The 65,184-nt window shown below is 51.7% G+C and overlaps 7 protein-coding genes across 22 annotated transcripts; 4 read left to right on the top strand and 3 right to left on the bottom strand.

The window, feature by feature from the left end:
- Positions 1-11,466: 11,466 nt before the first annotated feature.
- TUBA4A (tubulin alpha 4a) lies at positions 11,467-15,313 on the top strand. Its single transcript, XM_030324936.1, has 4 exons — positions 11,467-11,543; positions 13,350-13,572; positions 13,886-14,034; positions 14,269-15,313. Exons 1-4 carry the CDS (start codon positions 11,541-11,543, stop codon positions 15,238-15,240), a joined length of 1,347 nt encoding a protein of 448 aa, XP_030180796.1. The 5' UTR covers positions 11,467-11,540; the 3' UTR covers positions 15,241-15,313.
- Positions 15,314-16,761: 1,448 nt separating this feature from the next.
- On the bottom strand, positions 16,762-20,324 carry STK16 (serine/threonine kinase 16). 4 transcript variants are annotated; one of them, XM_030324939.1, is made up of 8 exons: positions 20,180-20,324; positions 19,634-19,823; positions 18,831-19,050; positions 18,433-18,566; positions 18,142-18,262; positions 17,920-18,015; positions 17,374-17,495; positions 16,762-17,258 (listed from the first exon to the last, which is right to left on the bottom strand). In XM_030324939.1, the coding sequence occupies exons 2-8, from the start codon at positions 19,717-19,719 to the stop codon at positions 17,120-17,122; spliced, it is 918 nt and encodes a 305-aa protein (XP_030180799.1). In that variant the 5' UTR covers positions 19,720-19,823; positions 20,180-20,324; the 3' UTR covers positions 16,762-17,119. The 4 variants fall into 4 exon arrangements, with proteins under 4 accessions (XP_030180799.1, XP_030180800.1, XP_030180801.1 ...); XM_030324940.1 differs by lacking the exon at positions 20,180-20,324 and adding an exon at positions 20,110-20,149; XM_030324941.1 differs by lacking the exon at positions 20,180-20,324 and adding an exon at positions 20,025-20,044.
- A 29-nt stretch (positions 20,325-20,353) lies between these two features.
- Positions 20,354-30,348, top strand: GLB1L (galactosidase beta 1 like). Of its 5 annotated transcripts, none has more exons than XM_030324930.1 (17): positions 20,355-20,473; positions 21,655-21,781; positions 22,008-22,174; positions 22,419-22,569; positions 22,714-22,774; positions 26,854-26,948; positions 27,052-27,226; positions 27,313-27,371; positions 27,476-27,597; positions 27,708-27,748; positions 27,929-28,047; positions 28,353-28,427; positions 28,550-28,639; positions 28,790-28,903; positions 29,183-29,314; positions 29,549-29,764; positions 29,913-30,348. In XM_030324930.1, exons 2-17 carry the CDS (start codon positions 21,713-21,715, stop codon positions 30,180-30,182), a joined length of 1,956 nt encoding a protein of 651 aa, XP_030180790.1. In that variant the 5' UTR covers positions 20,355-20,473; positions 21,655-21,712; the 3' UTR covers positions 30,183-30,348. The 5 variants fall into 5 exon arrangements, with proteins under 5 accessions (XP_032450413.1, XP_030180790.1, XP_030180791.1 ...); XM_030324931.1 differs by having other exon boundaries at positions 21,643-21,781; XM_030324929.1 differs by having other exon boundaries at positions 21,476-21,781.
- Positions 26,704-36,827, bottom strand: ANKZF1 (ankyrin repeat and zinc finger peptidyl tRNA hydrolase 1). Of its 2 annotated transcripts, XM_032594521.1 has the most exons (14): positions 36,494-36,826; positions 36,227-36,376; positions 35,164-35,273; positions 34,842-34,944; positions 34,532-34,725; positions 34,020-34,132; positions 33,778-33,925; positions 33,260-33,488; positions 32,952-33,098; positions 31,643-32,117; positions 31,361-31,472; positions 31,060-31,227; positions 30,837-30,922; positions 30,291-30,623 (listed from the first exon to the last, which is right to left on the bottom strand). In XM_032594521.1, the coding sequence occupies exons 2-14, from the start codon at positions 36,372-36,374 to the stop codon at positions 30,500-30,502; spliced, it is 2,157 nt and encodes a 718-aa protein (XP_032450412.1). In that variant the 5' UTR covers positions 36,375-36,376; positions 36,494-36,826; the 3' UTR covers positions 30,291-30,499. The 2 variants fall into 2 exon arrangements, with proteins under 2 accessions (XP_030180787.1, XP_032450412.1); XM_030324927.2 differs by lacking the exon at positions 30,291-30,623 and adding an exon at positions 26,704-27,765 and having other exon boundaries at positions 36,227-36,827.
- Positions 36,828-37,017: 190 nt separating this feature from the next.
- On the top strand, positions 37,018-46,261 carry ATG9A (autophagy related 9A). Of its 7 annotated transcripts, none has more exons than XM_032594520.1 (17): positions 37,018-37,186; positions 37,954-38,097; positions 38,173-38,230; positions 38,628-38,759; positions 38,881-38,924; positions 39,480-39,544; positions 40,351-40,512; positions 40,682-40,823; positions 41,052-41,800; positions 41,885-42,038; positions 42,144-42,323; positions 42,706-42,954; positions 43,166-43,344; positions 43,450-43,567; positions 44,355-44,577; positions 44,768-44,913; positions 45,175-46,261. In XM_032594520.1, exons 4-17 carry the CDS (start codon positions 38,657-38,659, stop codon positions 45,178-45,180), a joined length of 2,520 nt encoding a protein of 839 aa, XP_032450411.1. In that variant the 5' UTR covers positions 37,018-37,186; positions 37,954-38,097; positions 38,173-38,230; positions 38,628-38,656; the 3' UTR covers positions 45,181-46,261. The 7 variants fall into 7 exon arrangements, with proteins under 7 accessions (XP_032450411.1, XP_030180780.1, XP_030180778.1 ...); XM_030324920.1 differs by lacking the exon at positions 37,954-38,097 and adding an exon at positions 37,464-37,531; XM_030324918.1 differs by lacking the exon at positions 37,954-38,097 and having other exon boundaries at positions 38,176-38,230.
- Positions 46,262-46,623: 362 nt separating this feature from the next.
- ABCB6 (ATP binding cassette subfamily B member 6 (Langereis blood group)) lies at positions 46,624-54,616 on the top strand. The gene is made up of 19 exons (XM_030324915.2): positions 46,624-47,466; positions 47,777-47,914; positions 48,423-48,609; positions 48,812-48,913; positions 49,083-49,266; positions 50,112-50,233; positions 50,754-50,863; positions 51,059-51,124; positions 51,316-51,441; positions 51,571-51,647; positions 51,736-51,799; positions 51,923-52,008; positions 52,243-52,300; positions 52,517-52,621; positions 53,233-53,407; positions 53,555-53,667; positions 53,911-54,005; positions 54,081-54,149; positions 54,333-54,616. Exons 1-19 carry the CDS (start codon positions 46,918-46,920, stop codon positions 54,442-54,444), a joined length of 2,538 nt encoding a protein of 845 aa, XP_030180775.1. The 5' UTR covers positions 46,624-46,917; the 3' UTR covers positions 54,445-54,616.
- Positions 54,617-54,735: 119 nt separating this feature from the next.
- ZFAND2B (zinc finger AN1-type containing 2B) lies at positions 54,736-57,651 on the bottom strand. Of its 2 annotated transcripts, none has more exons than XM_030324944.1 (9): positions 57,421-57,651; positions 57,048-57,142; positions 56,680-56,811; positions 56,395-56,546; positions 56,051-56,140; positions 55,915-55,975; positions 55,762-55,829; positions 55,351-55,423; positions 54,736-55,144 (listed from the first exon to the last, which is right to left on the bottom strand). In XM_030324944.1, the coding sequence occupies exons 1-9, from the start codon at positions 57,473-57,475 to the stop codon at positions 55,100-55,102; spliced, it is 771 nt and encodes a 256-aa protein (XP_030180804.1). In that variant the 5' UTR covers positions 57,476-57,651; the 3' UTR covers positions 54,736-55,099. The 2 variants fall into 2 exon arrangements, with proteins under 2 accessions (XP_030180804.1, XP_030180805.1); XM_030324945.1 differs by having other exon boundaries at positions 54,736-55,040.
- Between the last annotated feature and the right edge of the window lie 7,533 nt (positions 57,652-65,184).

The following is a 65,184-nucleotide window of genomic DNA, read 5'->3' as shown; positions in this document are numbered from 1 at the left end:
GAATCGTGTTACAGCTAGAAAGGCCAGCAAGGAAGGGAAAAGTGGTCCTGAAACGGAAGGGGGTGTGCTGTCCTTTCCTCTCTTGGGTGTGCGCAGTTCTGGAGTGGAGTGGGGCTGGGGAAAAGGTCTTTCCCACATGATTCTAGGCTGGTGGTCAAAGAACTCTTGGCCCCCAAAGCAGGACTGGGATAAAGTGCTTGGTCCCGGAAATCCAAAAGGTCACTGCCCTTCCTGGGGAGCCTCATGAGAATCAAGAAGGTTTGACCCTCTCACTCCATCAAAGATTTGAGCCTCTAGTATGTTCCTGACTCTGGGCTGACACTGGAGACGCACGGCATCTAATACACTGGCCCTCAGTAGCCCACTGTCCAGGGAAGGGAGAGTTTCATACACTAACAGATACATAACAGTGTGGCAGGTGGGATACCAGAGTATACCTTCATGCTCTGCTTGAGAAGTAATTACCACAGGCCTTAAAAACAAAATGAGGGGGAGCCTGGGTGGCTCAGTCGGTTGGGCGGCCGACTTTGGCTCAGGTCATGATCTTGCGGTCCGTGAGTTCGAGCCCCGCGTCGGGCTCTGTGCTGACGGCTCGGAGCCTGGAGCCTGTTTCGGATTCTGTGTCTCCCTCTCTCTGACCCTCCCCCGTTCATGCTCTGTCTCTCTCTGAAAAAAAAAAAAGAAAAAAAAATGAGCACATCCATCAGATTCACCCAAGCTTTAAGGCCGAACCATGTGGAGGATGTGGAGAAATGGGAACCCTTAAACTGTTGGTAGAAGCCTAACGTGCCACATCTCTTTTGGAGAAAAATTTGGAGAAAGAATCTTATCAAAAAATTTCTTACCGGAAAAGAAAAGCAAAGTAAGGAAGAATCATACAAGCAGATACTATTGATAAAAACCTTTAATGCGTAAAACAATACCGTGCATCATTTACAGATAAATGTATACTTTGCTGTATATTCTCGTAGTGTGTGTGTATTACAAAAATAAAGAAAGCAAGAGGAAATATTAACACTAAATTTGGAATAATGGTTCTCTCTGGTAGAAGAGGGAGGTGAATGCAGTTTAGAGAGAGATTCTATTTCTTAGGCCGGGTTACAGGTATTTATTATTTTTTCTGCCGTCCTGAGTATCTGGAATATTTCATAATTTTTAATGAGGATGCTTTATCCATAAATTTAATACTTCTCTGACTTTTTTAAAAAATTCATTTTTGAGAGAGAGAGAGACAGCTTGAGCAGGGGAGGGGCAGAGAGAGAGGGAGACACGGAATCTGAGCAGACTCCAGGCGCTGAGCTGTCAGCACAGAGCCTGACGCGGGGCTCGAATTCACAAACTATGAGATCATGGATTAATCCAAACATCATCACTACTTCTCTACTTGCCTTGAGCAAGAATCTTCCCCTCTCTGTGGGTGTCCCCCTATCTCATGAATTGGGACAGTAATAAGAGCCCCCTCCTAGAATTACTATGGGGATTAAATGAAAGAATGCGCGTACAAGTCGCTGGCTCATTGCATGACACATACGGGGGGGAGGGGACGCCATACATGTTGGGTCCCCTACCAACTCCCATCCTCCAATCCCTGTGTCTAGTAAGAGAAGGTAATGAATTAAGCTGGGATGTAGGGATTTAGGGACACAGGACTCACAGAAATCTGCACATCCAGGAGGAGGTGCTGACAGGGTTTACCAATCCCCTGGCAAGGCCAGCACCGGCTGCTGCAACTTTGAGCCTGCCCAGGCTCTGTCTACAAAGTCAGACACCGTCTTGGCTCCCTTGACTGCTGGCCCATGCAAGGCAACTCTGACCTTTACTTGAGATGCTGGGAACGACGCCCCTTACTGTGGGGCAACAGGTTTGGGACAAAGAACTCAATCCCTGGAATCCCATTGACTTTGCATCAAACCCCCTTTCCTCTATGAGCTCAGACAAGTTACTTCTCTTCAGCTGCTCTAAGCCCTTTCCTTGAATGTAAAAATAGTACGACCTCTTTCTTACTCGGCAGCCTTTTCATTATGTCATTTAGTCCCCCTACGCTAAGCATTAATTATGTGCCAGGCACTGTGCTAAGCGCTCAACATACACTATCTCATTTAATTTGCACAACAACAGCTGCTATCTATCTTTTTTTTTTAAATACTTTTTAACATTTATTTACTTTTGCTACTATCTTTTTTTTTTTAATACTTTTTAACATTTATTTACTTTTGACAGAGACAGAGACAGAGCATGAGTTGGGGAGGAGTTGGGGTGGGGGGTGGTGGCACAGAATCTGAAGCAGGCTCTAGGCTCCACGCCGTCAGGACAGAGCCCTGATGTAGGGCTCGAACTCACAAACCACGAGATCCTGACCTGAACTGAAGTCAGAGGCTTAACCTACTGAGCCACCCAGGAGCCCCAGCTACTATCTTTATGCCATTTTGCGCATAAGGAAACTGACTCTCGGGGAGGTTAAGCAACTAGCTCTAGGTCATGAGCAAAACCCCTAACATTCAGAGTGGGGACAGTTTGGTTCCAACCATGCTCTTAACTGTTCTTCTACCCTTCCCGCTGGGGACCCTGGCAAAAGATATCAAATAAGCCCCATGTACAGCCAGCTCTCCGTAAGTGGGAGCACCCTCACTTTCCCCCCTCCTCCTCAGTCTCTCTACTGAAATAAGGGGTCAGGTCAGATGCATCAGATGAACAGGGCCATGAGGATGTGTCCCAAGAGCTGCAAGGTGGGATTAGAGGCCAACAGTGAATCTGCTGTGATGCTTCAGGTTTCTGGAAAAGTGCCTACACTTTCTGCTCCAGTCTTGCTTACCCCACACTCCCTACCCCTAAATTTGGAGCCCCGCAGCAGCCCAGCTCCTGAAGAGAGGCTTAGAGACATGTCCTCCACCCTTCATGTGCTCTCACATACCGACCCACCTGGGGGACCACACTCACACCTGGAAGTCTCTTTCCCTCTCTCCACCTCACCTGCCCCCACACTGTGGCCAGGCAAACACTTAGACTCCCAAGGGAACCTCACATCACCCACCTGGGTCCACTAGGACCCTCACTTGCATGCCCAGCCCCCTACCCCTGCTCACCATGCTGCCTGGCTGGGGGCTGGCTAGGGTTGTCTGTCTGTCTGCTGCTTGATGGGAAGCAGATGTGGGTCTGTGAGAGATCCACTGCCAGACCCACCGGCTTCTTTATGGTCTCTGGTCGGCTCTCAGGGGGTATGTTACAAATGGCCCCAGGAGGGCAGGTCCGTTGACTTGGTTACCAAGCACTGGGCATGGGCTCAAACAGGGCAGCAAGGTGAGGGGGTGAGCAGAGGAGGGGTTCAGCTGGTCACCCCACACAGGTACCCAGGCCCCTGAGTACACAGTGTCTGCTGCTCAGTCACACAATCCCATTTCCTGGTGGCTCAGCTGGCTGGCACAGGTGGGAGAGGATAAGGAAATCAACCCCCCTGAGCTCTAGCAGCACTGCCACCCCTGGGGTGGGTGAAGGCAGGAAGTGGAATGTGGGTGGGGCTAAAAAGAGTGCACTGAACCAGAAATAATGAGTCCTAGGGCCAGAGATCAAGCCTCAGGGCCTTCTGGTGGAAACTTGGAATGTTTTAGGACATAGGGAAAGAGAGCTCAGTCTTAGGGCCATCTCTAGCATTTAACATCTTCTTCCGCCTCAGTTTTCCCATCTGTAGAATGGGGAGAGGTAGTGTTGTAAGGATGAAACAAGACAAACTTTCTTAAGTGCTTAGTCTAGAAATGCTGTTGTTCTCCCCAGAGAAAGCAAAAGGAGGAGCGGGGGCTCAGGGCTACTTGTCAGGCTCTCTTCCTATTCCAGACAAGTTGCTGCAGGCCTTGCCTGGCCTCATTTCCCACCCCACCCCCCCACCCCCCAGTCTCCCTATGGCCTCAGGCAGAACTTACGAAATACACATGCTAATCTCTCACCTTTGTATGCTGCTTTGTGGCTCTTAAGGTAGCTTCACCCCTTATCTCCTTTGAGTCCCTCCACAGCTCTGAGGTAAGGGAGGCGGGGAGCCCCCATTCCCCTGATGAAGAAAAGGAAATCGAAGCCTCTTCCCTCTTGCCCAAGGTCACATGGGGGTTAATTAGTGGTGGAGTTAAAATTCATCTGTGACTCAGGCTCAGTGCTTCTTCCCTTTCCACAAGGCAGAGTTTTCATTGTCCCTCATCCCCCTCCTGTGTCTTTATTGCCTTCCTTTCCATCTTAAATTCCACAGCCAGTCAGGAGCGCTCCCTTACCTCCCCCAGCTTCAGCATCCTCCTTGGACTAAACCACAACCCTGGTTCTTCACCAACTCTGTGCCTGTACTGACCCAGCTAAACAGCGGCTGCAGAAAAACCCAGAACCAGACTTCAAATGTATGACCACTAACCTCAAATGGACTCTAATGCTGCCTGGAAACCACACTGTGTTTCTGCAGTCATTCTTTCAATTAGCAACCATGGCCAAGAATAGGAATGCCAGATTTCGCGAATTAAAGAATTTTATCTTGCAACTTTATCCACGAAGCAGTTGCCAGTGTGAAATTTCAGTCACTGTGGCAAACGGTGGGGGAGTTATTTTGAGGTGGGGGCTTTTTCAGAGTCCTTCTCACCACCGTATGCCAGGGAGTGACACAAAATCAAGATAGCTAACTCTGGTTTTGGCTGTGGACTGCAGTCTTCTCTCTGCCACCTGGAATTAAGAGGCCAAGATCCCCAGAGAGAAGACGCAGCCAGCCAACACTGCAAATGTAAGCAAGCTCTGCCTACTCTGGGTTGATCCATGAAGCCATAGACCTCAGGAATTATTATCCAGAAGGAGGGATTTGGGGCCCAGAGGGCCCACTGGGCCCCAAATTCTCTTGTCGAGCACTTCAACTTCCCAACTGGCTTTCAAAGTTGGGCATCTCAAGAGTCAACATAAGTGTCACCAACTCTGGAAAGAAAACTGTCCTAAAGGTAGGCCGGGGAAAAGGGTCTTAGGTACAACAGACTGAAGAGACTGAGATTTTTAATTATACTAAGGTATCTGAGTTATAAAATGAGAAGCAATCCCTATCTTAATTTCTTCAACAAGTATTTAGGTTTTTAACTTAAGCATGTGGGTAGAAGACTTGAAAACCTAGGACAGAAGCAGGTTTGGCAGGGAGCAGGGTGAGGGTAGGACATCGAGAGTTCTACTTTGAATGTGTTCCGTTGGAGATGTCTAACAGGCTTTCAAGTGGTAATGTAAAAAAAATAAAATAAAATAAAACAAATAAGCACCTGAGTCTGAAATTCAATGTAAGTTACGTTGGAGATGTCTAACAGGCTTTCAAGTGGTAATGTAAAAAATAAACAAATAAATAAAATAAATAAGCACCTGAGTCTGAAATTCAGAGTCTGAAATGAATGTATAAATTTGAGAATTATCAGCTCATGGGTGGTATTTCTTTCTATTCTATTCTTTCTCTATGGGTTGGGAATGTATATACTCTAGTTCTATTCCTTTTTGAATAGCCTTAAAATGTTACAGTAACTTTTTATTAAGGACACCCGAATACACCTGAAAGTTGAGATAATATAATAAAAGCCCATATACTCATCATCTACCTTCAATAATTGCTCCTTCAGGAAGAAAAACAAATGAAGGAAAGAGAGAGCCTGGGACTGAGCTGTGGGAAACACCCGTTAGGGGTAAGCCATCAGAGGCCATCAAGAAGGACAGGCCTGGGAAAAACCAGGAGAGGGGCATGTCACTGAAGCCAAGAAGAAAGTGCTTCAAGGAGAAAGGAAGGATCGACGGTCTAGAACGCTGGTGAGAGACTGAGAAAGATGTAGAAACATGACCTTTGGCTTTGGTCAGTTGGAAGTTACTAGGGATTTTGGCAAGAACATCTCAGTAAAGCACGTGAACCAGTGGACAGTGAAAAGGAGAGAAGACATGGAGATATCCCCCTTGGAAAGATTGTGCTGTGGGCAGCCAATAGATGCTCCAGTGTGAAGAAAATGGAAGGATGTGCACTAAGGCTCAGTTCCATCTTTTCCAGATGGAATTGGCGGAGATATTTTAAACTTTGAGGACCTTGCTGCACTGCTCCAAGATGGAGGTGAGACTCTGGGAAGGGGTTAGAAAAGATGGGCCTAACAATGGGCAGGGGAAGAGGAAGAGAGATCCAAAGAGAGAGTGGTCTGCTGGACACCTTTGTAGGGTAGATGGACAAAGCAGTGATTCAACTGGAAAAATAAAGTGCCTGGTATCATCTGTTGGATTCTGTACATGTATGTGAATGTCTAAGTTTTCAATCTAGTAATACGGATTATTACCTGTACACCCACCCAGACATTATGGCCCTAATTCAGGAGATACATACACACTCACAGTCATGTGCACACGTGCATGAACGTGTACACACACACACACACACACACACACAGAGTCAGAAGCAGAATCTATATTCCACTCACATGCCTTGGACATTTCTCCCGGCAGCCTTGTCTTCTCCATTTTCCCTGCCAGAAGGCCTACTCAGGGGTTGTAAACTCCTTGCTACAAGAGCCAGGGTAACATAAATATGTTACAGTTGAGCATATGATGGTAAACGGTGGACTGGGTGATTTGAAGCAGCTTGCTGTCCATCCTAAGAAGGTGGCCCCGCCCAGCTCCATTTGTTGCCCTACTTGTTTCCTACTGCTGTTGTAACAAATTGCTACAAATTTAGTAGCTTAACATAATACAAATGTATTATCTTACAGTTCTGGAGATCAGAAGTCCAAAATAGGTCTTATGGGGATTGCAATATTGTGATTTATAAAAATATATATTTGGTTATTCAGATGACCAAAATATATTCCTCATATATGTTTGGTCTTTGTCTAGGATTCCTGACTCACAGCTCCTAAAACCCTTGGAATTTCTTAAGTGTTCAGAGGGATAAAGGTGTCTTTTGCTATGCTAATGAGATGACTTTGGGGAAAGCACCTAAGGTTTGGGGCTGGTTGCCAGGGATCCAACCACTTGTTAAAGAGTTGGAACTTTCAGTCCCCTTTCCACCTCCCCAGAGGGGAGAGGGGCTGGAGACTGAGTGCAAACACCAATGGTCAATGATTCCATCAACCATGCTTATGTAATGAAGCCTCCATACAAATCCAAAGGGATGGGGTTTGGAGAGCTTCCAGGTTGGTGAACACATGGAAGTCCTGGGAGAGTGGCACGCCTGGAAAGGGCATGGAAACTCCTGGTCTTTTCCCCATACCTTGCCTTATGCATCTCCTTCATTTGGCCATTCCTGATTTATATCCTTTTATAACAGACGAATGATACAGTAAGTGAAATGTCTCTCTGAGCTCTGTTAGCCATTCTAGAAAATTAATTGAACCCAAGAGGAGCTCATGGAAACCTCTAATTTATAGCCAGTGGGTCAGAAGCCCAGCTAACAACAAGGGTGTTGGAGGTGCAGTCGTGTAGGACCAAACCCTCTACATGTAGAATCTGATGCTATCTCTGGGTAGATGGTGCCAGAATGAGTTGAATTCTTAAGGCACCCTGCTGGTGTCTGAGAATTGTTTGGTGCTGTATGGGGAAGCCCTCCCCATCCCCACCCCCACTGGAATTAATACCAGAACCTATTTAGGTATAAAAACGTGTTGGCAGAGTTGCCCTCCTTCTAGAGATTCTAGAGGAGAAACTGTTCCTTGCTTTTTCCTTGTTCCAGAGACTGCCCATATTCCTTGACTCATGGCTTCCTTCCATCTTGAAAGCCAATAATCACATCACTTTGACCTCTGATCCTGACCTCTCCTTCCCTGACTCTGACCCCCCTCTTCCACTTATAAAGAGCTTTGTGACAGGGCGTCTGGGTGGCTCAGTTGGTTAAGTGTCTGACTTCAGCTCAGGTCATGATGTCACAGTCTGTGAGTTCAAGCCCTGCACGGGGCTCTGTGCTGACAGCTCAGTTCTGGAGCCTGCCTCTGATTCTATCTCTCCCTCTCTCTCTGCCCCTCCCCCACTCATTCTCTGCCTCTCTCTGTCTCTCAAAAATGAATAAACATTAAAAAAAATTTTTTTTAAGATCTTTGTGATTATATTGGGCCCACCCAGAAAATCTAGAATAATCTCAAGATCTTTACCTTCATCACATTTGCAGTCCTTTGCTACATAAGGTAATATAGTCACAGGTTCCAGGTATTACAATGTGGACATCTTTGGGGGACTATTATTCTGCCTATCTCAGTTGCTATATAGGAATGCGGGCCTGATACAGCCAGATCTTCCAATTCTTTTCAAGATAAGCTAGACATCTGGATTTTTATATGACTGTGCAGAAAGAGTTAACACAGCAGGTTGAGACTGCTCCTTAGCAAGGTCTGCTTGTGGGGCATCTGAGTGGCTCAGTGGGTTAAGCCTCCTACTCTCAATTTTGGCTCAGGTCATCAGGTCATGATTTCACGGTTCATGAGTTCGAGCCCTGCGTCAGCAAGGAGCCTGCTTGAGATTCTTGCTTTCCCTCTCTCTCTCTGCACACTCCCCGCCCCAGTAAGTAAGTAAGTAAGTAATAAACAAATAAGTAACTTGTAAACTTGGCTTTGGCTGGTGTCTGGGCACTTGGCTCTTTAGAGTGCTCCCAGTCGATGATGAACTGATCAAGATGGTTCGCTGAGCCTAGACAGTGTGTAAAGAACATGGCTGATACTGAACAACTGCTTTCCTTCTAGGAGTCTGGAATTTTGGTATGTGCAAAGCAGAGGCATCTCTGTGACCAGCCCTCACCATAAACCTTGATTGCTGAGTCTCTAACAGGCTTCCTTGGGCAGAAACACTGCAGGAAAATGTTGCTCCGTTTTCTTTTTTTTATTTTTTTTAAAAATTTTTTTTCAACGTTTTTTATTTATTTTGGGGACAGAGAGAGACAGAGCATGAACGGGGGAGGGGCAGAGAGAGAGGGAGACACAGAATCGGAAACAGGCTCCAGGCTCCGAGCCATCAGCCCAGAGCCTGACACGGGGCTCGAACTCACGGACCACGAGATCGTGACCTGGCTGAAGTCGGACGCTTAACCGACTGCGCCACCCAGGCGCCCCTTTTTTTTTTTTTTTTTTAATTTTTTTTTCAACGTTTTTTATTTATTTTGGGGACAGAGAGAGACAGAGCATGTTGCTCCGTTTTCATCTTGGAGAAAAAGCATGCTGCGTGAGCCTTCCTGGGAGGGAGAGGGTATAGGTTCCTTCAGATTCCACTTGTGTCTTTTCCCCTCCTAATCCAGCTGTGTAGCCTTCCTACATCACTGTCGTTGACCTTAGCTGGGAGTACAACTTGATGTCCTGAGTCCTGTGAGTCCTTCTAGTAAATCTCCTGACATGGGGGTGGTCTTGGGGATGCTCCAACACAAAGACAATTCCTGATTTTTCTCATATTCTAAATGCTATGCGGATTAACACCGTGAGGACCAGACAAAACAATTCTGAGAGGGAACTTGGCCTCCAGACTGCCAGTTTGAAACTTCTGGCTTCTTAAGAATTCTACCCTAGTTTCACTCCCATCTCTGAAGTGAAGCAACTCCTCTGACACACATTTAACAAATGCTCACCCCCATGACATCCTAGGAACCAGGGACACAAAGATGAATAAAGAAGATACAATCCTTACCTGGAATGAGTTTACAACCTGGAAGACAGACATGTACACAAATAACTGCAGCATGATATGCTATGCGCACTAAAGTAAATGAATAAGATGCTCTAAGAATCCAGACAGCTGTTTCCACTGCACTTTGCTGTGTATGTACACATCCCTAAATTCATCTGGTCGGTCCTCACGATCTGAAGTTGTTATCCCTGTTTCACAAAGGAAGAACCTGAACGTGAAGGTCAAAGAAGTTTAGGGTGTTGCCTAAGAGAGCTCAGGTCTTTTACAATACTCACTCTGCTGGGGTGGGGGTGCAAAAGAGTAAAGGAGGGTCAGGGAAGGTCTGAAGGAGACCATATGTTCTGTAATCACCAAGGGTCTCCGTAGAGACAATGAGCCGGTTTCTCAAAGCAGCCTCACTATATGCCCTTGCCACTTTTCACTTTTATGAATGAGTCTTGGTGGCAAGTCTATTGGGAAAAGAGACCTGGTCATACTTCACTGTGTTCCCTTCCATGCTTTTCCTAAGTAAGGTGCCAGTTAGCTATTTTGTAGGTAGGAAGTTGCCATTGCTAGTTTTTCATCCTGCTGTGCTGTCCCGTCAGACAGCTCTGGCCCTAAGGAAACACTGTGGTAGGTGAGGCAGGTCAATCTCTTCCAAATGACTAGCCTGAGAGGCAGGTTCCTTCTGGACATTCCAATGGGCACAGGGGACATTTCCTGATGATTTCCCCAGTGAAGGGAGACAGCTAGAGAATGCATGGCACGTAAGGGAAAGCAGAAGTAGATCGCAAAGCCCATTCCGGCAAGAAATGGAGATGGAATGGGGGAAGAAGGAATAGCTTCCGTGGAGGCCTCTGCCTGAGCGTTAAAGGCGTTAAGACGCAGGTCACAGATCCTGGCCATGGCCTAGGAACAGGAGAAGATGGGAAAGTCATAATCAGGCGCGATATCAAAATCTCCATTTTCTTTTTTCCTCTTCAGAGTCAACAAACATTTTGATTCCTCGCAATAACGCCGTCAGTGCGGAATCAGCGTCTCCTTTTCGCCGATGAATACGCCAAGGACTCGGTGAGGTGAGGTCACCTGCCCAAGGTCACACAGGGCAGTCAGGACAGGAATCCACGTCCTGAAGGCTTCAGTCCAGAGCTCCGGCGGTTCTGGCCGCAGGGAAGCGGGCAGGTGGCGGTGGCGAGGGCTCACTAATAGTGACGGCGCTGATGACGGGGCCACAGACCGGCGGCCAGCCGGCGAGCCGCGGCAGTTTCCTGGGGTCGGCCCTCGCAGGCAGGCTGCGGAGGTTGGCTCCGTGGGGTACTCTAAGGGATCCGCACCCTGGGGCTCAGGCTGTGCAGCTCTTGGTCCTCGGCCGCCCACGGGCGTTGGCGAAGGCCAGCCGTCCAGGCCGAGGACCAGCAGGCCGTGTGCAGCTGCAAAGGGTTCCCCCGGGACTGGCCGGAGCCTCCGGGGAGGCGGGGCGGGGAGGGCACGGGCGAAGTCTGGCTGCAGCCACCTCGCAAGGACAGCCTGTACAGCACCCGGCCTAAGTCAGGACACCTGGGCGATGGGCGCCCGCATGACTCAGGTGCTGGCGAGATGCGCCCTGGCACCATGCCCTGCGTCCCTGCAGCGGAGATCCGGAGCCCAGAGTGTCGGCTCAAGACCTGGAGCGAAGGGTTAAAGCCCGGGTCGCCACTCCTAACCCATGCGAGACAGGTGAGACCAAGACGGGGAAGGGGGAGGGGACCCTCCCTGGCCCCACCCCTCGAGGCCGCCTACCCTTCGGGGGCGTGGCCTCCGGGCCGCACAGCCCTAGTGGGTGAGCGCAGTGCGCGGGCCCCGCCCCCCGCCTATAAGAGCGGTGCGGCACTGCAGCTAGCGCAGTTCTCACCGAGACCCGTCACCCGGACTCTACGTGAGACCCACCGCCCGGACTCACCATGGTGAGTGCGGCCCCGCCGGGATCGCGCCAGTCCCCTTATTGCCCTTCTCCTCCTTGGGGGCCCTCCCTCCTGGGATGCTCCGGACCCTCCATCCGGCGTTCCGGGGCTCGAGGAGGTGCGAGGGTTTGTGCATTTCCCCACCCCCACTGTCTTGGTGACTTTGACCGAGTCGTGCTGTCCACTTTTGGAGGCTGGGGAAGAGGGGTGGAGTGGAGTGGGATTCTTCGCTAGCCGAGAGGCTGAGAGGAGCCCTTCTGGAAATCGCCTCCTGCTCCACCAAGCATTTGTGCCCTAACCCTTCCGGGGGGGAGTCGCAGTCCCGCTCCCCGTCCTTTCCGCGGATGAGAGAGACCCCCTGGGCTGCCCTCCGCCCCTGGCCTCCCCCCACCGCGACCCCCGCTCCCCGGAACTGAGCGAACACGTGCTTAGCACAAGAAGGTGGTAGGGGGTCAGATTACTTGGTTCAGCATCCCCTTTTCCTCCGACTGTGTGTGCATCCCTCCTACCCACAGCCCTCCCCCCCCCCCGTGACTCAGCACCCCGCTTCTGAGCCAGGAGGGGTGGCAGGAATGGGGTTCAGCCTCATGAGGCGAGTCGGCCCCTCTCCTGCCCGAGCCCAGTGAACGGACGGGCAGAGACAGCTGGCGCTGAGCGAGAGCGCGGGCCCAGGCCAGGTTGGGGGGAGGGGAAAGAGGTGTGTGTAGGGGGGTGGTATTTATAGCCCGGGAACGGGGGCCGAAATCCAATCTTCGCTTTCGGCTGGGATGTAACTGGAAAGAATCTAGAAGGGGGGGGGGCGATTGCGAGACCGGGGGTGCAGGATGGCGCTCACCCTGCGCAGGGCAAGGCGGGTTACCTCTGGGGCCTCACCGCAGGTTCCGCTTCCTTTTCTGGGTGTTTGGAAACCGTCACCCCGCCATTTCGGTGTTGGGAAGGGAGGCTGCGCGGGCCCTGCGCCGCACCACTTTGGCTCTTTAGGGGTTAATTTCAGACTGGCAGGGATGAGCCTAAGGCAGCCGGTGCCCCAGTGCCCACAACCCTTTTTGCCCGCGCCTGCCATCTGCACCCTCTGCTATTTCCGTGAGGGCTGCGCGGTGGGTGAAGGTGGTGAAGACACCCAGAGTGTGGGGGTGGAGGTGGGGAGAGGAGCCAGCTGGGATTGATCTCCAGAGCCAGATGGGATTTAAAGGTGTTGGAGAGGACACCCTGATGGTCAGTGTGGTCAGTTGATGCCAGACTCGAGGGCTGAGACACCTCTGCAGCCCACAGGAAAGAAAGGGGGAGAGGGTTATATGAAATTCCAGCTGCTCATCCTCAAAGAATTAGTCAAGTTGGGGGGCTTCTAGCTATAAACTCATGGCCCTGGAAAACCTGTCCTTTCTCAGGCTCTTGAGAAAGGTGGCTTTGGGAGTATATCTCTGAAAATGGCTGAAAAGTCGCTTGTCCTTGTCTCAGAGTCATTGCAGTATCTGCCTGCTTTTCGTGTGCACTTACCCTCTCTGTCCTCCCTGAGTGTCTTCTGAGTGTGGCAGGGTCATGTGGAGCCACAGCTCTTACTTGACAAGGTCCTCACAGGGAAGTAGACTGAAGGGATTGGTTTGCCCTACTGGGTGCCTCCAGTTGTTAAGTCCTATGTGGGGCAGCCTGGGCAGGCTGCCAGCCTCTTCCCACCTCTGCCCAGCCCCAGGCGTCCACTTTGGCCAACCGAAGCATCCTGGCTGGTAGGTGATAGGGTGGGAGAGAGGCTCGTGAAGTGAGGGCTGTAGATGTGGGGCTTATGCTGTGTTCCCTCTCTTTATACCTCAGCGTGAATGCATCTCAGTTCATGTGGGGCAAGCAGGTGTCCAGATGGGCAATGCCTGTTGGGAGCTCTACTGCCTGGAACATGGGATTCAGCCTGATGGGCAGATGCCCAGTGATAAGACCATCGGTGGAGGGGACGACTCCTTTACCACCTTCTTCTGTGAAACCGGTGCTGGAAAGCATGTGCCACGGGCAGTGTTTGTGGATCTGGAGCCCACTGTGATTGGTGAGAGGAAGATGGAGTGGAATTGAGGGGAGCAGAGAGGGACTCTAAGCTTTTCTCTGGCGAGATGGTGTCTAGGCCTGGCTTTCCTGGCCCTGCAAACTCTTTGTGCCATCTCTCAAGCTGAAGAAGGCGGGCCGATTGCAGGCCAGGCTGGGTGGTGGGTGTGGGTTTCTCTCACAGGCTGGTATCACAGGCTTACAGAAGGATGAGCTTTTCCATACATCTGACCGCAGCTACCACACTGGGGGAGGGTGGTCCCTGCTGAGCACAGCCTTGTGGTTTGTGCCCTAACGATGTGTTTGTGCCCTTCCAGATGAGATCCGAAATGGCCCATACCGGCAGCTCTTCCACCCAGAGCAGCTCATCACTGGGAAGGAGGATGCCGCCAACAACTATGCCCGTGGTCACTATACCATTGGCAAGGAGATCATTGACCCCGTACTGGACCGAATCCGCAAGCTGGTGAGAATTTGGGATGGAAAGGAGGGAGCTTCCAGACGATGCTAATGGTCAGGAATGTCTTTTTTCAGGATCCATTTCAGGGGGTCGTCTCTAATTGTATGTGTTTCAGAGCATGTTCCAGACTCTGGGTCTCTGCCCTGACTCCTGAGAGATTTTAGGCTTTTGTGGAGCCAGAAGGTAGTTTCTCAGGCCCCTCGCCCACCTACATTGCTGTTTCTCTTTCCTGCCTTTCAGTCTGACCAGTGCACAGGACTTCAGGGCTTCCTGGTGTTCCACAGCTTCGGAGGGGGCACCGGCTCGGGCTTCACCTCACTCCTGATGGAGCGGCTCTCGGTTGACTACGGCAAGAAATCCAAGCTGGAGTTCTCCATCTACCCCGCCCCCCAGGTGTCCACGGCCGTGGTGGAGCCCTACAACTCCATCCTGACCACCCACACCACCCTGGAGCACTCGGACTGTGCCTTCATGGTGGACAACGAGGCCATCTATGACATCTGCCGCCGCAACCTGGACATCGAGCGCCCCACCTACACCAACCTCAACCGGCTCATCAGCCAGATCGTCTCGTCCATCACGGCTTCCCTGCGCTTCGACGGGGCCCTCAACGTGGACCTGACGGAGTTCCAGACCAACCTGGTGCCCTACCCTCGCATCCACTTCCCCCTGGCCACCTATGCGCCGGTCATCTCTGCAGAGAAGGCCTACCACGAGCAGCTGTCCGTGGCAGAGATCACCAATGCCTGCTTTGAGCCTGCCAACCAGATGGTGAAGTGCGATCCCCGTCACGGCAAGTACATGGCCTGCTGCCTGCTGTACCGCGGAGACGTGGTGCCCAAGGACGTCAACGCCGCCATCGCCGCCATCAAGACCAAGCGCAGCATTCAGTTCGTGGACTGGTGCCCCACGGGCTTCAAGGTTGGTATCAACTACCAGCCACCCACCGTGGTGCCCGGGGGTGACCTGGCCAAGGTGCAGCGCGCCGTGTGCATGCTGAGCAACACGACCGCCATCGCCGAGGCCTGGGCCCGCCTGGACCACAAGTTCGACCTGATGTATGCCAAGAGGGCGTTTGTGCACTGGTACGTGGGCGAGGGCATGGAGGAGGGGGAGTTCTCTGAGGCCCGGGAGGATATGGCTGCCCTGGAGAAGGATTACGAGGAGGTGGGCATCGACTCCTATGAGGACGAGGATGAGGGAGAAGAATAGAACAGCTGCCTGGAGCCCATTCACTATGTTTATTGCAAAATCCTTTCGAAATAAACAGTCTCCTTGCACGGTTTCTTGTCCCCTCTGTGAGTGCTTGAGCTTCTGCTGCCTTCCTCTCTGTGCTGCTGCCGCTGCCACTGCTTCACTGCTTCTGCTGCCGCCCTCATTCTTTGCTGCCCATGACCCCTTTCCCTTCCATGGCTGAAGGTGAGATCTGCCAAGGGGTCCTTGCCAGGCCCAGGAAACGTGACCTCAGGGACCTTGATGTAAGATCCCAGGGGCGCCCAGGAGAGTAGAGAGGAAAGGAGGACTGAATCCCGGACCTGTCTGTCCAGCCACAAGCTGTTGAAAAGATACGAGTTCTCACTTCCTTTCCAAGTAGAAGTTTAAGTCCAGCAGTTTCTGTATTTGAGTTAGACTGCTACCCTATTCTTCCTGCTGCTTCTGCATTCACTGACTCTGGAAGCTTGGCCCGGGCACCTCTGTGCGTGATGAGGGCTTGGGAGCGGGGCTGGGCTGGCCCACAATTCCTGGGCACGGAGCCTAGTCATAAGCTTGGGGGATGGGAGGGGACAAGGGCGATCTCCTTGAGTTGTGTCACTGCACCTCCGAGCAGCTTTGCACAGCTGAGTGTCTCTCTTGCTGCATTGCTGGGGCCTAGGGCTGTGCCATTAAAAGTCAGGTCATCTCTTCTCTGTTTGTGCTCTCTTTCTGGCCTCAGCCTCTATGCTAGCTGGGGGGAGCCTCCTGCCAGGGCCCTGGAGAAAATTCCAGCATTGCTAATAGGCACCCCAGGACCCACATCGACGTCAGCACATGGGGGTGAGCATGGGGGGGGAGGGAGAAAAGAAGCTTCAATCTCAGGAGCAGGAGATGCCAGCCCTGCCCTTGCCTTCCCCTCCCTGGTGATTCAGGGACGCAGTGCCCTTCCCTAGGGAACAGTTCAGCCTAGCAAAGGCAGGGCCCCTGTTTACTCAGCAGAGTAGACAGGAAGTGGCAGCTGGATACTGCCACACCAAGTGGCCTCATTAATCATTAACCATGTGTGAGCTAGAACCATCTGGGAGAAACTGTGGGCCACAAGGCTGCCACCTCCACTCCCCTTGCCCCCAGGCTGAGGCTGGGAGACCTGTTATGTTGTTGTCCCAAAGCTTCCTCAGGTGTCTCCACCCAGGAGCCCTTGCCTGGCAAACCGGCTGGGCTGCTTTGACTCAGCTACCCACTCCTGGGAATGAAGGAAAGAATTGAGTGTGCTTCTAGGGAGCCCTGGTCCCAGTTCTTAGCACAGAGGCCAGCTCAATCCAGAACAGCTTTAAGTGTTTGACCAAGGCAAGCTAGGAGAACTGCCCGCTCCTGGCTAGCCAGATGTAAGGTAAGGATACCTGCCTCCTCACGTGGAATGACGAAATCCCACCACCCTTTGCTACACCAGTGTCTCTCCCCAGTCTGTTCCCTTGGAAACGGCAGCCAGACCTTGGGCCCCTGGCACCTCTTCTCACTCCAGGAACAATGAGACTAAGATCCACACCAAGCTGCTTTCACTTTATTCTTCTTTTTATACATTCTCTTGCTCCCAGATGTGGAGGCAGACCATGATGTAAGCTCAGCAGTCCTGCTCAGAACCTGTCTCGATTCTATCAGTTTCCCTTTCCCCATTCCCCAACCCTGTCCGCCGCAACTCAGTCTGTCCCCCTGTTCAGTTGTTGCTCTTTGAGATAAGCGAGCGGAAGCAGAGACAGAAGACTGAGTTGACTGTCCCCACCCACCTGCCCCCAACTGCAAGACAGTAGTCCTGGAGAGAACACGTGGAGATTCTAATAAGGGGATGGGATCCTCCTTCCAAGGCCCGGGGGCCACCTCAACATGGCCACTGGTTTGTTCAGATTTGGGTGGTGTGCTGGCCCAAAGCCGGGGGTTGCAGTGCCTCCAGCTGACTGAGAAGGAGATGAATGGGAGGACGCTGCTGGGGGTCTACAGTCATCATGGAGGCCAAGAGCTGCCGCAGTGCTGAAGAATGCCTGTGGAAGGAGGCGGACAGGGTGACCAGACAGTCCTCGTTCCCTGTGCGAAGGTTCCAACTCCACTAATGTCTGGGAGCAGTCTGAAATGTTTGGTGGCCCTTTTATTGCTTACCTGGGACTGTGCGGGATGCTTAGTTGGTTCTGCACGGCAAGGGCCACACTGTCACCCTTCTGGAACACCATGTCATATGGGCCCTCCCCAAACATCATAGCATATAGCACACAGCCTAGGGACTGAGCACAACTTGGTTATTCTTTGACAGGGGACCAATGGGGGGGATACCTCTCCTCTTAATTCTGTAGTGAAATGTGACTGCATAAGCTAAAAAGATTATGCTGACCTCAGCCACATGACACCAGACCAGGGTCCAGAGAAATCACCAAGTAGCTGGAGGCTTCTGTACCCCTTGTTTAGCCACTGCCTTCAGGCCTGACATTTAGCTGTACTCACTCTGTTCAAAGAGCGGGATTATACCACTTCCTGAGCAACTGAGTACGGTGTCAGTGACAGCTCCCAGGAAGGAAGTCGAGGGGGATGGGGACACATGCAGTTCCTAGGGCCCCATGCACTCGAAAACAAAGACCTGCCTCTCTACTTCACAGCAGGTACAGAGTAGCATTCCTCTCCCCGCCATACTCCCGCCCACATGTTCCTCACCCAGACATCGGTCCGCTCATCGATGACACAGTGGCTCTGCACAGAGAAGAGCTCCGGGGCCCGGTAGGAGATGGTGCATCTCTGGGCTGCCCAGTCCTGGAACAGTGGCCCCACAACTCAAAAGTGGGGCACAGGTCATAGTCATGTGACCAAATTGGGGCACACACCGGAAGAAGTTGCGGATGGGGAACAGGAGGGCAAAGGAGCCGGACGCTCTGTTACCTGCAGGGCCAGAGCCTGGCGGGAGCCCTCCACATGGATGCAAGCTTGATTCATGGAGCCCAAGTCCATTAAAACCGGTTGCCCCTCATCTCCAAGCAAGATATTGGTAGGCTTCAGGTCCCTGTAGGGAAGTAGAAATGGCCCATGAGCATCCCTGGACAGGGAGGCTGAAATCCCTGAGGGCAAAAGAATCATGGGGATTGTTCCTTGGGAGGAGAGCAGAGACCTCTTGATCCTCTTGGTGAGGCTCTTCCTTTCTGCCCCGTAAATACGCACGGCCCTCCCACTGACCTGTGGGCATAACCTCTGGCATGAATGGCCTCAAGGCCTCTGCAGATACCGAGCAGCAGCTGAAGGATTTGATCTTCAGTCAAGAAGTTGCCTTTGTCCTTCAGCCTTTCTATCTCATTCCACAGCGTACCCCTCTGCAACACAAGTTTTCCCACAGTTGGAGATGTTTTCTGAGCCTCTGATCCCGGACCCTGATCCCTTCCCTGTGTCACAGCCTATCAACTCTTTCACTGCACGCACTATACACCTCACATTCCCACCTGGGTTCCTCTAAACCCCAAATCTGAAGTGGTCAAACCCAGGACATGATGTCTGCTTCCTAACATGCTTGACTACTCACACAGCCCTTGGTAGATGGCTTTGTTGCAAGCCCCTCCATTGCCAGGAGACTTTCTGACCTTGAAGAAGGGTAGCAGCAGCCAGGCTTCATGTTTGGTGCCCCGCTCTCTCAGACAATAACCCACAAGGCGAAGGATGTTGGGGTGATGGAAGAGGCGATGCATGTCTGCTTCTCGTTGGGCCTCCTCCCGATCCTGCTGCTCGTGACACAGGATCCGCTTCAGGGCGTAGAAGTGTCCATCATGTAACCCCTCCACTAGGTCCACATAGCTGAACCCACTGTGGGCCAAAGGGGTCAGTGAAGGACCACGGTCATCTCCCATACTGCTAGGGATTCCCTGGAGGGAAGAGGTGGGGGGGGGTATCTTTCCCAGTTGGCAAAAACCCTCCCAAGATGTGGCTTCAAGAGGAGTGTGACGATTTTACACTTTGGGCTCAAGAGCAGGAACACAGTAATCTCTGAGGTGCTTTGATCATAAGGCAGTGCTCTGCACATGACAAATGCTCCATAAATATTAAATGAGTAACACTCAACATTTATCAAGTGCTGTGAACCAGTCACTGGGTGAGATGTTTTATATGCATTATCTCATTTAATTCTTACAACTCCATCAGTGACAAAAAAAAAAAATTATCTACATTAAGGAGATGAAGAAACCATGGGTTTTCAAGGTCACACAAGGCGGATCCAGGAGGCCTGGCTCCAGAATCCACTGTTTTGACTACCGTGTCGCTAGGCTGTGACAGGTGAGCTAAAGGATATGTTAAGAGGATACTTCTATGCCCCTATCTTGTGCAGACTGCTGTCCTTCAATCGCCATAACGCTGGGGACTACTAGCTAAGTGATTTCCAAACACTCACCCCTCCCCTAGTTTCTGGATGAAGAGGTAGCGCTTATTGTCAATGACGACAGTTCCCCGAGAGCAGACACACAGCGCGTGGCCCATAGTGTCTCAGTCATCCTCCTCAAGGGCGGTCTGAGGCTGCCGAAGGCTTCGTCCAGGTTGAGTGGGCTCTTCCAGGGGATGCTCTGGGGGCCCAGCGGATCATGCTGGAAGGAAAAAAACGGCAGAGTCGTGGGTCAGGGACAATCCAGACGACCCCTGAAGTACCAGGAGAGCTGGGGCCCAGGTCCCGGAACGTAGAGAAAACGGGCCCTGGCGACGCCAACTCCAAGAAGGTTGGAGTCAGGTGCCTTAAAGCCTCTGGCCACACAGCGACTACCAGGCCGCTTCTTCCAACCCCAGCCCACCTTGGAGAGGCCCCCGCTCCCACGGCCATCGGGCCGCCACGGCAGGGCAGAGGGTAGTTCCGGGGGGTGCGAGGCCCCAGCCCACCTCCAGAAGGGCCCACCCCCGGCCTCGGCGCGCAGAGCCCGGGGAGAGTCAGCCCCGGATCCCCACTGACCTGGCTCGGGCTGGAGAGAGACGCGGGAGACCGGAAGAAGTGAGTACGTCATCATTCCGCGCCGGCGTAACGGCCCGCGGTAGCCTAGCAACCGCTGGGCGTATGGATGATGTGGGGGCCAGAAGCAGAGAGGCCGGGGGCGGGCTAAGCCTGGGGTAGTACGGGTCCCAGGACCCGGGTGAAGGTTCCACACCTGGCCTTCAGTAGTGGTCAAGACGCAGGCACTTACGCCAAACGGGAGCAAAGCCGGGCTTGGCCCGAGGCCCCCAGGACTTCCATCTCCCAATGCCAGAGGTAGGAGGCTGACTACAGTCCAGCCGCGAGGGGCGGTTCTGGGGTGGGTGCTGGCGGCCTGGACCTCTACGTCTCTGATCAGTACAACCTTGGGGCTCTGGCCTGTATCCCACCACTCTAATTTTAGTGGTTAAGAGCTTGGGCTTTTGAACCAGACTAGGTTCTAAATCTTGTCTTAACAGCTTAGTTACTAGCTGTGTGACCTTGGACGACTTACTTAACCTCTCAGAGCCTCGGTTTCCCTAAATGGTAACAAGGTATAATAGTACCCAAAGTTAAGTGCACGTACTGTGGGGCCAGAATGCCTAGTTCAAATCCCATCTCTGCTAAACTAGTTATGTGACCTTAAACAGGCTATTTAAATTTTCTCTCAATTTCTTCATCTGTAAAATGGAAATGAGAATTATCTACTGCGCAGAGTTTTTTGAAGATTAAATGAGATGTAAAGTGCTGAGCACAATATCTGACACACAGCCCTTAGTGTCAGTAAACAGAAATTACTATTATTTTTATTATCATTTTATTTATTTTATCCTGGTCCTTACATCCCAGGCTTGGGACTGTGAAGGCAGGAGTCATGGAAATTCACAAATCCCCAAGTCTTGGCCCCAAGTTGTCCTTGGCATCTCTCGCACAGGCAGGCAGGGATAAATTGGAGAGCAGTGCACATCCAAAGAAGACGGGATGGCCGAGATGGTCTCTTACTGAAACAGGGCCACCAGGAAAAAAGATCCCTCTTATAACCTGTTCCCCACTTTCACACCACTGGGAAGATCTGGTTTCTCTTGGTTCTGAACCTGTTTTTGCCCCCTGGTTCTGACATTCATTCATCTAGATTTAACCTGCTATGTGCCGGGCCTTGTACTAGAAGCTGAGGATTCAAGGTGGACAAGGTACTCTTCACCCTCAGGGAGCTCAGTTTAGTAGAACAGTGCTTCTCAATCTTGGGTGTCTTTAGAGTCGCCTGGGAATCTTGTTAAAGTACAAATTCTGATTCTGTAGGTCTGAGGTAGGACCTGAGACTCTGCATTTCCAACAAGCTCCCAGGTGACGCTGATGAAGCTGATTCAAGATGTAGAGGAGTTTACAAACTAGTAGAGTAGCGGGTGGACAAGGCCAGGCTGATCGCCTGGCAACTGGAGGTGGTCTCCGCCCCCTTGCTCGCTGAGGTTCCCTCCCAGGAATCCGCCACGTGACAGTCGGACCGCCCTCTCTGACTAGAGGAGCCGTGTTAGCGCCATGGCTCCCAAGAAGCCGCCCTGCCTTCCTTCCCTGCTGTTGCCACTTCTGACGCTGCTGCTGCCCCAGGTAAAATGACAGGATTGAATCAGCAGGCTGGGTGCTGCTGCCCCAGGTAGAATGACAGGATTGAATCAGCAGGCTGGGTGCGGTGAAACGGGATCAGATCTAGCCCAGGAGAGAAAGAAAGTGAAAAGTAACGCAACAATGGGCAGGGCTAGTTCCATCTCCAACGCAGACACCGATCCCCCTGCCAACTCCAGACCTCTGCTGAGCATAATCTCTCCCTTTGCAGGCAGACACTCGGTCGTTCATAGTGGATCGGGAAAATGACAGATTCCTCCTGGATGGGGCCCCATTCCGCTACGTGTCCGGCAGCCTGCACTACTTTCGGGTACCACGGGTGCTTTGGGCAGACCGGCTCTTGAAGATGCGAATGAGTGGCCTCAACGCTGTACAGTTGTAAGAAGTGCTCAGGAGAGCCATGGAGGGTGGGATTTATTCTTCCTACCACCCACTTAAGAAGGGTGTTGGGACAGATAGACTGGCTGGGTATGAGAGCTCCAGGACTTCCAGGCCTAGGGTGGGAAAGGGTGGGCCAGGACCTCCTACCAACGGCTTCCTGGAGATTCCCTGCAAGGCCTGATCCCTTAGGCCTCTCCAGCACTGCCCTGCCTCGGGCCCTGTTAACCTCTTTCTTTCTCAGTTATGTGCCCTGGAACTACCATGAGCCAGAGCCTGGGGTCTATAACTTTAATGGCAGCCGGGACCTCACTGCATTTCTGAATGAGGCATCTATAGCAGACCTGTTGGTCATACTCAGACCAGGACCTTACATCTGTGCAGAGTGGGAGATGGTGAGTTAGGAGAAGGGCCACTCGTGCTTTTCCCGGACTCCTCCCATCTGCCCACACTGCAGCGCTATACACAACATCCTCCCTTCTTACCTCCGCTACTTCACTCCCAAACAACAAAACCTGTTGTCTTTATGTTTGTCTCAGGGGGGTCTCCCAGCCTGGTTGCTTCAAAAGCCTGAAATCCAACTGAGAACCTCAGATCCAGGTGAGTTGAGACAAGATTTTTAGCACAGAAAAAAGCAAACAACAGCAACAAAACGGGTCGTTGGGTGCCCAAAACAGAAGAGACCATCCCCAAACTGGAGATCATTCATGCAGATATTTGAGTGTTTCCTTCATGCCCAACAAGACGCTAGAAACTGGGGAACCAGACAGACCCAGTCCCTGTGCAATGGAGCTTATGGTGAAAGAAACAGATTGTTAAAAAACCAAAACCTGTAAGATTATTGCAAGCTGTATAAATACTACACAAGAAAACAGACAAGGAATTGCGATTGTGAATAACAGAGAAGGCCTGTTGGGGCACCTGGGGGGCTCAGTCGGTTAAACTTCGACTTCGGCTCAGGTCATGATCTCACAGTTTGTGAGTTCAAGCCCCGTGTCAGGCTCTGTGCTGACAGTTCAGAGCCTGGAACCTGCTTCAGATTCTGTGTCTCCCTCTCTCTCTCTGCCCCTCCCCTGCTCATGCTCTTTGTCTCTCTCTCAAAAGTAAACATTAAAAAAAAAATTAAAAACCGAGAACACCTGTTTTTGGTAGGGAAGTCTGAAGTTCTGAAGGCTCTTCTGAAATGATGACATTTCACTTGACTCCAGGGAAGGGAAAGCTCTGGTCATATAAAGAGTGAGGTGAGAATGACCAGGTAGAAGAAACAGTATATTCAAATGCCCAGAGATGGGAAAGAACATGGCATGGTTGAGGCCAGCTTGGCTGGGGCATAGCAGGGAAGGGAGAGAGGAATGTGCTGTGAAATTGGAGATAGATAGGGAATGTTAATGCAGGACCTTGTAGGCCATTGTAAGGGGTTTGCATTTTATCCTAAGCAGAGTAGAAAGCCACTGAAAGAGCTTAACAAGACATAAACCATTGAAAGAGCTTCTTAAAGAGACATATTGATTTGTTTTCAGATTACTTGAGCCTGAGTGTGGAGAATGGAGGGAGGGGAGCAAGGATAGAGGTGGAGAAACTAATTGGGAGACTCTGGCTGTAGTTGAGGAGGCAGGCGTTGGCTCCTGGACTCAGGTGACGGTGGTGGAGATGGGAAGAGGGCAGAATTGAGATACAGGTTGGGGATCAAAATCACCAGGACTGATTGATAGATTTTGTTGGGAAGGGGAAGAGTAGGGGCAGGGGGTAGGGTCCGGAAAGAAAGGAATCCAGCTTTCTGGCTAGTCAAGATGGCAGTGCCATTACTGACATAGGGAAGATGGAAGAGACTAGGGGTGGCAAAGGACCACCTTTTTGGAGGAAAAGCAGTTCTGATCATGTTAAATTTTTATCATATCACACTCAAGTGAGGATGTTAAGCCACGGGCTGCGTGAGTGTGGAGCTCACGGGGAGGTCTGAGCTAGAGATAAATTGGGATTCACCAGTCTAAAGATGGCACTTAGATCCACAGATACTGGGCCATTGCCTGGGGAAAGAGCATAGGGAGAGACAAGATAAGAACTCATGATCAACTCTGAAATGCCCACTATTTCAAGGAGTTTGGATTTTACTTCAGGTGTAAATAGGAATTCCATCATCAGAGCAAGGGAGTGATTTTATCTGATTTACATCTTTTAAAAAGATCACTCTGGGAGCACGGGTGGTTCAGTTGGTTAAGCTTCTGACTTTGGCTCAGAGTTCATGAGTTTGAGCCCCGTGTCGGGCTCTGTGCTAACAGCTCAGAGCCTGGAGCCTTCTTCAGGTTCTGTGTCTCCCTCTCTCTCTGCCCCTTCCCTGCTCATGCTCTCCCTCTCTCCCTCAAAAATAAACATTAAAAAAAAAAAGGATCACTCTGGTAAAATTGCTTCGTATCTGCTGGGGACCTTCCAGGCACTGCACTTCATAGGGTGCTGAAGAGCTTTACACCCCTTCTAGCAATTCCTGTGACTTCAGCTGACTATGAAATGCATTTGAAATGGCAAAGTAGTGATGGGACACCAACATGCAATGTCCATTGTTCTCAAGAAAGCTAGCAACCTCTTCACTGCTGAATCCACGGTCCCTCTCTAGGCCTCCGTTCTTTGAAATGCATTCTTCTCTCAGCTTCCAAAATACCACCTTTGTCTGGTCCCCCTCCTTCCCCCCACATCCCAGCCTTGCTGACCCTTCCTTCTTAGTCTCTTGCTGGTTCTTCTCCCTTTCTGTTTCCTCTAAATGCTGGGGTGTTTCAGGGCTCAGTCCTGGGATGCTTCTCTTTTCTATGTGTTTCCTTAGACAATCTCATCCATTCTCATGGCTTTTGATCCCATCTAATAGTTAATGACTCTGAAATATGTATCTCCAGTTCCAGGACTCTCCCTTGGCCTCTGAAAACATATATCTGGTTGCATGTTTGGAGATCTAAGGCATAATGATACAATTAAGCTTCTGGTATGGCCTCTCCAACGAGCTGTTCCTACCATCTCGCCTCAGTTCATAACAACTCCATTTTGCAACTGATCAGGCTAAACACTATGGTATTTGTTACACCTTTTTCTCATATTCAACCTATCAGAAAGTCCTGCAAATATATTGAATATACTGACTTCAACTACTTTTCATCACCCCCACTGGTCCAAGCTGCCTCTCCCACCTGGACTACTTGAATAGGTTCCTTATTGCTTCCCCTTCTTTGCCCTCACTCCTTATAGTCTGTTCTCAATGCAAATATAAGTTTAAACATATGTCTCAGATCATGTCATTTCTCTACTTAAATCTAATAGGTTCTCATCTCATTCAGAATATGAACCATGGACTCCTTAAAATGGCCTATTAGGTCCTGCCTAATTCGCCCAGTCACCTACCTGACATCTACTCTTTCCCTTATTGTTCACACTGGCTTCACTGGCTGTTTTTCAGACTCACCAGGCACATTCCTGCCTTGAGGCCTTTGCACTCGGTGCTCCCTCAGTCTTCCTGCAGAGTCACCTTCTCCGTGATGCCTTCCCTGGGCTACGCCCTAAAATTTAAGCTCCCCCACCATATATATCCTTCTTCCATATATACTTTTTTGTTGTTGGCATTATCACACTATACATTTTAGCTATTTATTTATTGTCTGCCTTCCTCACTGGAAAGGAAATTCGACAAGGGCAGAGATTTTGGTCTATTTTGTTGTACTCTGTATCCCTAACACCTAGAGCATTATTTGGCGTATAGTAAGCACCCATAAATACTTGTTGGATGAGATTTAACATACGCTTGGATTAAAGGAGGCAGTCAAACCTGGGCACCCTTTATACAGGAAACAAAATGTAAAGGGGTTCAGTGTCTTAATGCAAAAATATCCTCCAACACATCTTTTGTTGACTCCACCTTTGAGAGTCTGCTACCTGCTAGGCATTGTCCCCAGCGATAGGATGCAGCAAATGAACCTGAAAGACTAGGTTCCTGCTCACGGTGGGGGAGAGAGACTGTCGGGAAACAGTTATAGAAGTAAATGCTTAATTATAATTTGTTACATGCTTGACAAAGAAGTATGAGGTGATGTGAGAGTGTGTAACAGACATCTGCCCTCATCTGGGATATCCGAGGTTTTCCTGAGGAAGTGAAATAAGTTAAGACCTTAAGCTTGCATTGGAGTTGGCTGGATAAAGGACGGTGGGGAGAAAGTGTCAGGCAGAGTGAAGTGAAGACCCTGAGGGTGAATCAACAAAAATCACAAACAGGAGTTGAGGATGATACCTAAGGCGTGATACCTAATACAGCGATGTTTCAATTAATGACTCAAATCACTTGGATTGTCAGTTACATTAGGGTGTAGGTCAGAGAGTCTGCATTTCTGTGAATTCCCATGCTACTTCACAGCCCTCGCAAGTATACACTTGCATCCATATGATGCATTTAACATTTTTCTTACGTTTAAAAACTAAATTTACAAGAAACACTGCTTCAGGGGTTCCTATGCCCAGATGTCCTTGCCATACAAGTACATAAGAGGGTTTCAGACTCACTGCTTCTCAGATTTATTTGCAGACAAGTGGGATGCCAATTGCAGCCCAGGGTTCAGGCATCACTGAAGTTGCTGGCATAGATACTAAGGGTGGGGGCTATGGAGGCGGTGGTGTCCTAATGAGCAGAGCACTGCTCCTTCCTTTAGACTTTCTTGCCGCAGTGGACTCCTGGTTCAAGGTCTTGCTGCCCAAGTTATATCCATGGCTCTACCACAATGGGGGCAACATCATTAGCATTCAGGTACAAGTGACTGGGTACAAATTGACTGGGTAAGGGGAAGGAGGAGCTAGGGGTCCTAACCCCCACCGCATGGCCAAGCTCCACTTTTCCTTTTCCTTGGCAGGTGGAGAACGAATATGGTAGCTACAAAGCCTGTGACTTCACCTACATGAGACACTTGGCTGGGCTCTTCCGTGCGCTACTAGGAGACAGGATCTTGCTCTTCACCACAGATGGGCCTGAAGGACTCCAATGTGGCTCCCTCCAGGGACTCTACACCACTGTAGATTTTGGCCCAGGTCTCCTGAGCAAGGGTTAGGAGTGGAGTCTGGGGAAGGGGCACCTCTTCTATGTTTATGGTTCACCTTTTGCCTCCTCTCTGCAGCTGACAACATGACCGAAATCTTTGCCCTGCTTCGGAAATATGAACCCCATGGGCCATTGGTGAGGAGCTGGAGGGGATGACAGTCAAAACAAGAGTCAGGGTTTGGAATGGGTCAAGCTCAGTTTCCCATTTCATTTATGGTATCTTCCACTTCACCTTCTAGGTGAACTCTGAATACTACACAGGCTGGCTGGATTACTGGGGCCAGAATCACTCCACACGATCCATTTCAGCTGTAACCAAAGGTCTAGAGAACATGCTGAAGTTGGGAGCCAGCGTGAACATGTAACTGGAGACACGGGGGCCAACATGAAGCTGTAACTGGGTATTGGGGATGAAAATGAAGATTCGGTGGGTCAGCTTTTGCCTTTCCCCCACCTTCCCCCCCTCTTCAGGTACATGTTCCATGGAGGTACCAACTTCGGATACTGGAATGGTGAGTCCAGATGGTCCCTGGGGTAGAAGCAGGGACGTATCAAGGAATTAGATTAGGAGGTCTAGAAGCTGGATATGGCCACCCCTGTCCCCTCTGATGGCAAACTTCTCGGCATGAATTTCGTTGCTTAGTGCCTATTATTTGAGAGATATTGAATTAATGAAATTGATTTGACCCCAGGTGCTGATGAGAAGGGACGCTTTCTTCCAATTACTACCAGCTATGACTATGATGCACCAATATCTGAAGCCGGGGACCCTACACCTAAGCTTTTTGCTCTTCGAAATGTCATCAGCAAGGTGCCCTACCACTTCATTAAGAGCCAAAGGCTTTTATTAGTTTGGGGAAAGGGAGTACTTAAATTGTTTGTAATGGGATCCCATAAATCACTGGTTGTTGTCTGGGCCACATAGCCTCACAGAAGCATTTCCCACCCACCCAAATGGGGATTATTTGGGAAGATACACACAAGTGTGTGCAAAATTACAGGATCTTCATGACCCCATGAAGCCCTTCCCTGGACCCCAGGTTAAGATCCCTGTGCGGGGTTTTGGAATAGGGGTTGTGTGGTTTTCCTATGGCTCCTGAGAGAATTTGGGCTCAGTTCCAGGAAATTCCCTTGGGACCTTTACCTCCCCCCAGCCCTAAGATGATGCTCGGACCTTTGACCCTGCACCTGGTAAGCTCTTCCCCATCTTTTCTCTGATCCTACCTCTTTATTCTCTATAAATGGCCTAGCCTATCCTGCCCTCTATTCTGAAACTTCCCCTTTGTTCTAATACCTTTCCCTTTTTCTAATAGGATGGGTATCTGCTGTCTTTCCTGGACATCCTGTGTCCCCACGGGCCCATCCGTTCAATCTTGCCAATGACCTTTGAGGCTGTCAAACAGGTAAGGCATAATCCCACATCCAGTAGGAATGGCAACCTTCCTCAACAGCTGTAGCCAAAGGTTCTCTGAGCTGCACATCTTCCCCACAGTGTCCTCTCTTACCTCTCAGTTCATCTTAAGTACTTAAGTACTTAACTCTTCCACACCCAGGACCACGGCTTTATGTTGTACCGGACCTATCTGACCCATACTGTTTCTGAGCCAACACAATTGTGGGTGCCTAACAATGGAGTCCATGACCGTGCCTATGTGATGGTAGATGGGGTAAGAAACTTGTGAGCCCATCTCCTCTCTCCTTCCCAGCACCTTTAGCCTTAAGGTCCCCTTATCTACCTTTTCCCATTGTCTGCCCACATTTGCAGGGGGCCCAGGGATAAGCTGGGATGAGGAAGAATTTGGCTGAGGCTAAGGTTCCAGAATGGATGGGTAACTGACAGGCCACATTCTCTTTGCTCCCCAGATACAGGTGCTAACGTAGCTTCCTGTGTCATGGCCACGAGCTAGATGTGGAGCCCTTCCGCTCACAGATCTTTTTATCCACAGGTGTTTCAGGGTGTCTTGGAACGAAACATGAAACACCAACTATTTTTGATGGGGAAAATGGGGGCCAAACTGGACATCCTGCTGGAGAACATGGGGAGGCTCAGTTTTGGGTCCAACAGCAGTGACTTCAAGGTGAGCTAGCTTTGCCCACCCCCTTCTCCTCCATACTCTTACTGACCAAAGTCCCTTGGAAAGATAGGGGCCTAATGAAAGATAGACAAGAGCCATGTGCTTAGGAGTTAGGCAGCAAAGTAGTCACTTGTGGGGCTCTAGACATGGCCAACAGTTATATCCCAGGGCTTGATTAGGGACAGTTTGGCCTTAAGAGCTTAACGAATGATGAATTTTCATTTGTCTTCTTCACAGGGCCTATTAGAGCCACCAGTTCTGGGACAAACAGCCCTTACCCAGTGGCTGATGTTCCCTCTGAAAGTTGATAAACTTGTAAAGTGGTGGTTTCCCCTCCCGTTGCTGAGAAGTTCACACCCTCAAGCTCCCTCTGGCCCCACCTTCTACTCCACAACATTTTCAATTTTAGGAGAAGGCGGGGACACTTTCCTCTTTCTACCTGGATGGACCAAGGTATTGCTGACAGTGGGGTTGGGGTCAAGGTGATGAGAGGAAAATCATGGAAGAAAGGGGCAGCAGAAATTCCTCTGATTAGAAACCCCAAAGGGCATGATTCTACGCCCTTGATAGCTGACCCTTTATTTTCTTCTCTCTTTGCCAGGGCCAAGTCTGGATCAATGGGTTTAACTTGGGCCGGTACTGGACAAGGCAGGGGCCACAACAGACCCTCTACGTGCCAAGACCCCTGCTGTTTTCTAGGGGAGCCCTCAACAAAATCACATTGCTAGAGCTAGAAAACGTGCCTTCTGAGCCCCAAATCCAGTTTCTGGATAGGCCTATCCTCAATAGCACCTTGCATAAGACATACATCTATTCCCTCTCAGCTGATACACAAAGTCCCTCTGAACCAATGGAGTTAAGTGGGCACTGAAAGAAAGGTAACCCTTGGGCCTGGGACACGGAGTGGGTAGGATCCCTTGGTGCTGGCCCCGGTGACCACGTGGAACCAAAGGTCACAAGGCCTGAATGCGAGTACAAGTGCAGTTTCCTTGCCAGACTTTATTATGATTAAAGTTCCGGAGACAGTACCAGCTCCACACACCTCTGTGGCCCTGTCTTTGCCCTGGTTCCTGAGTGTCCTCCCTAATCTTCCAAACACTCTGGTTTCATGGGAAAGAAGAAGCCTAAGGCTAGCATGAATGCACCCTCTCAAGGCCCAGAGTCAGCCCCAGGCGCAGCCCTAAGAGATCAGGAAGAGGGCTTTCCAGCCTGGCAGCGATGATCCCGGAGGCAGCGTGTGGAGCAGAAAGAGAAGTCGAGATAGTGAAAGGGAATGAGGCCTTGGAGGGATGTCCCACAACTCCAGCAGCGTCTGGACAAGAAGAACACAAAGGGCTGACCAGGTACCCCGGAAACTTTCCGATCCAAGCTCTCCCCATTCCCTCCTGCCATTTCTGGTTTGGCTCCAGAGGGTTCCCAGAACATCTCAAGTCCCCTCAACAGCCTGAGTTCTCTGCAAGCACGCATTCTGCGTGCCCCAACACAGCCCACCCATCACGCCTGCCCCTGCAGGCTGAGCACTTACTGAGCACTGATGACTGCAGAGCCTGGGGCCTGAGGGGTGGGGGCTCCCAGCTGGGCAGCCAGCCTGCGCTCTGCAGCCAGGGCTCTCTGCGGAGAAGAGAAGTCTTGTTAAGGACAAGGCCCCAGTGGTGGATGGGATGCTCCAGAAGTGACAGCGGCACACTGGGAAGGGGTCGGACCTCTCAGGAGGTCTCAGCTGTGGAAGAGAGAACCACCGGCCTCACCTTCTCCCGATCGCTGAGGGCGGCAAAGCGCCGCCGCTCTTCTTGCTCCCGCGCCTCCTGCTCCCGCTGCTGCAGCTGCTGTTTTTCCCGTTGCCGCCGGGCAGCCTTCTGCTCCCTTTTCCGCAGAGCCTGCTGTGCCTCCATTTCTGGCGTCAGGGGCCCTGGCACCTGGAGAATTTCCAGGGAGGGGTAAGGTAAGACCCATACACGCTGTCTTTGGGGAAACTAGGAGAACGTGGAAAAGATCTAGCCAGGGTCTGTGATGGCTTCCTACTCTGCTGCTGCTTCTTTTCCAGCTCACCTGAGCCTTGCTGTAATCATAAGCATCTGGATTCTTCTCCATGAACCTTCGGAACTCATTACGTGTTGACTTGTCAGCTGCGACTGTATATGGTGGCCGGGCCCTGGAGTCCCTAGGTGCAAACCGCCCCCACAAAAAAAAAATGGGTTCATCTCGCTTCCTACGTCTCCCAACCTCACCCAGACAGATGAAGGGGATACTGTGAAGTAGCCAGTACCACCATTAGCCTCCAGATGATCCTCTCTATACCCTAAAGGGCTCGGCTTGGGGACCCTTACTTACTGCACAGTAGGGTCAGCACCCGCCTCCAGCAGCAGGCGAACCACTGAGCCTCTCCCAGCTGCAGCTGCCGCATGCAGGAGCGTGAAGCCGCTGGAGCCCAAGGGGGCACTGAGCAGAGACAGAACTCCAGGGTCTATGGGGCCGGCAGCTAGCTGGAGTTTCAACATCCCAACATCTCCGGCTCGGCAAGCAGCTAGAAGCATGTCCCAGAGCTCTGACTGATAGGGGGTCTTGGCCTCATCCAGAGAAGGCCCCACAGGGGCTGCCCGTCCCTGGGTGGACTGTGAGAAGGCCTCATCTCCTTGAGTTTGCTGGGGAAGAGTCTCCAGGTCTCGGCTTCTCTCCTTCTTATTATTCCTTTTCCTCCTCCTCCGCTTTGGCAATACCTCAAACTCCCGAAGATCCAGGGTCCCCACTGCCAACTCTACTAGCTCCAACTCCACCTGGAAGCTGTCCTCTCCCTCCGACCCTGAACCTGGGGAAAAATATGACATGTTAGGTCCGTCCAAAGAGATAATACAGAGGGTGGAAGTATGTGGGCTGGCCCAGATGCTATAAGTGTACATAAAAAGGTAATTCAGATGATCTCGAAATTAAATTAAGTATTTGTAGTTTGTCAGCCAAGACCAAGTAGCACATCAAAAGCTGAATCCGTTAGTATCACATGCAGAAATGGAACTCTCAGCTCAGACAAGGACAGACCCAGCAGGAGCTATGCAGGAACAAGTGTCCTTAGACTCTCCCCTTGAGCAGCCTTAGGATGGTATATAACAGAGTAGAGCATGGGAGCAGTGACAGCCACACAGACTAAGAGTCTGCAGCCGGGAAAGCAGGCCTTAGCTCCAAACCACACCATCCGGTAAGACAGGTCAATTATGTAAGGTTTATGCAACACAAGCGTCTATTTCATGTACTATTTCGTGTTTTCTAAGTACTGAGGATACATCCATGAACAAAAGAGAACAGGAAATTTAGAAAGGTCACAAAACACGTCTCTGTAACTGCTACCACATACCCCTTATCATAACAGACTTGTGTGTGTGTATAACGGTGTGTGTGTTGTGTAAGGGCTCATCTATAAAGAAGGAAGTGGGGCGCCTGGGTGGTTCAGTCGGTTAAGCATCCGACTCTTGATATCAGCTCAGGTCTTAATCTCAGGGTGGTGAGTTCAAGCCCTGCATCAGGCTCTGTACTGGGCGCGGAGCCTACTTAAAAAAAAAAAAGAAGGAAGTGACAGTAGGAGATCTGACTGCATTTCCAGGATAGACACCCAGATAGAGATTGGACAGTTGCCAGATGGTGCTCAAACCCTGTTTGGGAGACTCCTCGTTCTGCCCAAGTGCCTCATTTTCATCACTGGAGACCTTTCTTTCTGCCTCGATAGCCTTCTTCTCTCTCATGGTCTTCCAGTGTGTCCGAGGTGAGTCCAACCTGACTGTCTCCCGGGGGTCTTCTTCTGCCATAAAACAAAAGATGTTACTCAAGTTTAGTTGAAGAGAAGCCATTCCAGGTTTCTCTCAATGAAGATGCTGTCTGGATGTACAAATGAGAACCAAAGCTTGGGCTGGAAAGTACAGGAAGATCTAGGGAGTCTGGGGATCTAGAAAAAAGGCTCACCGTGGACATGCAAGGTAGTCAGCTTATGGAGCACACGCTGTAGCTCCCGGAAGGTGGGTCTGCGGGTAGCGAGGGGGATATCCCAAAGCCGGGGATCCCCCCGTTGCAGGGGTGCGCCAGGGCCTCCGAAGAACAAGGACCGGCCAGAGCGGGGGGCACGTAGCAGTATTGTCCCAGCCTCCCCCAGTGCTTTAGCCCAGCCCGGCCCTGCCAGCAGGTCACGAACATCCTAGAAAAAAGAGTAAGTCAGGCCAGTGTATCTTCACTTGCTGTTTTCAAATCTCCAACCAAAAAATGGCCCACAGATGACGTGTAAGGGATGGGAAGTAGAAGGTAACATAGGGGAAGGAAGAATGAGAAGGCTAAGGTTCTTGGGGATCCATCCCTAGTCTACCTTCGCCTACTCAGAAACAACGAAGACTGGGAGGATACGGGAGTCCCTCCCTTGGAGTATCTGCCAAGTTGAGAGGGGTAAACAGTAGATCAGCGGACCACCAGATCTGGGACGCCTAACTCACCTTATATAACGTGGCTTCATTATAGCGCCTCAGGTTGGCTCCAGCAGAACGAGAAGCCGCACCCCGGGCATCCCGAACTCCCTGGGCCGTGCCCCGCTTGGCCCGCACCGTGTAGCGGTGAAAGGTCTTGTGTGTCACCACGTCTCTTCTGTAGACAACACGGACTCAGTACTGGAAACTAGCCCGTACTCCCAGGCTAACCGGGTCCATTCCATCCTTACACCCACGCAGCACCCTCTCACCCTTGAAAAATGGCACCAGCAAAGTGCCCAGCCGCAGCCATGAGCACCACACAGTATCCGGGACCTCCGTTTTGCAGGTTCTGTAGCAGCAGTTCTGGTTCTTCTGGGGACACCTGGATGACAGAGGGACAGCACAAACCTATCTGTTGCATTCACCGAGAGTAAGAAACTAAGTGCCAGGGCTAAGTGTTTCACCTGCAGTATCTCATTTCATATAACCATCCTGAGGCTTGTCTCCATTTTACAAGTCAGGAAATTTGAAGCTTGTAGAGGTAGTCAAGATCAAGTGGCAGAATGACAATTCAAACCTAGATTGGTCTGTTTCCAAACTTAACTCCATTACACCCGACCCCAGATTCAGGCCAATTCAATCCAAGACTGTGCTGTCAATTGTGACCCCACATGCAACAGGAAGAAAGAGAAAAAAGTAAGAAATGGACTGGGTTCAGGGGAAATCTAGGCTGAGTGTCCAAAAGGCTGCAGTTGACCACACAACCTGCGCTGCCACTTGCCTGGCGAGGGCCCAGGACACAGCGGTAGGCATCAAGGAACTGGCCCCGGGCATTCTGGAAAAGAACCCGATGGGGGCGGAAGCCTTGGGCTCTGCTGGGCTTCTCATACTCTGCCCTCTCCTCATCCAGAATCTGCAAGCCCTCTTCACTGGCTGAGTCTGAGTCTTCTGATCCGGAGATGCTGGAAAGATCTCCTGAAAACATGAGGTGCACAAGTTTGGCGTTCCATCTTTGACCTTTCCACAGGCTCCTAAACTAGAGCCTTCCTCCACCCCCACGTCCTACTCAACACAGGTCTACCAGCCATCACCTGTGGAACTCTGCTTTTCAAAGTCCAGGGCAGACAGGAGAGGCTTGTCCTTGAGACGTTGCTTTAGGTTAAACCGATGCCAGTCAAGCTTATAATGTTCCCTCTGGTAGGAAGCAAAGGGGGAGGCTGAATGTGGAAATATGCCCCCCTCTGGCCCTTTATGGTACCCATCACCAGTAACAGAACTCCAGGAAGTGTGTTGGATAACACCAACAGCCTTACTCAAAACGTGAACCTTGATTAAAGATAAATCATACGTCTACCTCTCCTCACCCACCATTATACTTTTGCTTCCACCATTTACCTCTGCACCTGGCCTTACCTGTTCCTGGTGGTTGTGGAAGGTCTGGTCACAAGTTGAACAAAATAACTTTTCTGAAATATCCAGCAGACCCTGGAGTTTTCTTTCTGGGCTTGCGCTCTCCCTTGAACCTAAATAAGGGGAGGGTAATTAGAGGTGGAAAGGGAGCCCAAATCTGCACCTGGAATCACATTCACTGTCTAATATACAAAGGGGGATACAAAAGAAAAGCATCTTTTCCTCCAAAGAATTTATAATCTAGTAATAATGAAATAAATGGCACAGTAATCACCTGATACAATACGTTTCTGAAAAGATGTATGTAAGGTGAATATATATCAAACACTAAATTAACTAAAGGGATTACCTAGAGGAATCCTGTAGAAAATAATTTTTGGCAACATTAAAATCATGTTTGCAAAAACCACTTCTCAAATGCCCTTTAAATAGCTTTACGTTTCCAATTACAGTTCGGTTTTTAAAAAACATGCTCAAGAAAAAACAGCCAAAGACAAACTAATGTTGTAAAAAAAAAAAAAAAAGTTTTACATTGGGGCGCCTGGGTGGCTCAGTCAGTTAAAATCCGACTCCTGATTTTGGCTCAGGTCATGATCTCATGGTTGGTGAGTTCCAGCCCTGCCTTGGGCTCTGCGATTCCAGCCCCACCTCTGCTTGGGGGTCTCTGTCTCCCAATCTCTCTGCCCTTCCCCCATTCACTCTCTCTCTCTCAAAAATAAACATTTAAAAATTTTTTGTTCTATATTCAACAAGAACGAGTAATTTAATTGGAATCCAGTTAAATCTGAACTCTATCTAGGAATTCTGAAGTGATTTTGCAGGCAGTGCTTGTAAACGTGACCTGATACAAACAATGGCAAGAGGTTGGTTTGGAGACAATCCAGGCGTCTGCGTTGGAAACAACCCAGAGATTGAGTGAATCTAAGATAAATTTTATCCATAGAAAGACGTCAACAAGGGCTCTTAAACTGGGGAATATCAATAAGAACGTGTTCCCTGGAGGAGTAATAAGCTCTAAAGAGCGTGTCACGTTCCTCATGGGTCCTCCCCAAACCTTCCCAGATACCTGGACAGGAAGTCCGCAGAGCTTGGGCCAGAGCCTCCCCAGAAGGGTGGCTCACCAAGTTCAGGCCCTGAAGGACCGGAGCATCCGCGTTGAGGTCAAACAGGGAGACCAACGTAGGAACCTGGGCTGCAGCTGAAACTGGCGACATAGCTGAGCAGAAATTATTTAGGAGCGGCTCTTGGAGCAGAAAGCGGGGAACAGAAACAGAGCTCCCCAGAGAGAGAGAGAGAGAGAGAGAGAGATCCTACCGCCCCGTCTCCTGCCTACCTGACTTGGTCTCCCCAACGCCGCAAGGCACTTCGGGCCTCACCCTGGTACCAGCAGTCCGCTCTGCAGGTTAATACGTGACCCCAACCCGTTTTCTCAAACCCCCAGTCCTGGACCACACAGAGTGAAAGGGGAGCATGCAGCTCCCAAATCGAGTCCAATAGAGCTACAATCCCTAATCGACCGCTCCTCGTTACCCGTGCAACGAACTCCAGCAATGACTAAACCGCGTGTACTAGCCCCCTCCCTCAGCAGCTGCACCAAAGGTCCTGGGAACCGAGCCGCATGTTCGTCTTCAATTCCAAGCCCGGATTTCTGCAACATCACAACAATCTCGTCACTACGGAGCAGCGAAGGGGACAAATGGCGTCGCCCGCAACTCAGCCCCGCCCCATATAGGGCGCACTATTGGTCCTTGTACTGTCCAAGACCCACCTCGATCCTTTAGTCCCACCTGCGAAGCCGAGAATTGGCCGTCATGCCTCCGCCCCCCACGCTCATTGGTCAGATTGGCTGCGGGTGACAGTGAGTGACAGGCGCCGGGCCTAGCGCTCTGGGTCCGGACGAGCCCAGCGGAGCCGACCGAGCCCCTGGAATCACTCGGGTCACGGTTCCTGAAGTGAAACGCGAGATCGGTTACTGGAATCTCGGGGCCCGGGTTGGGCCTGACCGAGGGTGCCTGCGGAGCCCTAAGTGAGCTCATAGCGGGTAACGGGGGGAAGGGGCTCCGCGGGCGGGGCGGAGGCGCGCAGCCGGAATGTTTTGATGGCGGGGGCGCGCGGACGGGGGCGCGCGCGGGCGGCGGGGCCGCGCGCGAGGTTGTCCGCTGTTGGGAGCCGAGCCCTTGGCCTGGCGCCGGGCGACCCTGGGGCGCACTGGGCTCGGGTCTTGGCGGCTGGGTGTGGGGATGCAACCCAGCCCACTGGGGCGATCTGCTGTCGGACTGGCTCGATTCTTCCAACATCCGCAGGAACCTCTGAGCCCAGGCCCGGCCAGCCGGGGCTCCATGACCCTGGGTCCACAGTGACCTGGTCAGTGGTGAGTTCCCTGAGGGCTTGGTCAGCTCCTTCTGACCCAGGGCTCTCACTAACCCAGGGAATCCCACTGGGGCCAGGCTGGGCCGTGTTCCAGGGCCCCAGGGTCTGCACCGACTGGGTGAGTGCTATCTAAACATGCCTGGCTCCAGGGACCTAGGGAACCCACACTTTGCCCAGGATCTGTGTCTACAGTGACCCAGTCAGGATTTCCTCTCCAGGAACTATGCCTGTCTGCTGGGTGCTGCTAGGGAACCAGGGGAAGGGGGTGATCAGAAAGGTCCTGTTCAGAAAGACCCTGTTCTTGGGTTTTGGACTTGGGGCTTTGAGGACCCTGAGAGGCCTGTAGAATATTCTGAGGCCGAGGTGGGGCGATGGAAAAACAGCCTGGAGGGGCTGCCTGACCTCAGGTCTGTACTGATCCAGTCTTTACAGGTTCAACAAGCCACTTCTTGGGATGAGTTGGATGAGTGGCCCTGTATAGTACAACCAGAGGAAGGGCACATAGCCGTAGTGCCTCTTCCCCACTGCAGCCTCCCTGCCCCATGCTTGGCCTCCTCTTAGTTGAAGGTGGGTGGGCAGGGGGGTTGGGTTTCTTTCTGTCCCCAATCCCCACTCTCTGGGGCCTGACACCTTCTCCTCCAGCAGCTGCAGAGCCAGGGCATCAAGGGCTGGAGTGGAGCAGACGCTGTCCATGGAGCTGGTAGGGCCATGTGCTTATCTCAACCTTTGTTTACAAAATGCTTCCGAACTTCTAGTCTCTTGGGAGACCCGGGTTTCTCCTGGAGGGCAGAGGGAAGTCCCCTTATCTCCACTGAATAGAAGATGAAACAGCCCCTGCCCTCCAGCAAAGGGGCAGAGCCTGGCTTCAGACCGGCAAGACCTCAGTAGACACTCAGTAGAGGCTCTGGGAATGACTGACCTCCCAGGCCCTGAGCTTGCTGTTCTCCTTTGGTAACTACTCCTCTGCCTTTGAGCCAAGAAGACTGGTAGTGGAGACCAAGCCCAAGGATTCTTTCTCACTCTTTCTGGTCTACTAGGCAGGACAGGAGACAAGCAGCACCAAAGTCTGAACCTGGATCTCTTTTCATTACCGGCAGGTGGACAAAGTGGACAGGGGGTGGTGGTGATGGCGCAGTTTGACACTGAATACCAGCGCCTTGAGGCCTCCTACAGTGATTCGCCCCCTGGGGAGGAGGACCTATTGGTGCACGTCCCTGAGGGGAGTAAATGTGAGTGCTTGGAAACAACAAGGGCACCAGGGCATGGGGAGAGAGTTGGTGGAGGAACACGGAGGGAACAAGGGGCTCATGTTCCTTCGGGGCTCTGACATCTCTGCTCCTATGCCCGCAGCACCTTGGCACCACATCGAAAACCTTGACCTCTTCTTCTCTCGAATATCCTTTGTGTCTCTGTGTTGGAGCTCTGGGAACTTTATCCCCTCCCTAAGCCAGGCCCCTCATGGGAAGTTGGGGTGGGTCTGATTCCAGTCTCTGGAAGGGAGGTGGAAGTTTTCTTAACACTGAAAGAGGCTGAGGAAATAACGATTGTTATAGATAATGATACCCCAGGTTTACCAAGAACTACGTACGTGCCTTTCACTTTGTGGTGTCAATTTATAAGGAACCTCTTTAAAGGTGATCTTTCTTTTTGATGGGACGCTAATAACTATAATAATATCTTTTGACTTATTCTGTGTCAGCTCTGTGTTAAATACTTTACGCATGTTGTTTCATATCTAATAGTTCTATGAGACAGGTGCTCTAAGACAGGTGCTATTATCTATGAGACAGGTACCACCGCAGACAAAAGTTTAGAGAGGGTAAGTAATTTTGGCCAAAGTCACACAGCTTGAAAGTCATGGAGCCAGGAGTTAAGTTCAGGTATGTGACACCAAAGTCTGTGCTCTTAACTGCTGTCTCTATCAACCACATTTTTCTTGACAATTCTACGTTTATAATCTACACCAGAAGAATGGCTTCACTTGCATGCTCATCGGGGAGATCTTTGAGCTCATGTAAGTCTAAGAAGGGATGGTGATGTGGTGAAGGACTACATGTCAGTCTTTCCTTGAGCTCAGCCCTGGCCATTCCTGCCAAGGCGGCTCAGTCCTAGGCTCAAAACTCTGCAGACTCTCAGAATTCAGGGACTGGGTGTGGCACCAAAATTTCCAATCTCATTTTTTTTTTTAAATCTCCCCTATAAGGAATGCTTTCCAAGTCCTATCTCTTCCATGAAGAGAACTCAGACTTGATCATTTCATTAGAGCTCCAATGGAATGGGCATAGTTCAGTCTGGAGGTCTTAGAGATGCCTGCCACTTAAGAAAAGTCTGTTGTTCTGCTTTGGTTAACAGCTTTAGAAGGCAAAGAGCTTTCTAAAAGGGAGGAGCCATATGGTTTTGCCAAAGGGAATGGGATTGGGAAACCTTCCTTCAATAAGAAAAGACTGTAAACCCCCTAAGGGCTTCTAAATACTATCTCAAAAGGAAATCAGGGATTGGGAAGAAGAAACCACAATCAGAAGATCTTTGAGAGTCTAGTAAGTGGTGGCAGAGATTACTACTGGTGAGAAAAGCCGGCTGATTGTGTGACGCCCTGAGGCTAAAAGGAAAAAGTAGTAGCTGGTTTGGGTCTTAGAAGGTCCCTGGGGCTGAGCAGTAAGGAGAGCCCCCTGGGAGTTCTCCAGCGCCTGCGCCTGCGTGTCCCTAGAGGCTGTTGTCTGTAATCTCCTTCTGCTGCTTCCAGACTCTTCTCTTTCCCCACACTGTTTCACTGGTGCTTCTCTGACTCCTGGACTGTGGCCCCTCTTCCCAACTCCCCAGGCAGTTCCTCTTTGTGGTTGCCTTCACCACCTTCCTGGTTAGCTGTGTGGATTATGACATCCTATTTGCCAACAAGATGGTGAACCATAGTCTTCACCCTACCGAGCCTGTCAAGGTCACTCTGCCAGATGCCTTTTTGCCTGCCCAGGTCTGTAGTGCAAGGTAAGGGCTGCAGACTTCTGCTAACAGGTGGGGAATGGAATGGAATGTGAGGTAGTCACACATCCCCTAGAACACAGACTCGGCCTCGCCACATCCTTCAGGATAGCATCGTGTCTCCCAAGACTCCGCAAGGGCCACCCCTCCTTCCTTCCTTTTTCCTCCCCACTAGGATTCAGGAAAATGGCTCCCTTATCACCATCCTGGTCATCGCTGCTGTATTCTGGATCCATCGGCTTATCAAGTTCATCTATAACATTTGCTGCTACTGGGAGATCCACTCCTTCTACCTGCATGCTCTGCGTATCCCCATGGTGAGACTGGGAAGTTGAGCGGTTAGCACCACAGCCCAAGATGGCTTCTGTGGCTAGGGAAGGGTGGGGTGTATTCCTGGGCCTCCGGCATCCTCATCGTCACTGGTAGGTCAGGGAGTGTCTGCTTAAAGGCTCCGCGCGGCTAAGCATAGGACCTCACGGCTAACGCGGGGAAGCAGTCGGGGCAACAGCCCACCTTCCCTGCCTTGTCTCTCTCCCACCCTACAGTCTGCCCTTCCATACTGCACGTGGCAGGAAGTGCAGGCCCGAATCGTGCAGACCCAGAAAGAGCACCAGATCTGCATCCACAAGCGCGAGCTGACAGAGCTGGACATCTACCATCGCATCCTCCGTTTCCAGAACTACATGGTCGCGCTGGTTAACAAATCCCTCCTGCCTCTGCGCTTCCGCCTGCCCGGCCTTGGGGAGGCCGTCTTCTTCACCCGTGGCCTCAAGTACAACTTCGAGCTGATCCTCTTCTGGGGACCCGGCTCTCTGTTTCTCAATGAATGGAGCCTCAAGGCTGAGTACAAACGTGGGGGGCAACGGCTCGAGCTGGCCCAGCGCCTCAGCAACCGCATCCTGTGGATCGGCATCGCCAACTTCCTGCTGTGCCCCCTTATCCTCATCTGGCAGATCCTGTACGCCTTCTTCAGCTACGCCGAGGTGCTGAAGCGGGAGCCCGGGGCCCTGGGAGCACGTTGCTGGTCACTCTACGGCCGCTGCTACCTCCGCCACTTCAACGAGTTGGAGCACGAGCTGCAGTCCCGCCTCAACCGAGGCTACAAGCCCGCCTCCAAGTACATGAATTGCTTCTTGTCACCTCTGCTGACGCTGCTGGCCAAGAACGGCGCCTTCTTCGCTGGCTCCATCCTGGCCGTGCTTATTGCCCTCACCATCTATGACGAAGATGTGCTGGCTGTGGAACACGTCCTCACCACCGTCACACTCCTGGGGGTCACCGTGACCGTGTGCAGGTGGGCCAGGGGCAGCAGGCGGGAGCAAGCAGGCTAGCGTTCCTGGGAAAGGCTTGCCTCTCACGGGGACCCTGATCCCCCTAGGTCCTTTATTCCGGACCAGCACATGGTGTTCTGCCCTGAGCAGCTGCTCCGCGTGATCCTCGCTCACATCCACTACATGCCTGACCACTGGCAGGGTAATGCCCACCGCTCGCAGACCCGGGACGAGTTTGCCCAGCTCTTCCAGTACAAGGCAGTGAGTGGAGTTGGAGTTAGGGCCTGCTAGAGACTGGCTAATAGCTCGGTGGTAAGGGCTGGGATCCCTCCTCCTCTCTTATGATCTGGGTCCCCTCCCTTTTAGGTGTTCATCTTGGAGGAATTACTGAGCCCCATTGTCACACCCCTGATCCTCATCTTCTGCCTGCGTCCACGGGCCCTGGAGATTATAGACTTCTTCCGCAATTTCACCGTAGAGGTCGTTGGTGTTGGAGATACCTGCTCCTTTGCTCAGATGGATGTTCGCCAGCATGGGCATCCCCAGGTACCGGGAGAGGACGGGCAGGTGGCCAGAGGCGATGCCGGCATTGTCTTTGGGCAAACTGAGCCAACGAATCACCACAAAAAGGCAGCCCTGCCTCTGGGCAGCCACGTGCCAGGGCGCACACTGCTTGGTAAACCGGAGCTAGGGCTGGATTTTAGCCTTCAACTTGCACCTTTGGCCACGTTCCCTTGAGAAAGGCACAAACCGAGCAACTAGTTCAGCACGCGACTACTCCTGGGGTGGGGCACCGGGGCCCCTGGACAAGATACAGCAGCGCGTTGTGGTCCGTCCTCCAGGGGCACAGCCTCCCCTCTAGCAGGAAAGGTACGAAAAGGGTTCCCGTCAGAGGACAGTGCTGCTCACTGTAGCCTCCCTTGTGCAGTGGCTGTCCGGTGGGCAGACAGAGGCCTCAGTGTACCAGCAAGCTGAGGATGGGAAGACAGAGTTGTCCCTCATGCACTTTGCCATCACCAACCCCGGCTGGCAGCCACCACGTGAGAGCACGGCTTTCCTCGGCTTCCTCAAAGAGCAGGTTCAGCGGGACGGAGCAGCGGCTGGCCTTGCCCAAGGGGGTCTGCTCCCTGAAAATGCTCTCTTTACGTCCATCCAGTCCTTACAATCTGAGTCTGAGGTGTGTTCCTGGGGCCTGGGCGGTGACGGGCAGCGTGTGCTCCAGGTGCTGGGAGTTGAGGACTGGACGTGGGGTGGAAGGGCGTACCTACCCTATCGGTTTCCTTCTGTCTGTTAAGTCTATTCCACTGAGTCCTGACACCCAGGATACTGGGGGACCCCGCAGCCTCCCTGCTGCCCTGGGAAGTCTAGCCACCCGTTTTCTTTCACAGCCACTGAGCCTTATTGCAAATGTGGTAGCCGGCTCCTCCTGCCGGGGCCCCCCACTGCCCAGAGACCTTCAAGGCTCCAGGCACAGGGCTGAGGTCGCCTCTGCCCTGCGCTCCTTCTCCCCTCTGCACCCGGGTCAGGTCCCCACGGGCCGAGCCCCCAGCACCATGACAGGCTCTGGGTGAGTAGAGGTGGGCCGCGATGGGAGGACTTGGGAATAGACGCCAGCAACTTCTGTGGGTCAGAAATGTTGACGGCTGCTGTCTGTCTGTGCTGGGAGGGACAGGGTGGATGCCAGGACAGCCAGCTCCGGGAGCAGCGTGTGGGAAGGACAGCTGCAGAGCCTGGTGCTGTCGGAATACGCGTCCACCGAGATGAGCCTGCATGCCCTCTATATGCACCAGGTGAGTGGGCAGGAAGGGGCCGAGCCATGGGATCCAGAAGGCCACTGAAAAAGAGAGGGTTTGGGGTGTGGAAAAGCAAGACCTGGGCTCAGAACCCTTCTCTGCCTTTTACCCACTCTGTAATCTCCATTCCCACATATACCCTTTTACTATCCTTTTTAGCCAAGCTTACTTTCATCCAGCACCTTTACCCGTTTGTCTCCCTTGCCAAGAATCCACTTCCCTGAGATATGCGTATGGCTTCCCCCGTTCTCTTTATTCACATATCTGTTCTTACCTCCTCCGTGAGACCATCTCTGGCCACCCTGACTAAAAGCCTCCCTTGGCCACCCTCCTAAATCTTCCTGCTCTGTTTTTCTCCATAGCTTCTATCTGACATATTGTATTTTTCCCCCTCTTTATTTTGTTGTCTATAACCCCACCCCATCCCCCAGTATATAAGCCATACAGGGCTGGGATTTTTGTCTATTTTGTTCACCGCTGTAGTCCCAGCACCTAAAAAAGTGCCTGGCACTTAGATGCGCAACCCATCTGTTCTTGACTTACATGACTACACAAAGTGAGGGTCATTACAGCTCTTACATTACACACAGATTTGTTCCAGGGACCTGCGGAGAATTTAACCTGTAAGATGTCATATGTGTGTTAACACACTGTTAACATGATGGTTACTCTGGGTTAGTGATTCTGGGTGGGGTGGTAAAAATGGGAACTGGGGGATACTATGGTGGGGGGCAGCTGTTTCAGACATCCTGTCCCCAACTAATGAGCCCCCCCCACTTTTCAGCTCCACAAGCAGCAGGCCCAGGCTGAACCCGAGCGGCACGTGTGGCACCGCCGGGAGAGCGATGAGAGTGGGGAGAGTGCCCCTGAAGAGGGGGGAGAGGGCTCCCGGGCCCCCCAGCCTATCCCCCGCTCTGCCAGCTATCCCTGTGCTACACCCCGGCCTGGAGCACCTGAGACCACCGCCCTGCAGGGGGGCTTCCAGAGGCGTTACGGGGGCATCACAGGTATCCAATGGCGGTTCAGGAGGACACAGAGCCTTGGGGGAAGGGTGGCTCTTTCCGAAGCCTCTTGGGGAGGAAAGAGGTCAGAGCAATCAGGCCCAAAGAGACCAACCCTCACCTCCACCCCGCATAGAACCTTTCTCCACATTTCTGTTTGGGTTAATTCTAAGGGTATGTTTACTTTTGTCTCTAGATCCTGGCACAGTACCCCGGGCTCCCTCTCACTTCTCTCGGCTGCCCCTCGGAGGGTGGGCTGAAGATGGACAGTCAGCATCAAGGCACCCAGAGCCTGTTCCCGAGGAGGGCTCGGAGGACGAGCTTCCCCCACAGGTGCACAAGGTAAGGGCTCCAGGACCCGAGAACAACTACCAGAAGTAGTAACTTCCAGGCTGAGGTCCAAGTCCCATGTGAGAGAAGGCAGCCCTCTCGTACAGAGATGCTGCTTCTCCCCTCCAACATACACTCCCGTTTTCTTCCCTCACCTACTCTGAAATCAATTTCTGAAGGAATCAAGCTTTCCTTTTTCTTTATCTCTAGGCTTTATTTGGGTCAGCAGCTAGCTAAAGACTATATCCACTACTAACCCTTTTCTCTCCACAGGTGTAGGCAAGGCTGAGGAAGGTCCCTATGTCCCAGGATGGAGGCCACTGTTGCCCTGCCATCCCATCCTCCCGCCACGGAGGGCTTCTCTGAGTGTCGCCCGGCTCCACGTGTGTGGTGTTTGTGTGTCCGTGCCCGGCCAAGGGAGGTGCCAACGCTGGGCTTGCCACAGCCCCAGGAGAGAAATTGGGGGCCTAGGAACCAAGGCACACAGGACTCTAGCCTCATTCCCAGGCCCCCCCCCCCCTCCCTTGGCTCAGAGTGTGGTGCTAGAAACTGGTCCCCAGCCCAGCCCCAGTACTGCCACCTTCGCACCTGCCCCTGCAAGTCTTCAGAGGACTGCCCATCACAGAAGCTGCCAAGCAGGGAGCACCTGTGCCAACTGTGGAGTGGGGAGGTTGGGTCTGGACCCTCAACGTCTGCAGCCTCCCTCCCTCCACCCTGAACAGATGAGCAGCTCAGGCTGTGGCCCTTACCTCACCCCCACTTCTCTCCCAGTGCTGCAGCCTGCTCACTTCTCTCCTGCTTCCCGCACATTACTGGCGTGTATGCCGCTTGCTCCCGTTCTGTTCGCTTGCTCCCGTTCTGTTCAGCTTTTGCTTTGCACTGGTGTGGAGGCCCTAGCTCCCAGCTCCCCTCATGCTATCTTTTGACACTAAGAAGGAAGGTTTCTAAATTGCAGGAGCAGGATAGAAATTATTTGCTGCCCTCTCCCACTTTTAGGATGGGCCCCTGGGAGACTGAGGCCATCCTGGCCCCCATTGCTGCTTATTGTACCCCTTTACCGCCTGCGCTTGGGACGGACTGGGCTGGAGTGTGCCCTTGGCTGTCTACCTCCCAGCAAGAGAGCTCTGGCCTGTCTCCCGCTGACCCCTAGAGGGGGATGGAGGCGCGACAGGAGGCCTTCGCCCTAGGCTTTGAGCTGCCGCGTTGCATGCTGGGATTCAGCTCCTACTCTCCGCCCCGCGCCTCGCCCAGGTCTGGTCCGCTGCGGGTGTGGTGAACCGCGCTGCCTGAGCTCGCAGCGGAAGGAGTAGGAACTGTGTACAGCTTGATAACCCTTAATAAAAAAAAAAAGGGACTTTGACCAGGTCTTGGCTTGTTTTCTCGCGCGGCTAGGTTGCGTCTGATCCCCCAGGTGGCTGGGGCCCTATAGGAAAGCGGGCCTATGTCGTCACTCAGCTAAACCGAGCCAGCGTGCTAGCAAAAGGGCCATTTCCTAGCCATGGTTCCGCGGAGGTCAAGGTCTCCCGCTGGACTTGCGGTCAGATTTCGCGCCCTGCGCACGTGACCAGCCCGACTCCGCCCCTGTATTTTGCCTTTCCCGCGTGCACCTTAACTCCCGGCCCCTTCAGGGAGCTTGGCCAATGGGGACCCTAGGTAGGGGCTGAGGCCGCCCCCCGGTGGGCAGGGCTGCTGCGCCGGAGCCGCTCCAGTCAGATGCTCAACATTCCTTTGGGCCCGGACTTGGCAGGAGGGTCCTGCCTGGGCTGCGAGCGAGAGGCGGACGGACTGCCGAAGACGGCGTACGTGCCCTGCGTGAGTGCGTGTCGGCGGCGCGTGCGCGAAGAGAGTGGGTAGTGTGGCCGGACCCACGTGTGTCCCTGCCCGAGAGGCCCGCGGCTTGGCGCCCCTTGTCTCCATGACCCGAGACACCCCGGCATTCGCGTCCCGCCCTGAGCAGCCGGTCCCGTTCTCCCTTCCCGCAGTCCCCGCAGCCTCGGCCGGCGGCCACGCATTACCATGGTGACTGTGGGCAATTACTGCGAGGCCGAAGGGCCCGTGGGTCCGGCCTGGGAGAAGGGTGGCCTTAGTCCCTGCTTCTTCTTCACGGTTGTGCCCTCGATACTGATGGCCCTGGGGGCTCTGGCCTTGGTGCTAGCCCTTACCTGCAAGCGTCGGGAGTGGCCAGCTGGCTCCCGTGAGCTGTCTTGGAGCGCCGGCCCCCTTGTCCTTCCTTATGGGCTGCAGCTACTTCTGGCTACACTCCAGGTGACGCTGCCCCTAGCTACCCTGGTTGGCCGGGTGGGCACTACTGGGGGAGCCCCGCTGCCAGGCTACCTACTGCTGGCTTCCATATGTGGGACTCTGGCCAGCGCCTGTGGCCTGGGGCTGCTGGTGGTGGAACGCAATCAGGCCTGGCAAAGGCTAGCAATGGGCATCTGGATCGAGTTCAGGCACAGCTTGGGTCTCCTGCTTCTCTGGACCGTGGCGTTTGCAGCTGAGAACTTGGCCCTTGTGTCTTGGAACAGCCCACAGTGGTGGTGGGCAAGGGCAGACTTGAGCCAGAAGGTAAGGGACTTTGTGGGGAATGGAGAATCATGAGTGGCAAGGGCTGGGGAGAAAGACAGAATGTCTAGTCACACTGGCTCCACACTTTGGGATGCCTCTAAGGGAAAAAGGAGGAGGCCTGCTTGGCAGGTTGCTGATAGCCAGCTGGTGGGGTGTGTCTGTGCTGAGTCACTCTACATTTTTTTAAAGCCTGTTTGATGCTGGGCCCCTGAGCTGGGTGTGTGCCCTGCCCCATTCCCTAGCCCTGTTCTAAGTGGTAACAATGGCATTTTGGCCTTCCTTGATGCTCTCCCTACACGTTTCATTCTAGGTCCAATTTAGCCTATGGGTGCTGCGGTATGTGGTCTCTGGAGGGCTTTTTATCCTGGGACTCTGGGCCCCTGGACTTCGTCCCCAGTCCTACGCCTTGAAGGTTAATGAAGAAGATCAAGATGTAGAGAGGTCCCAGGTACACCTGAATTTCTGAACCTTAGGGCCTGTCTTAATTTCATTGCCTGTCATCCTTTTTTGCCACCATAATACTTCTTTCTCAAATCTCAGTTTATGCCACACGAGGCTTTCTGACCTCATCAGGAATCATTTGGGGTCTAAGATAACTGGAAGCTGCAGTCCCATACATTTTCCCTAGAGGGGTTTGGCTAGGGCACTTCCTTTTTTTTTTTTTTTTTTTTTTTTTATTAATGTTGACTTATTTATTTTGAGAGAGTGTGTGTGCGAATGGGGAAGGAGCAGAGAGAGAGAGAGAGAGAGAGAGAGAGAGAGAATCCTAAGCAGGCTCCAGGCTCTGTGCTGTGAGTACAGAGCCCAATGTGGGGTTTGATCTTATGAACTGTGAGATCATGACCTGAGCCGAAATCAAGAATCTAGTCACTTAACCAACTGAGCCACTCAGGTGCCTCTAGGGCACTTCTCTCTGATTTCTGAGCTCTCCTCCCCTATGTGTTTTACATTCCTAGGTTCAGTCAACAGAGGAAGCACCAGGCTCTACCTGGCGAGACCTTGGCAGGAAGCTCCGCCTACTGAGTGGCTACCTGTGGCCTCGAGGGAGTCCAGCTCTGCAGCTTGTTGTGCTCATCTGCCTGGGACTCATGGGATTGGAACGGGGGCTGAACGTATTGGTCCCCATCTTCTACAGGAACATAGGTGAGGGGGGAAGGAGTGCCAGCTCAGCTCTTTCTGGTCCTTTATTCGGCCTGGTGAGGGGTGGGGGCCCAAACTTAGGAAGGTGGGACAGTGTTAGGAGCTGGATAATCAGAAAGAGGCTGTGGCTGGTGCCCGGATCGGTTTCTTCTGAAGAGTGTCCTGGGGGCCATAAGTGGTCTCTGACTTATTTTCTCCACCATAGTGAACTTGTTGACTGAGAAGGCACCTTGGAGTTCCCTGGCCTGGACTGTTATCACCTATGTCTTCCTCAAGTTCCTCCAGGGCGGTGGCACTGGCAGCACAGGTATGAGGGATTCTGCTATCCCCCTGGCTGGCATTGGTCCCTCCCTGCCTTCCTCCCCCAAGCATCCCTCCCCTGGCCCCTTGGGGTTCTCAGACTTTTCATGTCTGGGTACTGGGCCGATGTCATTTGGCCCCTAAGCTCTACTGAGGCCTCCCCTGGCTCCCCCCAGGCTTTGTGAGCAACTTGCGCACGTTCCTGTGGATCCGGGTGCAGCAGTTCACATCGCGGCAGGTGCAGCTGCGCCTCTTCTCCCACCTGCATGAGCTCTCGCTGCGCTGGCACCTGGGGCGCCGAACGGGGGAAGTGCTACGGATTGTAGACCGGGGCACGTCCAGCGTCACAGGGCTGCTCAGGTGCCAGGCCAGTGGAAATGGAGTGTGGGAGGGTGGGGCTGGAGACACAGGAATGAAGGGGCTGTCCAGAGAAAGCACCCAGCTTCAGCTGCCTCTCCATCCTTTTTCTTTTTTTAACTTCAAGATTAGCATGCACCTGCTCTCATAGTAAGACAAATAAAATGGAGCAAATATCTTATGTAATATCTTATAAATTTTACTTCTCCAAAGGTTCCCACTCCATCTAGTATGTTGAGTTCTGCTTTTTATGTGTTCACACGTATATGTGGAGACTCACAGCACTAATATGATATTGGGGAGGGTTCTCATAAAACAAGCAGTATCGTGACATAGGTGTCATTCTTAGAGTTGCTTTATTAATAAGACATTAGGGAGATACGTTCTTACTATGCATGAAGCTCCCTCTCATTCATTCTAATTGACACGGCATTCTGTGCTTGGGGCGGGTACAGTTTACTTAGCCACCCACCTCTTGAGGGTTAGTTAGCTTGATTCCAGTCTGTTGCTATTGAAAAACAAAACACTAGGGTGCCTGGGTGGCTCGGTTGGTTGAGTATCTGACTTTGCTCGGGTCATGATAACTCAGTTCGTGAGTTTGAGCCCCACGTCAGACTTTGCACTGATAGTGCGAAACCTGCTTTGAATTCTCTGTCTCCCTCTCCCTCTGCCCCATCCCGACTCATGCACGAATGTGCGCGTGTGCACTCTCTCTCTCTCTGTCTCGAAGATAAATAAACGTTTAAAAGAAAAAAAGAAAAAGAAAACACCACACTGAAATTCCTGGAGGCAGAGTTGCTGGCTCTAAGCCCCTAAACCTTTCTTTGTCGCTTGACTTGCCCTCCTAGCTACCTGGTGTTCAACGTCCTCCCCACCCTGGCTGACATCACCATTGGCATCATCTACTTCAGCATGTTCTTCAACGCCTGGTTTGGCCTCATTGTGTTCCTGTGCATGAGTCTTTACCTCAGTGAGTGCTGCTTGGTGAAGGCGTCTCCCGGAACTACGCCAGGGACTCCCTTGGGCATGAGTCCCGCCCCCACTCAGGTGGCCCACCACGGGGAGGTTGTAGATCAGTGGACGTGAATAAGCTCCTCTGCTCCCCAACGTGATGGGTTGGCCTCCTCCTCTGCCAGGGAAACCTTAGCTCAGCCTGGATGGAGGGCCAGGGAAGGGCATCCTGGTCACATTAGGGGCCTGCCGTGGGTACAGGGCAAGGAGAAACCTCATTTGTGTAACCAGATGCAGCTTGGCTTCACTTGGCCACCAATGAAGCATTTTCACATGCAAGGCTTTGCACAGGCTGCAAAGGTGTCTCTGTCACAGCCCCTTCCCTCAGGGAGCTTAGTGCTCTTTCCCTTTGGGAATCTGGGTCCCTGGCCTGTAGTACAGGGTTCACGTGTATGTGGCAGATAGCAGACATCCTCTTGTGGTCTCTGGTTTGGGGTGATGTCTTGATCGCTTCTCCCTCCTCCTCCTGTCCCTCGCAGTCCTGACCATTGTGGTCACTGAGTGGAGAACAAAGTTTCGACGTGCTATGAACCTACAGGAAAATGCCACCCGGGCACGAGCCGTGGACTCTTTACTAAACTTTGAGACGGTAATGAAGGCCTCGGTGGCAGTAGCGTGAAGCACAGTGGCTGGTGGAGCAGCGTGTCTGGGACCGGCGGGGCTGCTAGGGAGCTGGGGGGGGGGTGCTGTTTAAAATGAGGAAGGGGGGATTGGGGACCTGGAGGAAATAACCCAGGTGTAAATGCTGCAGCCACATCTTACAACCATGGTTTGAATTCATCAGGTGAAGTATTATAACGCGGAAGGTTACGAAGTGGACCGCTATCGAGAGGCCATTGTCAACTATCAGGTGAGGATGCTAGTTTGAGGCCTGCCGAGAGCAATGGCCTAGCCTCGCGGAATTGCCAGGGCCAAGAGGAGTACGGTTCTGGCTGAAAATTTGAGGTTGAAGATGCCTGGGCCCAGGTTTGGATTTGGTGAGAGTGTATATGTGACATCCTCCCCCACCCCGCTAACCCCCGCCCCGTATTATTGCCCCAGGATTTGGAGTGGAAGTCAAATGCTTCACTGGTTTTACTAAATCAGACCCAGAATCTGGTGATTGGACTTGGGCTCCTTGCTGGCTCCCTGCTTTGCGCATACTTTGTCAGTGAGCAGAAGCTACAGGTCAGAGAATTGTGCTGGGGACAGGGCAGAGGGCCTTTGTCTGGGCCCCCAGGTTCCTGGGTGGGAAGCGGGAAGGTGACAGCCTGAAGGCCTTCTGTGACTCTGCACTTCTCTGTGGATCTTCACAAGGTTGGGGACTTTGTGCTGTTTGGCACCTACATCATCCAGCTGTACATGCCCCTCAACTGGTTTGGCACCTACTACAGGTAACTGATCTCCCACCCTCACCTGTTGAGGATGCACAGTTCTTTCCCCAACTCCTCAGAGGAGCCCCAGCCAGCACTGTTTTTGCAGGATGATCCAGACAAACTTCATCGACATGGAGAACATGTTTGACCTGCTGAAAGAGAAGGCAGAAGTGAGTGAAGTGGGGGGGGGGGTTGGGAGGGGTGTGTGGGGAAGTGGGAGCCCACACAGTGTTCCTGGTGTCTGGAGAGTACCAGACCTGTAATGGCAACATGCCTGGGTCCCACTCTCCCAGGTGAAGGACCTTCCTGGAGCAGGGCCCCTGCGTTTCCAGAAGGGCCAGATAGAATTTGAGAATGTGCACTTCAGCTATACCAGTGGGTGAGCCCCCCTTTTGCCATCTCACAGCCCCCTTTCCCACCGTCCATATGCAATCTTGCCCCCATTCTCCACCCTCCCCATCCCCACCCCCACGCCATCCCTGCTTCTCAGCCCACCACTGCCTAGAAAGAGAGCCTGAGCAGGGGAGGGGCAGGGCCCGGTAGCAGCTCTGGTGATGGAAGGGGGCACTGGGAGGGCAGCAGGCCTGCTGACCATGCCCACCCTTCCTTGCAGGCGAGAAACCCTACAGGATGTGTCCTTCACTGTCATGCCTGGACAGACACTGGCCCTGGTGAGAGGAGACCCAGCCCCTTGGCCCAGACTCCTTGAGTTTCCCTATTGCGGTGCTCATGGAAATTTGTGACCCAAGCTGTGGAGTCAGAATCCTGTCACAGTGGGCCACAGGATTGAATGTAGCAGCCTCCACGGACATTGGTGGCTTCTTGGAGAGCAAGCCTTAAAAGCCAGTGGGCCTGAAAATATTTTCCTTCTGTTTCCAATGCAACAGGTGGGCCCATCTGGAGCAGGGAAGAGCACAGTATTGCGCCTGCTGTTCCGCTTCTATGACCTCAGCTCTGGCTGCATCCGAATAGATGGGCAGGACATTTCCCAGGTAAGGTTGCTCGGGAGGAGTTTGTGATTTAGGGGCCTGTGTGTGAAAGAATAGCGTTCTGTGAAGTGCTGGCCACTCTCCAGGGAGAGAAGGAGATGTCACCCCTGCAGAAAGCTGCAGCAAGAGACCTCAGCATTCTTTTTTTTTTTTTTTTTTTTAATGTTTATTTATTTTTGAGACAGAGAGAGACAGAGCATGAACGGGGCAGGGGCAGAGAGAGAGGGAGACACAGAATCGGAAGCAGGCTCCAGGCTCTGAGCCATCAGCCCAGAGCCTGACGCGGGGCTCGAACTCACGGACCGTGAGATCGTGACCTGGCTGAAGTCGGACGCTTAACCGACGGCGCCACCCAGGCGCCCCAGACCTCAGCATTCTTGGCATTCCGTGGCCTATCCAAGTAAAGTAGTCATGAGCATAAAAAGCGTATTTTCTCTTTGTAGACAGGGAAATAGACTCGGGAAGGTCGAGTGATTTGCCCCCACAGCTAGAATTATTTGGGGGGCTGGTGACAGGGTTCCTGTACCTCATCCCATGTGCTTTCCTCCAGTCCGTCCTATCTCCCGGGCCTGGGGCAGTCTCACAGGCTGAGGCATATGGTCTCTTGGCCCCAGGTGACCCAGATCTCCCTCCGGTCTCACATTGGAGTCGTGCCCCAGGACACCGTCCTCTTCAATGACACCGTCGCCAACAATATCCGCTATGGCTGCATCACAGCCGGGGACGAGGAGGTGGTGGCTGCTGCTCAGGCCGCGGGCATCCATGACACCATTCTGGCTTTCCCTGAAGGTGAGCTTCCCTGCAGAGTCCGTGCCCTGCCTGATTGAGTCCTGCTGTCCCCACCCCCCCGACCTCTGTTCTATCCCTTCCTGCCCGTCTGGTCACAGAAACCAAGTTTATTATGTGTGACTTGAGGGAGGTGGGCGATATTCACAGGATTCGAGACGCAGGTGGGCGAGCGGGGACTGAAGCTGAGTGGTGGGGAGAAGCAGCGTGTGGCCATTGCTCGCACCATTCTCAAGGCTCCAGACATCATTCTGCTGGACGAGGTGAGAACCCTGGGCAGCCCAGTCTCCTTCTTCCTCCTTTGCCTGTGGCCAGGCCATTCCTGGTGGGCAGTTTTCCCTCACGGATAGATATCATGAATCCCGGCTTCATAAAAACACCTTACGGTTCTCAAGTGCAGACAGATTCTTTTTGATTCCCGAGGCCTCCCTCAGCTAGCAGCTGGCATCCTCCTTCCATGGGGATTTGGGGTGGCAGGGGCAGGTTTACACAGATCCTCTCTGTAGGCAACATCGGCGCTGGATACGTCTAATGAGAGGGCCATCCAGGCTTCTCTGGCCAAAGTCTGTGCCAACCGCACCACCATCGTAGTAGCACACAGGTACAGGACCGGGGCAGCAGGCGGCGGGGGGCCCTCTCGTGTTGTGTGGTGCATAACCCAGTTCTGATTTCTCAGGCTCTCAACTGTGGTTGATGCCGACCAGATCCTCGTCTTCAAGGATGGCTGCATTGTGGAGAGAGGACGGTAAGGAACACAGCAGGATGAATAAGGCAGGGCCTCTGAATTGGGGGCCCCAGGAAAAGGTGAAATCCCAGGAGTTTCTGAAAGGGATCTCCCTTGCCAATCGCACTCATCTCTGTGGGCTGCTGGTGAGGACTCTTGGGGTTGAACTGATAGCTGGGACCTACACTTTCCACTTTGCCCCAGGCACGAGGCTCTGTTGTCCCGAGGTGGGGTGTATGCGGAGATGTGGCAGCTGCAGCAGCGGGGACAGGAAGAAGTCTCTGAAGACACCAAATCCCAGACTGAGACACAGTGACAAGAGTTGTGGCCACTTCCCTCCAAGAGGAAAACTCAGAAGGGAATAAGATGTATCCCTTTTCCCAGTATATTTCATGCTGGGGTTGGGGTATGGTGCTAGCTATAGTGAGAGCAAAGAACCTTTCAGAAAAGCACTTTTTGGGGAAATAAAAGTGTGGACTATGCCAGGATCCTTGTGACTTTGATGTGGGGTACTGCCGTGGGCCTCTACACTTAAGTCAGGAGAGCATTCTTGACAGGACCCCCCTGGTTTCGGTTGTAGAGGAGAAAGAAACACAGCACTTGGAGGTCTTATTGACTGCCAAGATCCTTTATTCTTTGCAGGCCCCTCCTTGTCCCCTCGGCATGAGGCAGCCCCAGTGTAAGGGGGATTACATGATGCAGGGAGCTGAACGGGGCCTGGCCAGCATTCCCCGAGGCCCAGCCGCCGGATGGTTCTAGCCGCTCTCTCCTATGCAGCTGGAGAGGCCAGCGGGGCCTTCTGTGGGCTGGGCTCCACAGCTGTTCCTCCTGACGCTCCCTGGAGGGGGCCTCCGTTTCTTCTCCTTCTCCTCAGTCTTCCAGGCTGCTCCCAGCCTCCTCTCCCTCTGTACCCTAGAGGTGTGAGGGCCACAGTCCTCCTCAGCCGAGCCTCCCTCCCCAAGCCCAAGGCCCTAGCACAGGCTGCAGTTGGACGGCTTCAAGGTGCGACTTTGCGCCTGGAGCAAGGAAGGGGGAAGGAAGGGAAGGAAGACAGGGTGCGACGTCAAGGAAATGAGGGACAGTCCTCACTTCAGAGCCCAGCGTGGGCTAGAGTCACACCAAAAACAAAAGGATAACCACCATTCCACACTCTCTACCACTTGAAGAAAGCCCCCCAAACTCCCAACGCAGGACCTCAACTCCCCCCACCCAGTCCTCATACCTGCTGCCGTTGGTATTCTGCCTCACTTGCAGATAGTGCTTGTGCTAAAGCTAAGTCTTCTTCCTCCTGAGAACTGAGAGGGAGGAACAGCTTAAACTAGATGACAATAATATCTGAAACATGAGTGTCTTATCTGTTAGGCATCGCCGTGCTAAGCACTTCTGAGTATTATCTCAATCTCCACACAACCCTATAAGTAGGTAGGTATTAGTACTGTTCCATTTTAGAGGAAACTAAGAACCTTATAACCTTATAGGTTAAAAGAACTTGTCAGAGATCATATAGTTAATAAGCTTCATTTTGAGCCCAAGTGCCTAGCCATCATCCTACATGGGGTTGGAGTGGTCCCACGTACCTCCCTCCAATCTGAGCTTTTGCCCGCATCCCATCGTCTTTCACCAGAGTAGGTACCTTGGGACCTGGGGTTTGGTCTCTGCCAGGGACAGTTCTAGGGCTCGTTGCAGAGCCTCATCCTCACTCTGTAAAAAGGAGAGAGACCAGTTGCCTTGGACTTTATTCTCCGTGTGGGTTTCCTTCTGTCCATCCAACCTCCACCCAACTCACCAAGCCGTTCTGCAGAGCAATCACCGGAGGGGCTGTCTGGGATGGAGACTGGGTTGTGGCTCTACGGCAGACATTCAAGAGGCTGAGGTCAGAGATGCAAAGGGGAAAAAGGGAGAGGAGAAACAGGCAGGCCTACCTGCTGGGAGAGGTAGATGAAGGCAATGTCCGACTCGGGCTGGGGATGGTGCTTGTAGAAGAAGCTTGTGCTCTGGAGATGGCAGCAAGTCTGTAGAGAAGAGACACTCTTGGCATGCTTCCAAGGATAGCTTGCAGGCTCCTCCCAGGCCTTACCCAGGAAGTCAGGAGGGGAGTTCCTCCAAACAGTCTAGAAAAACAGGCACTTGAAAACGAAGCTAAAAGACTCCCCTAGCCAAAGGCAACAGGTTTGAAGCTCCCCAACTTGTAATGAAAGAGGCTGAGTAAGTTCCAAAAGGATGGGGAGATCCTAAAGGCACAAGTACTGGACTTGGTTGCAATTACCCTGCCCGGCTGGTTGGGTGACCCTCCCCAGAGCAATCATGGTCCAGTGGGTGACGGTGCTTGATGCAGAAGTTTCGGCCACAGCGTTCACAGGTCAGTTTCATCATTTCTCGCTGCCGGCAGCCAGAGCGTTCACACTTATTGGTGAAGATCTGAGGTGGAGTGGGAAGGTTTGCCTCTGCTGAGACTCTGACCCCCACTTCTCGAACCCCATCATAACAGCTGTTCCAGTTTGCAAGCATCCATGGTCCCAGCTAGGTCATGGCTAACCCCTCCAATGCTTACCTTACGTTTTTGCTGTGCTGGATCTGAGCGACAGTCTCGGTCAATATGCTCCCCCACAGCACGGTCAGGGGGCTCCCCTCTGGCCACAGGTACAGGCACATTACAGAGTGGGCATACAGGTACCTGGATATCCTAGAGTTAAGGAGCAGGGTTCAGTCTGTGGCCCGCTCCCAGTCCAACCAAATATCTGGTCCTGAAACAGCCTCCCTGAAAGAACCTGGATATGCCCCCTATAACGCACAAGGAAACAATGTTTGCACCGCTGAGCCTCAAAGCAATAAAGCAGAGGAAAAGAGAGGCAGAGGGATTCCGGAGATGCTGCATGCTTTCTCCACCCGCCCCCTCTCACCCTCAGACCGCCCCCTCACCTTTTGGTAAGCAGACCCACAGTGATGCTGGGCGTAGGCCACATGGTCTGCGCAGAAGATGCCCGAGCAGGCGTCGCACTTCAGCGGCAGAAAATCTGCAAGAAGTGGGTCGGATTGCAGGCCCAGCGGGACCTCGACGTCGTTCCCACTCACTCAAGCCTTCCACTCGGTAAGGAAAAACGGCCACCGGGTTTGCAGCAAACTATACCCGTTCCTAGGCTCCATCTCCTTAGCCACGCCCCCTTAGCCACCGCCCCCAACTTCGATCCCCGCCCTCCTCTGACACTTCCAGCCCCGGAGCCCACCCTTCGCCCCACCTTCAGCTCCAAGCCCCGCGGGCCCGGCCCCGCCCCCCGCGCGCTCCGCCCCTCACCCAAGCGCTGACAGCTCGGCTCGGAACAGTGAGCCCCGAGGTCCGGAAACTCCATCGCTGGACCGGGCGGGGCCGGCTGGCCGAAGAAGCGGCGCTGATCGTGTCTAGGGCTCCCGCGCCGGGTCCAGGCCCCGACGCCGCACTCTGGGGGGCTCCCAGCCCCGCCCTTTCCTCTCCCCCGCCCAGCCCGAGTTACCGGAGCCTGAGCCCTTCCCGACCAGCGGGGTCCCACTCCTCCCCCGGCGCGCGCGGGCGCACTGACGTCATCGCGCAGGGCGGGCACGTCCCGCGCAGTCTCGGGGCGGCGGGAGGAGCGCCCTTGCAGAGGAGAGCTCCGCCCTTCCTTGCTGGGTGAGGCGAGGGCGTGGCCGCGCGCGGCGCGGGGATCTTGCGCGCCGGCTTTGCTCCCAGAAGAGCGAAAGGACCGGCGAGGACGAGGGTAGATATCTTGGGGAAGGCGGGCTGGGGTAGCTTGGGGTCTTTTACAGTTGGGTCCCTTGCCCGCTTCTCGCTCTCACACTTTCCCCCTCGCCCTTTCGTCCGCTGCCACGGCTGCACTTCCTGTCCACGAGCTGAAGATTCCCATATTTCCTCGAAGTGCAGAATTTTCTCCGGATCTGCGGATCCTTCCTCCAGGTTTAGCTCTGATGCCCGTTCCGTAAGACTTCCCTGACTCTCCCCAGTACCTGCTCTGTGATCTCCCTGGTTCTGTGCTAGCACCCACATCACCTTATTGTAATCAGCTGGTCACACAGGCGCACATAAATGTACTGGGAAATCAGGGACCACGTCTCCCTAGTTCTGGGTCCCTAGCACCCAGCGCAGTGCCTAGAATTGTGTGGTTTTGTTTATGTGGGTTTGATAGTATTTCAATATTTTTTTTTCAACGTTTATTTATTTTTGGGACAGAGAGAGACAGAGCATGAGCGGGGGAGGGGCAGAGAGAGAGGGAGACACAGAATCGGAAACAGGCTCCAGGCTCTGAGCCATCAGCCCAGAGCCTGACGCGGGGCTCGAACTCCCGGACCGCGAGATAGTGACCTGGCCGAAGTCGGACGCTCAACCGACTGCGCCACCCAGGCGCCCCTCAAAAATTGTTTTTAGAAGTAAAGTTGTTTTGCTGTAAGAATGAAGTAAGTTGTGTCAGGCTGTCATGGTCTCCTCTGTTCTCACAGGTAGGAACTCACCCCCTCAGCTGCTGAGGCGCCCCTGGGAGCTTATTAATAAAAACATATGGGCGCCTGGGGGGCTCAGTCGGTTAAGCATCCGACTCTTGATTTCGGCTCAGGTCATGATCTCACGGGTTGGTGAGATCAAGCCCCGAGTCAAGCTCTGTGCTGACAGTGCAGAGTCTGCTTGGGATTCTCTTTCTCTCTTTCTCTCTCTCTCTCTCCCCCTCCCCCTCTGCTCCTACCCAGCTCACTCTCTCTGAAAATAAAAATAAAATAAACTTAAAAAAAAAAAAAAAGCTTAATAGGGGCGCCTGGGTGGCTCAGGCAGTTAAGCGTCCGACTTAGCTCAGGTCATGATCTGGCAGTTTGTGAGTTCGAGCCCCACATTGGGCTCTGTGCTGACAGCTCCGAGCCTGGAGCCTGCTTCGGATTCTGTGTCTCCCTCTCTCTCCCTGCCCCTCCCCTGCTCGCATTCTGTCTCTCTTTCAGAAATAAATAAACATTAAAAAATATTTTTTAAAATGAAATAAAACATTTAAAAAGCTTAATCAAAACATATGAAGAAGCAACTGGATGATATATGCAAAGACATGTCATACAGGGCAAATATATACATTTCAGGAACCCCCAGTCTGGGGTGGACAAGTATCTTTTTAAGTCAAAACCTGAAGGATGAGTGCATGATAGCTAAGTTAAGGCTAAGGGAGAGAGGAGTAGAGTGGAAGGAGATGGTATCCCAGGCAGAGGAATCAGCAGGGACAAAGACCCGGAGATAAGAGAGGGAACGAGGTCTTTACATCAACTTTAAGAAAGCTTGGGGCATCTGGATCTTAGGGTATAAAAAGCAATCTGGAGGCGAAGCTGGAGAGCTAGCAGGGGTCACATTAGCTCAGACAGTGGAGGCCACAGTAGTATTGAGAATTTCAACATAAATATAACAGGAGACTACAGATAACTTTAAGTAGGGGAGGAACATGATCAGGTTTGTATTTGGGGAAGATCACCCTGGCTTCAGAGTGGAGAACAGATCAGAGGAACTAGGAGATCGGAAGAAGGGAGACCAGATAGGATACCAGCTGCTACAATCCAAGCAAGAGATGATGATGGCTTGAACTGGAGTGGGGGCAATGTTTAGAATTAGAGTTCAGTAAGGAGTTTAGATATGAGATAGATATTTTAAAATAAGTAAATTTTCTGGGGTGCATGGGTGGCTTAGTTAAGTGTCCAACTTCGGCTCAGGTCATGAGCTTAAGGTTCATAGGTTTGAGCCCCGCATTGGGCTCAGTGCTTATGGTGTGGAGCCTGCGTGGAATACTCTCCCTTTCCTTCTCTTTGCTCCTCCCCTACTCGCACATGTGCACAGTCTTTCTCTTTCTCTCAAAAAAATAAAAGTAACTTTCCAATATATCACTGAAAGGATAAAATGAAAGGGGGGAATTCTATTTTCCCAGAGCAATTATGAAGTACTTAGAAAAAAACATTTTAAGAAAAATCCCAACCTTATCTGCAGGAAACACCTTGACTTACCTCTGTGCAAAAGCTCAGCCAAATGGGGTTAGTGTATGGGGTACACTTTGGCCATTCCTTCAGGGAAATTCTGGCTGTTGCTTCCCTCAACCCACCCTCACACCCTGGGGTGGCTCAGGACAACCATGTTTCTGCCCTCCCAACGATGATTGGTCTGGGGGTAATCATCTGACACATACTAGGTATCTAGGCTTGTGTTGCCCCAAAAGCATAGCCTGAGATAAGGATCTGGGTGCAGGTGGTTCATGTGGGAGGTAATCCCAGCCAAAGTAGGAGACGGAGACAAGGAAGGAAAGAAAACCAATAGAGAATGTTATTGAGGGGCACCTGGGTGACTCAGTCGGTTGAGCATCCAACTTTGGCTCAGGTCATGATCTGGCGGTCTGTGAGTTCGAGCCCCGTGTTGGGCTCTGGTGACAGCTCAGAGCCTGGAGGTTGCTTCAGATTCTGTCCTGTCTCCCTCTCTCTCTCTCTGCCCCTTCCCCACTCTCTGTCTCTCTCTGTCTTTCAAAACTGAATAAATGTTAAAAAAAAAAAAAAGGAATGTTACTGAGGGATGCCTGGGTGGCTCAGTGACTCATGATCTCACGGTTCATGGGTTCAAGACCCACGTCAGACTCTGCACTGGCAGTACGGAGCCTGCTTTGGATTCTCTCTCTCTCCTCTCTCTCTGCCCCTCCCCTACTCACACACAGTCTCTCTCTCAAAAATAAATAAACATTAAAAAGAAAAAGAATGTTATTGAACTGATTACCACTGTGGTAATAGGAGCTCAGTTCCACTGGGATATAGAATGCACCTCAGAATTGTCTTTCTAAAGGACAGAAGGCTGGGCGGACTCGTAAGTTGGGGATTGTTGCTGGGGGTGATAACTCTCCCACACCCACTTGGCACAGCCAATCTGCACCTGTGTGTGAGCTGACTGAGCTATGGAGGCTTTGCCCCGGGGGCAGAAATGGTGAGGCTGGGTTTTGAGGTGGGAAGCCAGTCAGGCTTATAGGAACTGTCCCCAGCAGTAGCTGAAGTCATAGATGGACCAAGCAAATGTGGCCCGGGGCACCAGGAGCATCTGCTGTATTTGGCTATACGGCCAATCAGATTCTTTCCCAAGAATTTGGAATTGAGGCCAAGAGAATCAGTATTCATAATATATAAGCTATAGGATGGCCATCTGTCATACTGACTGGGGGACGGGAGAGGAGATTGCTATCTGCAATCCTCTGTTATCTGCAGTGGGACACAGTGAGCTCCATAAAAAGAGGTTAATCTTGTGGCTCACACATTTGGGCTTAAGTCGTATCATGACCTAAGCCTTTTGCCTCCTCTCAAAGTCTACACCCCGATAAAACTATGGCTAACTGCTATTATTTCATTGATTTCATTTTGTCTGTTTTAAGATAGTTATGAGTCATCCCAGTAGATTCAGGGTATTTCTCAAGGCTTTGTCAGAATCTCTGATCACAACCTGATGTCAGGCTGATGACACTGTGGAGGCTCTTGATGCAGGTGTGCATGTGAGGGCCCTCTGCCATGGGGGTCCAGCTTTTGACGTAGGTCCCTAAGAAAGAACAGTTGTTAGGGGCGCCTGGGTGGCGCAGTCGGTTAAGCGTCCGACTTCAGCCAGGTCATGATCTTGCGGTCTGTGAGTTCGAGCCCCGCGTCAGGCTCTGGGCTGATGGCTCAGAGCCTGGAGCCTGTTTCCGATTCTGTGTCTCTCTCTCTCTCTGCCCCTCCCCCGTTCATGCTCTGTCTCTCTCTGTCCCAAAAAATAAATAAACGTTGAAAAAAAAAATTTTTAAAAAGAAAGAACAGTTGTTGAAGAACCTGCCATTTGTGAACTCCAGAACGCCGTATCTGTGAAATCCACCATCAGTTCTGTTAGATTGAAACTTACAAAATTGCTAATATTTGACTATTTTTTTTTAACTTAAAATGTTTCCATATGATTTAATCTAATCTAAGCAGCATCTATCATGGGTAAGAATTGTGTTTCTCTGACCTTCTATCTAATCCTCAGCCTGCTGGGATTTTGACCCCAGACATGAAAGCAAACAGTTACTGTCTGAGAGTATGGTTTAAAGTCCACACACCTTAAACACAGATGTGTCCAATGTCTATGTACCTCTGCCCTTCAAGCTTCTGCCATTTGCTACTAATAATACATAAGAAGAAAGTATTAGATAGGATTCAGGCAAAGCTGCCATGACAGAGACTCAAAAACAGTGGCACAAATGAGAAAGAAGCTTAATTTCTCGTTTGTGTAATAATCCAGGGCTTGGACACCTCCTATTTTGTGGCTCCACCATCCTAAGCTGTTGCCTTTGTCCACATGGTCCCAAATGAGTCCTTGCTCCAGGCAGCAGAGTGAGGGGGAAGAAAAGGAGAGCGCTCCCTACAACTTAAGGGCATGACCCTTAATTTGCATACATCACTTCTGTGCACTTCGGATAGTCACATGATCTCTGTCATGCTCATTCCCTAGCTGGGAAATGTAGTCCTTAGCTGGATAGCCATGTGCCCGGATAAAATTTCAATTATTTTATCAGTGAAAGAAAACAGATATTTGGGAGAAAGCTAGTGTCACAAGGGGAGATAAAGGATAAATTTTGTGGTATGTGGACCATCTTGAGTTTGAAGTAGTAAAGAAGGTGCTGGGTCACTTAATGTAGCATAGCAGCCAAGATTGTAGAAGGCTTCTTAGCTCATGGGGTTTGAAGATGAGAACAATGGGATTGAGCAGTACTTGGCCACTCTGCTGCTGTAGCCCACTCTGTTGATTGTCTACCCAACAGCCTTTCCCCATAAATTTTGTGGTATGTGGACCATCTTGAGTTTGAAGTAGTAAAGAAGGTGCTGGGTCACTTAATGTAGCATAGCAGCCAAGATTGTAGAAGGCTTCTTAGCTCATGGGGTTTGAAGATGAGAACAATGGGATTGAGCAGTACTTGGCCACTCTGCTGCTGTAGTCCACTCTGTTGATTGTCTACCCAACAGCCTTTCCCCAGCTGCCTCCTTGAGGACAAAACCATGATTTTAATCACCCTTTTCCAAGCAGTCGTGTTTTACATGGATCCCTTTGCAGCCACCAGGATGAGTCTTAAAAGGCCTAGGTCAGTGTTTTTCAAACTTTCTAACCACTACTCATATGTTATACCCATTAAAAAAAATTTTTTAAGTTCATTTATTTTGAGAAAGAGAGCAATCAGGGGAGGGACAGAGAGAGAGAGACAGAGACAGAGACAGAGAGAGAATCCCAAGCAGGTTCTGCACTGCCAGCGCAGAGCCTGAAGCAGAGCTCAAACTCAGGAACTACAAGATCATGACCTGAGCCGAAATCAAGAGTGAGATGCTTAACCGATTGAGCCACCCAGGCACCCTCATTTTATACCCATTTTATAACTACATTGAGACTCAACACACACACACACACACACACACAACAGGGGCCAAAACTGATAGTTGACGTCATTATGTTTATGTTTGATGCACTCTGATATTCTATTTCATTTTTTTTAAATGCTGGTTGCCATACTGTATTATTTCCATCCCACTGTCCCATAAATGGGTTGCAAACTTTAGGTCAAATTAAAAAAATCCCCGCAAAAAAAAAAAAAAAAAAAAAAAAAAGGAAAGAAAAGAAAGCCCTACTGCTCTAAGCCGATTAAACTGCCCTCATTCACCTTGGTTAAGGCATACAATACAATTTGCACCTGAAAGAAAAGTTGGGCCTAAACCTTAAAAAAAGACAAAATGATGATTGTTGTTTTAAAAATAAAATGGTACAGTTTTTCTAATAAGCCTGCTTGACCTTCATCTGGCACTCTTGGAAATATAGCTGTTGTTATAGTATATTTGGCTAACAATCCACTGCTGATAAAAGTACAGTTTACAGTTTTGTACCATTAACCTGTGGAAATTGATACGGTGTTGTTCTTACATAGCCTTGAAGAAACACTAACCACAAAGGCGTTATTTTTTTGCCTGTGGAACATTCATTGGTTTGTACCTAACCTAATAATTTTGTTCATTTATTGATATACATATTTCTTCCTTGAAAGCAGGGAACCAACTTTTTGTATTTAAAACATTTTTTTAAATGTTTACTCATTTTTGCGAGAGAGAGAGAAGAGTGAGCGAGCTTGCGGTTGTGAGAGTAGGGGAGGGACAGAGATGGGGGGACAGAGGATCTGAAGTGGGCTCTGTGCTGACAGCAGATTTGGGGCTTGAACCCACGAACCACAAGATCATGCCTGAGCTGAAGTTGAACACTTAACCAGCTGAGCCACCCAGGCGCCCCAACTTCTTGTATTCTTTTAAAAAATATTTTTTTTAATGTTTATTTATTTTTGAGAGACAGAGACAGAGCATGAACGGGGGAGGGGCAGAGAGAGAGGGAGACACAGAATTCAAAGCAGTCTCCAGGCTCTGAGATGTCAGCACAGACCACGAAGCGGGGCTCAAACCCATGAACTGTGAAACCATGACCCGGGCTGAAGTCAGACGCCCAACCGACTGAGCCACCCAGGCACCTCCACTTTTTGTATTCTTTACCAGTTCCTTCATTTATGATTTAAATAAAACCTTTATATGCACTTACTGTCTACTTAGATGAGAATTTATTTCTGCTCTAAACATTACCTGTGACAGGTAGCTTTCAGGCAGCCATTTTGTGACCATGAATGGAGCCAAGCAGAGAGGACAAGTCAACATGTTGAAGGTGGCAGAGAAGAGAGATGGGACAGATCCAGCCAGAGTTGTTGATAAATTAACCTACCCTGAGCACCACATCTGGCCTTTTGTTATATGACAGAATAAGTGTCTTTGTTAGTGAAGTTTTCTGTGTTTTGCAACCCAAACTTCCTTTATGATATACCTATTATGGCAACTCACATGAATAAAAATGAACATGTGATTCATTCAGTTGGAACTTTTTGCTGGTGGATTGTCTACATATGGTGTTGGGTGTGGTGGTAGCAGTAGAATGATTTCTGAGCTCCCGGCCAACCTTACAGACCCTCCCTTCACAGCTCTGGCAAGATTCCTGATATACTAATATTATAATCTG

The sequence above is a fragment of the Lynx canadensis genome, chromosome C1 (genome assembly GCF_007474595.2).
Source record: "Lynx canadensis isolate LIC74 chromosome C1, mLynCan4.pri.v2, whole genome shotgun sequence".
Lineage (NCBI taxonomy): Eukaryota > Metazoa > Chordata > Mammalia > Carnivora > Felidae > Lynx > Lynx canadensis.
This window is presented reverse-complemented; position numbering and strand designations above follow the sequence as displayed.

Coding starts and splice junctions, on each gene's coding strand:
- TUBA4A (XM_030324936.1), top strand. Junction 13,573..13,885: donor TCTGGAGCCCACTGTGATTG/GTGAGAGGAAGA, acceptor GTGCCCTTCCAG/ATGAGATCCGAAATGGCCCA. Junction 14,035..14,268: donor TGGACCGAATCCGCAAGCTG/GTGAGAATTTGG, acceptor CCTGCCTTTCAG/TCTGACCAGTGCACAGGACT.
- STK16 (XM_030324939.1), bottom strand. CDS start 19,719: ATGGGCCACGCGCTGTGTGTCTGCTCTCGGGGAACTGTCGTCATTGAC. Junction 19,051..19,633: donor ATCCAGAAACTAGGGGAGGG/GTGAGTGTTTGG, acceptor TTTGGCCCACAG/TGGGTTCAGCTATGTGGACC. Junction 17,496..17,919: donor ATGAGCGGACCGATGTCTGG/GTGAGGAACATG, acceptor AGTTGTGCTCAG/TCCCTAGGCTGTGTGCTATA.
- GLB1L (XM_030324930.1), top strand. CDS start 21,713: ATGGCTCCCAAGAAGCCGCCCTGCCTTCCTTCCCTGCTGTTGCCACTT. Junction 22,775..26,853: donor ACTGAGAACCTCAGATCCAG/GTGAGTTGAGAC, acceptor TCCTTCCTTTAG/ACTTTCTTGCCGCAGTGGAC. Junction 28,640..28,789: donor CCTTTGAGGCTGTCAAACAG/GTAAGGCATAAT, acceptor TTCCACACCCAG/GACCACGGCTTTATGTTGTA.
- ANKZF1 (XM_032594521.1), bottom strand. CDS start 36,374: ATGTCGCCAGTTTCAGCTGCAGCCCAGGTTCCTACGTTGGTCTCCCTG. Junction 33,489..33,777: donor ATGAAGCCACGTTATATAAG/GTGAGTTAGGCG, acceptor TCTTTTTTCTAG/GATGTTCGTGACCTGCTGGC. Junction 33,099..33,259: donor GACTACCTTGCATGTCCACG/GTGAGCCTTTTT, acceptor GTTTTATGGCAG/AAGAAGACCCCCGGGAGACA.
- ATG9A (XM_030324925.1), top strand. CDS start 38,657: ATGGCGCAGTTTGACACTGAATACCAGCGCCTTGAGGCCTCCTACAGT. Junction 38,925..39,479: donor TTGACCTCTTCTTCTCTCGA/ATATCCTTTGTG, acceptor TGACAATTCTAC/GTTTATAATCTACACCAGAA. Junction 42,039..42,143: donor AGCTCTTCCAGTACAAGGCA/GTGAGTGGAGTT, acceptor CCTCCCTTTTAG/GTGTTCATCTTGGAGGAATT.
- ABCB6 (XM_030324915.2), top strand. CDS start 46,918: ATGGTGACTGTGGGCAATTACTGCGAGGCCGAAGGGCCCGTGGGTCCG. Junction 52,622..53,232: donor ATGGGCAGGACATTTCCCAG/GTAAGGTTGCTC, acceptor TCTTGGCCCCAG/GTGACCCAGATCTCCCTCCG. Junction 53,408..53,554: donor CATTCTGGCTTTCCCTGAAG/GTGAGCTTCCCT, acceptor CGATATTCACAG/GATTCGAGACGCAGGTGGGC.
- ZFAND2B (XM_030324944.1), bottom strand. CDS start 57,475: ATGGAGTTTCCGGACCTCGGGGCTCACTGTTCCGAGCCGAGCTGTCAG. Junction 57,143..57,420: donor GCCGAGCTGTCAGCGCTTGG/GTGAGGGGCGGA, acceptor CACTTCTTGCAG/ATTTTCTGCCGCTGAAGTGC. Junction 55,976..56,050: donor TCATCTACCTCTCCCAGCAG/GTAGGCCTGCCT, acceptor TGTCTGCCGTAG/AGCCACAACCCAGTCTCCAT.